This window comes from Rhinatrema bivittatum, chromosome 3 (assembly GCF_901001135.1).
Source record: "Rhinatrema bivittatum chromosome 3, aRhiBiv1.1, whole genome shotgun sequence".
Classification (NCBI taxonomy): domain Eukaryota; kingdom Metazoa; phylum Chordata; class Amphibia; order Gymnophiona; family Rhinatrematidae; genus Rhinatrema; species Rhinatrema bivittatum.
Genome location: NC_042617.1, coordinates 299,011,897 through 299,083,985, shown reverse-complemented (window position 1 = coordinate 299,083,985; position 72,089 = coordinate 299,011,897). Strand labels below are relative to the sequence as shown.

Here is a 72,089-nt window from a genome sequence, read left to right as displayed (position 1 = left end):
ACATGCAACACTGTTATACCGATCTGCTCAAAAGTGGAGACCACACTTTCGAATAGAGCATTAATGATGTGCACTAATTGGTTACTTTTCACCTTTGAGCAGATCGGTATAAGAGTGTTGCATGTTGTATCTTGCACTAGCCAGATCCTGAGGCAACCACTTGAGGAGTGGCGAAACTTGGCTTGAGTCGGGCATTTTTCGTCTCCATTACAATAAACAGTTCATTAAAAGACATCCGGCATCTATCTTGTTTGTTGATACCACTAGGAAACCTGATGGACAGCTGTGTATTACCAATCATATCAGAGGTCAACTTAGGTCACCTTTCTCAACCAATAGGGAACACTGCAGCACTTTCCAGTTTAATGTATTTTTACTGTGATTTTTTTGCATTTTACTTTTAACTCCGGTTTTAGCATACTTGTTATGATTTGTCGCAGATTTTTTACTCTAGGTCCATTTGCATTCCATTAGCTTACTGCAACTTGCAGAAGCCACATGTTTTTACTGCATGTATTACATAAAAGCATGCTATGATTTTACTTCCATTTTAGCATGGGTTTTATTATATCCGCCCCTTAATTAATGCCATGGTTAGGCAATTAGATCCCATTAGAAAATTTCTCTCCACATGACCTGGAGACTTTTTCAGTTCAAGTGATTCATGGTTGATTTGATGTCATTGCATGTATCTAGACTTCTCATTCTAATATTCTTATGATCTCTACTGCTTTTCATAAACTACCCTTTATGTATAGTTACATCTAAACAACTTATTTAGCATAATTTTTGTTTAAAAAGAAATCACAATTCAATATCTTATAAATGAAATAGCATTCTAGATTGTGCAGTTATTGCTTCATATCTGGGAAGACAGACTGAGCCAGTCCTTTTTTACCGTATTGCATACTGATGTAAGGTGTTATCACCAGAATATCCCTTACTGTATTCATCACAGTCTTCATAGATACTGGAGGTATGAGATCAGAGAGAGTAGGAGTGTGTAGTATTCCCTGACATTCTCTAGTGGGAGGTGTCTCGTCAAGGCGTGTTTAACAAAACTCATGAGTCCACTTTGGCTCATGTTCTTTTCTCTCCCCAACTCCAATCCTTAGAGGCCGGCTGGGAAGCAAGGATGTGGTTCCCAAGCTCTTCAGACCTGGGAGATTTTCTTGGGAAGAGACCCATGGAGATCCAAGGGAAGAGGAATGAGGCTAGCTGGGTAGCTGATGGCCATGAAACCACTTGATAACTTACCTGCTCAGTACAAAGGAAGTGGACTTCATGCATCACTTAGAGTGCTAGGAAGGAGCTAACTGTTGTGGGGCATGCTCCTGGCACTTCCAGCTCTCCAGAGCCTACGCTTTCAGTGCTTGTCATATCAGAACAGCACTGAAGCGCTGGGAGCACGTAATAGGTTACAATGCTCCCGACAGAGTTTCTTGTGGTCCAGGGGGATGAGTGCGGATGGGGAGAGGGTTGGCAAGGAAGCATTTATTTATTTTTTAGATGGAAAAGGAGGGGATAGGGGCGATCTGCAACTCCTTACCCCCACACACAAAAATCAGAGTTGTTTTTTTTCTAAAGTTACTGTGCCACTTAACCAGATATTCAGTTAAGTAGAAAGTTATCCAGCCACACCAGTGCTGGATAACTTTAGACCTGCTGCGTTAGTCAGATATAGTTCAAAATCAGCAAAGTAAGCCAGATAGCTCCTCCACGAGGCCCCCTGGAATGCCTCTTTTTTGTCTGCTTAAATTATAGCTGGTTCTGGTGACCCTCCCACTTCCCACAAAGATTGAGTTAGTCGGCTAGCTAAGGTCTTAGCCAGCTAGTTCATGGGTTTTGGAAATTGTCTTCCGCCGATTGTTTAAATATAGCCACTGTAGTATTCAGCCACTTAAAGCATGGGTGTTTCTGGAGGCACGGAAAGGTTGGGAATGGGCAGAAATATGCACATTCATTACATTTTCAAATATACATGCATACTTTCCAATGTGCAATCCATCCGCAGATGAAACGGGCAGCAGACGCTTGGGTAGTTTGCTACCTGCACACCTGTGATTGAATTTTTAAGGAGAAACTTCCCTTGTGTTTTGCTGCTAGGCAACTTAATTTATTTATTTATTTAGAGATTTAGAGATTTTTATATACCGCGGTACGTATAGATATATGATAAATTATCCTATGTACATCAGGACGTACAGTGTAAAAACAATCTAAGAATTTAAGTGACTAATTACCGCCTGCTGTTTTTACTTCAAAACGTTTTTATTGAGTTTAGTATAGAACAAACGCAGATACATCAACACATGAAACAGCATTAACAGCTCTTACAAAGCAGTAGAGTACCCATCAATCACAAGCTCAGATTGCAAGCCCTACTGCATTTCCACATAAACTCATTAGCATCAGCCATCCCATCCCCCCCCTCCCCAACCCTCCCTCCCCCCCTTTTTTTTTTATATCTAACCCAACCCACAGCTCTCTAGGATCCGCAGACACTCCAGTTAGGACCTGCTCACCCACATCCTCCAATGTAATGCTCCCAGGTCTCTTATGCATTCAAAATAAGACTACGGATTTGATGTGGTAGGGCTTGATCTGCTGTTTTTAATGTGTAAAAGAGCAGCTGGATTTATCTTAGTAGAATACGGTACTAAAAACAGAAGTTCTGAAATTTTATTTAAGTAGAACATGTAAACAAAATATTAGTAATTCTATCTTAGACTCAGATCATGTGATTATGAACAGATTATAATTAATGTAGTTAACTGACATACCCTCAAGATCGTATCTTAAGTGCTAATGAAATATCCTGAATGAATGCTCCATCCCAGTTTATGGCTCTATTGTTTTATGTTATAAATATGGTATAACTCTGCTGAGAGGATGAGAGACTTGACAGCAGACTGGTGAGAAGTTGTTCCCTGCCTCTGCTGGGGGATAGCACAAGAAATAATAATGATCTTATCACGGATGTTTTCTCTTTCCAGTCTGCAGGACATGAAAACCAAGGCCTGCCCCTCACTGTCCTGCAGCATATACAAGCTGTTCATGGTGCAAGGGTGCAATTACTAGAGTTCGATGGAATTGTATTTGCACTTCACACTTTATTATATTCAGGGCAGGGCCCACTTACTATTTTACTCTTACTTGGCTGCCCGCACAAACAGCAGGTGTAAAGCAGGCAGGTGCTCTGCGTACATGCATACATTACCCTAGCCAATTTTCAAAGAAAAACAACAGTTAGCACGTCTCTTTTGAAACGTGGGGTAATGTGCGCGTGTTACAAAAACTCGCGAGGTTTCCAGTCTGAGGATTGCCCTCCATGTTGTAAACTATCTCTGTGTAACACCCCCCCCATCCCTGGGGTCACCTTCGGAGGCTGCAGAAGGGGTTATTTGCATTGCTGCAGCTCCGGGAGCAATCAGGGTCCTCCAGGGATCGCCAGCAGGGACCAGATCAGTGTATGGGAGGCCCAAGGGAAGACTTAACCAACTGTATCAGAGTCCAATGTTCACAACAATTGTTGGTCCCAAAAAAAGAAAATGTATTGAAAGTTCAAAGGTAAAACAATTCTTCACAGGAGAAATTTTCAGTTGAATCAGAGGATACAGTCCAAAACTCAAACAAGAAAATCAGTAGAAGCCTTCTTCAAATAGCTTTCTTTGAGGAAGAAATGACAAAAAAAAAAAATCCCACTTAGCCGAAAGGTCTCCTGGGCAGCATGGGGCAACTTCTTTCCTGTAGCTTCCCCAGCAATGACAGAACCCCTTTGACTTCAGGGTCCTTCTTCTGGATACCTGTAGGAATCTATCAGCCTCTTCAAAACACTAACAATTACCTATAGCTCAGGAACCCTTCCATCAAATTCCCATTCCCCTTTAGAGGGCATGTAACTCATGTTACTTCTACCTTATGTGAAAACCATTACCTCATCCCCTGCAAACACCACTTCCTAATCCCCCTTTCCCCCTCCTTAACAGGAAGGGCAGATGTAAAGTGCATGAGCTCTGCAATACCAGAACTCTCTGTCCTCTGGATAACTTTGAAGAGAGCAGGAACCCTCCTTAATGAACCTGGAAAGCTGGAGCCCTCCAGAACATTCTACCACACTGCCTGGTGACCCTAGTCAGGGTTACATCTGTAAGACTGATATAATAATGACCTTCTCACAGACCCGGTTCTAGCACCCATGTCACACAGTATCATAGGATTATAGAGAGAGGGGGCCAGTGGGGATTTCAAGAGGGCATCTGGGCTGGATTCACCACACCTAAACTATCCCAGGGAGCTGTGTAAGTCTAACCTGCCCTTAAGCATTCTTCCATAACAGAAAATGTACCAGCTGCCTGGAATCCAGTGATAAGAGCCACCTTTCACCACTCCACAGTGATTTTTTATCCCCTTCTTTCAACTTAAAGTCTGGTCATTGTGGTGATAGTTCTCGGCTCGGTATGGATGTGGTTTTGATTTTAAATTATATGAAAATAAAAGAAAATAAAAACATCAAAGACTTGTTGTTTTGTTTCCTTTCCAAAATCAAATGATAGAAAAAAAATCATTGAACATAAGCTAAAACAAAAAGAACAAACAAAACCAAAACAAACTGAAACTTTTTTCCCTACATGCCTCCACCTTCCATAACTCTGCAACTATGGGCCCCAAATCCGGCTACTAGGGGTCGCCACTGTGCAATGAACATGACTCCACCAGCCCCAAGAACTATGGGGCCAATGCAATATTTGTGCGCAGAAAACGGGCGCTCAGTGTTGAGCGCCTGTTTTCCTAATGCGCACCATCACCTCTCCTGGGCACGCAATGCAATATTTAAATTAGAGGTTGTGCTAAAAAGAAGGCGCTAGGGAAAATTGGACTGTGTATCTTGTGTGTGTACATTGGGTGTCCAGAATTTTTTTTTTCTTCTAAAGTTAAATCTGCTTTATTTGTTTCCTCTAACTTAGTATCACGACGATACTATTAGGAGGAATCACAGAAAGTAGGATTTTTCTTTTTTTTCAATGCGCCCTCGAGCGTGGCCTATCTTCACGCCAGCCCTGGGCCGGCAAAAAATTTGTCGCCTTGCAATGGGAGTATTGGCCATGCGGGAAATGTTTTTGCATCGCAGGAATTAGCTAATATCCTCATCTACGTGGAATTTACATTTGTTGAGCGCTATTAGCTATGTGATGATTTGGAAACATGTTTTGGACATGCTAATCCCCGTATTGCATTGGGGGCTATGGACGCGCGTCCAAAACGCGCTTCAAATAGAGTGTAAGCCGTGCGCTAGCCACTAGGCACAGTACTGCTTCAGCCCCCTATGAGAGCTGCCTCCTTAGCATCCATAGCCCTGTCCATCCTGGGGAGCAGAAGATCTGAGCTGGGAAATGAACCCAGTGTCAGCTGCATGGTAATGCACTGCCCTATCCCTGAGCCGCTGACCTGCGCCAGTATGTCTTGCAGTGAAATGAAAATATAATAGAAAGATAGCATAAAATGGCTACCTGCAGCCTGTCCCAATGCGGGATAGAGAGGTAGGCTGGGCCAGAAAGAGGCAGGAGGCTGCTCTGCGCCTGTGCTGCTATTGCAGCTCAAGTCAGGGCTGACAGATACATTTTAAGAAGTCACAGGGCTCACAATACCAGGTCTAAGCCTCTATCAATATAGTTACATCTCTTTTAGCATCAAGTGGTGGACTAACCATGGGCACTGGGCAAAAAATATATTCCTTTCTTAGGAGTGTCAATGAAGAAGCTGGAAACTAATGTCATTCCAGCATAAAACTTCATGGAAGAATTGATTCAATATGAATAATCTTCAGAGGGATAGCTGTGTTAGTCTGGGGTAGCAAAAAGAGACAGGTGGCACCTTATAGATTAACCAACTTACAGGCCGATTGGCTATTTTAACCCCTTATACAGTAAGGGGTAATAGCGCGTCGAAAACGTGCGGCAACCCCCCCCCCCCCCCTCGAAACTAATAGCACCCGCAACATGCAAATGCATGTTGATGGGCCTATTAGTCATTCCCACGCCATACAGGAAGTAAAATGTGCACAATTTACTTTCAGAAATTAATGTCTGCCCAAAAGCTGGCGTTAATTTCTGCCGGCACCAGGAAAGTGTACAGAAAAGCAGAAAAAACTGCTTTTCTGTACACCCTCCGACTTAATATCATAGCAATATTAAGTCGGAGGCCCCAAAATTTAAAAAAAATTAAAAATTAAAAAAAAAAAATCGGCCCGCGACCCGCGGGTTGGAAGTCGGACGCTCAATTTTGCCGGTGTCCGTTTTCTGAACCCGTGGCTGTCAGCAGGTTTGAGAACTGACACCGGCAAAATTGAGCATCGGCTGTCAAACCCGCTGACAGCCGTCACTCCTGTCAAAAAGGAGGCGCTAGGGACGCGCTAGTGTCCCTAGCGCCTCCTTTTATCGCGGGCCCTCATTTAAATACTTGATCGCGAGCCCAGAAGAGTGGCCTGGGCACGCGTTGGGAGAGTGGGCGCTCGCCTCGGAGCGCCGGCTCTCCCGCCGATTTTACTGTATCGGCCTGTTATTGAGGCATGAGCTTTTGAGGACAGGGCCCTCACGAACAATGTGGTACTTGGTACAAGTCTCTCAGATAATTTCCATAATAAAACTTAAATCAGTAAAATGTGAATGTGTGGTCTCTTAATCTCTCTCTCTCACTCCCTTCATTCTCTTGCCATGGACTGTGAGGCCCTTGGTAAAACAGTTAACAATTAGGATCTAGGGATGTGCATTTGCTTGAAAGGAAAATGGAAAAACAGGACGAATTAACCTGTTTTTGTTTCGTATCAAACTAAACAAATTTGGTTCCAGAAAAACAAAATTTTAGTTTTTATTTGTTTTCGGCAAAGTATTGCAAATAGTGTACACTATTTCAAACCCCTCACACCATTTGCAATACTTTCCCAAGAACAAATAAAAACAAATACATGAAAACCAAACAAACCTGCAAATGAAAAAAAATGGATGAGCCAAAAACAAAATATTTGGCTGTGGACATTCCTAATAGGGTCCTCTTTGGTTTCTCCTCCATAATCTCTGGATCCACTGCTTGATTTTGAAATTTCCAATTTTCTCCTCTCCTCTCAATTGTTCCCCGTGCACTCCAGTATACGAGAATCTGACCTTGACAGTTGACATAGTTAAAATTTGTACAGGCCATTTATTCTTGGTTAGGACAAACCAGTTGCCATTGAATGTCACCAAATCTGAGGCTCTATTAATTGGCCATTCCTCTGCAATCACAGTGCCACCAACCTTGACAATTGATGGGATTTCAATAGGATTTTTTTTACAAAGGTTCGAGATATGGGAGTATTTTTGGATTCCCAACTTTCTTTAAAACCCAAGATAAGCTTGGTATTAAACTGCATTTTTTAAATGACAGCTAGTCAGGCACTTTAGTATATTTTACCTAGTTCAGATTGTAGGATGGAAGTACAGGCTTTTGTAATCATATCACTTGATTAACTCGCTTTATGTGGGCCTTTTTAAGAGTCAACTTAAAGTGCTACAGCTGTTAGAAATGCAGCTGCTCGGCTCATCATTCCCTATGCTTTTTCTGATCATGTCACGTCCATTTTACAATTTGCCATTGGCCTTTAGGGTCACTTTAAAAGTGTTGATGTTAGTGTTTAAAGTTTTAAGAAATGGAAAACCACAATATTTACGAGATGTATTGCATTTTTATGTTCCTGGGCGGACATTGCATTTACATGATAAACTCTTGTTTGCAATTCCATCCCTTAGGGAGGCACACCTCCAGACAACTTGCAAGCGTGCTTTCTCCATCATGGGGCCAACCCTTTGGAATGCATTGCCAATTGAGTTTCAAGAGATTACAGACTTTAAAACTATTTCACAACAAATTGAAGCACTACCTATTTGTGCAAGCTTTTGATTGATGTAATGTCTGCCGGTTGCGGGGTCAGCCCGCAACCAGCAGCACTCACCCCAGCAGTGCCATCAGTCTCCCAATGTGGCATGGACACTGCCAACAAATGTCGCCGCCATTCTGCTCCCGCTGTACCTAAGGTATGCGTGCATAGACCCCTGCTTTATAGACCCTGTGGCTGGTACCCAGCAATCAGAGCCTTCTGGTGATGTCAGCTTCCCTCCGTACTTAAGACAAGCTCTCCCTTGGATCCTTGCCTCAGCAACAAGTCCTCCTGTGTATCTAGCAGTACATGTTGCTGTGCCCCTAATCCTGATCTTGATCCTGTTATGTTCCTGAGCATTGCCTTGCATCACCTCATCCAGTCTACCTTGTTTAGTCCACCTTGTCTTTTCCAGCCTCCTCCTGCCCACCTGCTCCTGTCCACCCTATCTTGCCTTGACTCCTACAAAGCCTTGGCTTGCTTACTTGGGTTTGACTATTGCTTTGTACCTAGACTACTCTCTTGCCTACCACGTGCCTCTGACCATTGCTTGGACCCGGACTACTCTCTTGCCTGCCGCCTGCCCTGACCTTCGGCCTATACCCAGAGATTTCCTGATTGCAGCCTGCCCTGACTTCTACTTGGCCTCAGACTCTCTCTTTTCCTTTTTGCCCTGAAGGCCCAATATGTGGCCTTCTCAGACATCTTCAGTAAGTAGCAGGCTGAGACATTAGCCCATCACCAATCTTATGATTGCCCAGTTCTTCTACCAGGGAAGACATCCATTAGAGGCTGGATTTTTCCTTTTTAAGAGCCTGAGATGCAGGCCATGCCTAAGTATATCCAAGAACATTTAGACAGAGCCTTCATCCAGCCCTCATCTTCCCCTGCAGATGCAAGTTTTTTTCTTTGTGAGGGCTCAATGTGATCATGTGGAAGAACCTCTGTCCGCTGCCACTTATCATGTAATTGTCTGACCATCTCCAAGAGGTGCAAATCTTCACCAAGCTGTCATTCCTAAACGACTCAGGGAAAAGGTATTCAAATGGGCTCATTATTCCTGTCTTGCAGGGCACCCCGGGGTGACCAGAACCTTAGAGCTAATCAACCGCCACTACTGGTGGCCTGTTACAGCCATTGCTAGCCCCTGAGGAATTCTGAACCCACTTAGCCACTGACTTTGTCACTGATTTCCCTCTCTCAAATGGCCACACCACTATATGGGTAGCAGTGGATTGCTTTTTCAAGATGGCTCACTTTATTCTGCCATCCGCATCAGAGCTGGCCCACCTCTTTGTACAACATATCTTCCATTTACAGGGGCTTCCTTCTCATATCTTCTCAGACCAAGGTGTCCAGTTTGCTGTCTGTTTCTGGAAAGGTCTTTGTAAGAAGTTTGGCATCACCCTGGACTTCATTTCTGCATACAATCCGCAAAGTAATGAGCAAACATAAAGAATCAATCAAATCCTCAAAAGTTTTCTAAGGGCATACATCAGTGAGCACCTAGACAACTGGGCTTCCCTCCTCCCATGGGCAGAGTTCTGCCACAAAAACCATGTGGGGAATTCTATGGGAACCGCTCCCTTCCAGATAATTTATGGTCACCATCCTCGGGTACCACTCCCAGTACCTCTCTCCATTTCCTGCCCAGCGGCTAATACCATGAGTTGCAATCTCAAGAATCTATGGCACAGAGCATATCAACTGCTCATCACAGCTACAGATCGATTTAAAAAGCAAGCTGACAAAAGGTGCCGACCGGCACCACAATTCAGCATGGAGAACTGTTGTGGCTAAGAACCTGAAATCTACGTCTCAAGATGACCTCGACCAAGTTTGCACCTAGGTTTATTGGACTGTTTCTCATACTGCGGCAGATAGGGGCAGTTACCTACCAGCTAAGGCTTCCTCCCATGCTGAAAATCCATATTTCATGTATCCCTTTTGAAGCCCTTACTACTATCATGGCTTCACGTCATCTTCCAAATCCAACAGATGTGATATCTGAAACAGACACTGAATTAGAGGTACAGGAAACCTAGTCTCTAGGAGGCATCATAATCATCTGGAATACCCCATTCTTGAAAGATATTATGTAATTTTTGTAACCTGCTAAGGTCTGCAGATTAATGGGCTACAAATTGGTAAAATAAATAAAAGTAAATAAATAACTCATGAGAACCTGCATCCAATCTTCGAGCTCCCCAGATGGTAAAGGATTTCCATTGACAATTCCCTCAGAAACCCAAGCCTAGAAATCTTGGGAGGGGGCTTCGGGGGTACTGTAATGTTTGCCAGTCATGGGGGTCATCCACTGACTGACAGCACTCAACCAACAGCCTCTAATGTGGTAAGAATGTTGCCAGCATTACTAATCTTGGGTTCACCTAGGCTCACGCACATTCGGCGCGATACCTTATAAAAACCTCATGGTGGGAAACCAGACTGCCAGCGTCCACCGATAATGTCATGCGGCTGGGTATAAAAGGCCCAACTGAGCTCCCTAGCCTTGCCTCAGCAATGAGTCCTCCTGCTTGATTCCAGTGCATGTTACTCCTGCTTTCCTGATCCTGCTTCACCTCATCCAGCCTGCCCCGCCACATCCAGCCAACCATGCTGCGCCTAGTCCATCCTGCCCCGCCCATGTCTAGCCTTCCTTCGTCCCGGTCCCTCTCCTGTCTGCCTGGTATTGACCCCTGCTACAGACACGGGCTACTCTCTCGCCTGCCACTGCCCTCATCTATGCCTTGCTTGCTGCCTGCCCTGACCTTTGGCCTTTTCCTGGTAATTATCTGACTGCTGCCTGTCCTGACTTTGGCCCAGCCTCAGACTCTCTTACGCTGTATGCTCTTGCCTAAGTCCTGCTGGCCTCTGTAACCCAAAGGCTCAGCCTGCAGGGAACGGGGCTGGTATAGGTGAAGCTTCAGTCTAGTTCCTGAACAGGGCGTGTTCGCCAGCTGTTGGCTTGGGCCTAGTGGGTCCACCTAATAGGCTGCGTCAACCACACCACAACACAAGAGTCCATTATTCTTAGTCATTTTTGCAATGTCTTTTGACATGCTGCTACTTCAAATCAAATTAAAGACAGATTTAATGCTTGAGCAAAAGTGCCATACTGCTAATTTGCAGATTTTTTATGCTATTTCAAAATAGCACAACTTAACTGATTTTCAGATTTTATTATATAATGTGGGTGCCACAGGGCTTCATGGCAGACTTTAAATTTGGTGCAAAAATTACATGCATAATGCTGACAGTTTCCTTTTTTTTTTTTTCCTATCCCTAAATGTGGCTCTGTTTCTGTACATGATAAAGGGAAAATTGTTTTAGATCACGGCATGCTTCATATAATAAAACAAGTTTCCTTTGATTACTTATAATCCTGTGCCCTTCAACCATGGTGTAAGGAGGCCACAGAAGCTGCAACTATAAGACATCACAGTCTCCAGACCAACCCAATGAAAGCAAGGAAACCCAGTTCTACCATCAATAGCTAAAGTATATTTCAAAAACAGATACTTGTGTTCACAATTAAGTTGATTTTGATGTAATCTTGTATAATCTGATTGTGATTTTGGCTTGAAGCTTGGGGGAAGGAAGGGATAGAGAAGTAAATCTATCACCATTAATTGGTGCATAGGTGAGGTAAAAATAAAATTGTTTTCTTGAGTGATGAATGTTGACAGGTAATTGACTTTACACTTGTAAGGTGTTGGAAGTTGAAATCTCTCTCTAATTACACCAATCAATCTCGCTTCTTTTGTCAGAAGGTGAAATTTCTTCCCACACCCTTTTCTTTTTTTTGTGGCCTGACAGTAGACGCCTGCTCCTTTTGGGCTTCCTGCTCAATTGGAGCCAGGATTGGAATCTGCTTTCATGGGCTTTCTTTTGCATCTACTTGGGAATTTTTTTCCCCCATGTCTCCTATCCTTCTCCCCCCCTCCCCCCCAACTCCCAACTTTAATCCAGTCATTGCAGAGATAATCCTTGGCCAGGGGCCATGCACTAAAGGCTCCGTCTGCAGCCCTGCAATCATGGGCTCTAAATTCAGCCACTGGGGGTTGCCACCGTGCATGGACTGTGACTCCCTCCCCGCGGGGGCTGAGGGAGCTGCCCTAGCCAACCCAGGGAGCACAAGTCGGAACTGAGCCCGAGCCCCTCTGCATGGCGGGGTGTGGCAATGCCACTGAACTATCAAGCAGCCCCCACACCTTTTTTTTTTTTTCTAATTATCTATTGAAAAGCATGATAAATGGCTTTGAAACCATAAGAAAAAGAAAAGAGAGGAGTTTGCTACACAGGCAAAGGCAAAACTAGAGGAGCAGTGGGTGGGACCAAGAGTGAAAACAGATCAAGAATGGAGAAACACCCCAGAGCGGCCTTCCAGTCAAGTAGCAAACTGGCTCCATGATATCAGGGGCAAATTGAGCCAACCCTGGTTTTGTCCTAATACAGGTCCTACTTTTGTTATAGAACTGGAAACTACAAATCCATAGATTAAATGGGGCAAAGAATTAGGATAAGCTCTCTGTAAGTACTGGAACAAGTTATCTAAGACTAAGGTGAAATCTCCATCATTAGAAGCTTTTAACAACAGGTTAGCCACACATAGGTCTGGGGAGGTTTAACATAGTGAAGCCTGGCTGTGGATTAAATGACCTCTTTTTGTTTCCTTTGGCCTGGGAGCTTTCCTCTTCTCCCCTGGGCTTCCAGTTGAATTGAAAGCAGTTCCTACTGGGACTACAGTGCAACTACTCAGGGTCTTTCCTCCTATTTTTAACTACCCTTCCACGAAGCTCATCTTCTACAGTGACAATCCTCAGATCACACACACACCCCACATCTTTCTTTGGAACATGGGACACATGCACCTGGAGTCTGACCGGCCCTCATGTGATGGCCTGGACGTCTTCCTCCCGGGGACTGAGAATGCTGCCCTTGCAACAGCCCCAGCCGAAACCATCCTGAGGAGCAGACCCTGGGCTCAGGAATCTGAGCCGGGTCTCCTGCATGGCAGCGCACAGCAGTGCCACCGAGCTATCAAGCTGGCATCACGAAGGACACTGGAGATCCTTTCCAGTCCCATACGTCTATGGTTCCATGGTTGTGTAACTGCCTTGGACCCCAGACTTCCCCTTTAAATAGTGATTCTATGGGTTAAAAAATAGAAAAGTGAATCCCTTAAGATTTTCAGGTAGGTCACCAAAGTTCCACAGGGACAATACAAAAAAACAAAACAACAAAACACTGAAAAATTTCCAGTTGTGTGCCAACATCACTAACTAATATAGGCTTGAGGTGTTGGATCATCTGAAAATCTGAGGAGCTGTGGATGGTGCAATGTGCACAGTGTGAGACCAGGGGAGAGCAAAGCATTAAGAAAATTAATCTTAATTTTTAAAGGATCCGATTTAATGTCACATCCCCTGCTCTTCTTATGGCTGGAGTGGGTCTCATGATTTCACAAGAGTTCAGTGGCTCTCCCAAATGTTAAGAGGTCAGGACCCCACTGCCTTACACGGCATGCACAGGTCATCAGTGCTGCAGGATAAGAAATAATGTCTGGAGAAAGAATTTAAAGAAGGTGAAGTTCTTCAGTAGAACACTGCCCTGCAAATATCTGGGGCTTTATTTGGATTATGAAATCCAGCATTTAAATGCAAGTTGATGAAGTGCAATAATACTGTTAATAAATGTCTATTGTGAGGGTTATTACAGTTCTGTAGTGGTGAAGGGAGGAGGGGAGGGGCAGCTCGAGGTTAGAGTTTTTCTGGACTGGAACATTTTCCATCTCAGACAAGAAGCATCAGATTTCTTGACTCTGTAGCCCCTCCTCTAGAAAGAGGGCATCCCTGTTTACTTCTCAATATATACACACTAGAGCCCAGCTGTTTTAAGTGGAAATCAGCCACAGAAACCCCAAGAGGTGAAGATTTCTAGTCCCTTTCCTTTTTCTCTCAGTCACCAGTAATGTGGGAACTTCGCTCAGTCGCCTTCACCAGGGCAGTTTTTGCTGAATTTTTAGCCACTCTGATTTTTGTTCTGTTTGGGCTAGGGTCTGCCCTGAGCTGGCCAGCAGCCCCTCCCAGCATCCTGCAGATTGCACTAGCTTTTGGACTGGCTGCAGGCACACTGGTCCAGGCCGTGGGGCACATCAGTGGAGCGCATTTCAACCCAGCAGTGACGCTAGCGTTTCTGATTGGCTCCCACATCTCCTTCCTAAGAGCTGCGTTCTACGTGGCAGCCCAGCTGCTGGGGGCCGTGGCAGGAGCTGCTATATTGCATGAAATCGTCCCACCAAACCTCCAAGAAAACTTATCCATTAACACTGTAAGTATTCTAACAATATCTTCCATGGTTTTTGGCAATAGAGATAAGGGCAGATTGTACTAGCAAATAACCCCACTGCTGTGCCAGTGTCAACAATTGCTCTACCAATAATAAAATTATGGAATTCGGATGTATACTGTCTATATCTGAATGTCAGCTGCATAAGCAGTACCATAGGTTAGTTACTTTATTAAACTTGACTAATCGCCTTTCTTCCATAAGTAAATTAAAGTGATGTGCAATAAATTCAATAGAAACTTAAATTAAAATAAAACAGTAAATAGGTATTAATTTAGTAATAAAGACAATTGTACAAAATGAATATATAGAACAGTCATCAAGCAACTAGAAACTAAAAGAAGCATTTCTTATAAAAACAAACAAACAAACAAGGAAATGGTAAGCAGACAATAAACACATATAGGTCCATATTTAGTCATTGTCCAGATAGCAAAGTTAACTGGATAACTTTATCCGGCTAACTTTAAGACAGCTCTATGGCACGATCAGACTTAGTTGGATAAGTTATCCAGCTAATGTAACTCCTCCCTGAAATGCCCCCGGACAAATTTCAGCTGGATAATAAGATATCTGACTAACATTTAGCAGATAAGTGCCAAAATATTAATTAATTTATTTTTTTTTTTTTAAATTTATTATTTATTATTTTTTTATATACCGACATTCATCTCAATTGAGATATCACACCGGTTTACATTCAGGTACTGTAGGTATTTCTCTATCCCCAGAGGGCTTACAATCTAAGTTTGTACCTGAGGCAATGGAGGGTAAAGTGACTTGCCCAAGGTCACAAGGAGCGACAGCGGGACTTGAACCTTGGTCTCCTGGTTCATAGTCCACTGTTCTGATAATTTCTGAGTTAACTGGCTAAATGCCTCTGAATATGGATCTCATAAAGAATACATTATTTAAATAACAAATACTTGTGATAACAGCTATGCCTTGGGGCCTTTTCTAAACTTGTAAAAATCCTTCACCAAATGTAAGCAGAGTTCCACAAGCTAGGGGCCAGATAAGAAAAATTCATTGGCCAGTAGAAATGACTTTTGGGGGACTGGCCCAGTGCTCAATCTCAGACATTACTCCTGCTCTTTTTGGTCAACTGGGGCTGAGAGCACCGCAGAGGTAGAACTCACATCCTCCAGGAGGGCAGCCTGGATGTCAGGGAGTACTTTTGCAAACTACTTGGTGCAAAGACACACATGCGCAGCCTCAGCCAGAGGCTTCATCACTGCAATACTTGGGCTAGTGAAGGGAAGGTTGGGCAACTAATGAGGAGAACATTCCAGAAGTCATGGAAGTGAACCAGGGCTGAACTGGGTTTCAGTTGGGCTGGAGAGCCTGTGGTTCTCACAGGAATAGAACCATTTAAATCATCATTTACTGACATGAAGCTGGAGGAGGGCAAACTCGGGAGTAACATCAGAAAACATTTCTACCCAGAAAAGGTGGTGGATTCCTAAAACAACCTCCAAGGTCATAAACGATACAGAATTCAGAAGTACAGAGTTCTAGCAGCTGTGACTTAGTAGGTTGTGATATCTTTTATTAGTTCAACATAAAAAGGATTATGAGCTTTGGAGACTACACAAGTCCCTTCTTCAGATGAGAAACAACTAAAATAAGGAAATTCAAAAAGCAAGGAAGAAACATAAGGGCACCTAGTGGTGGGGAAGCAAGAGTAAAGCTGATGGTCAGATAGGATCTGCGGTATTGCTTATTGCCATGGTTTATGTGTTCATTTATTTATTCTGTTCCTTTGGGCTTTCAACTGAATTATAAGTAATCCTTGTTAGGCTATGATGTCATGAGGCTTCATTTGCAACAGACCTAGAATGTTTTTCCCCCATTTTGGAGCACCTCATTGTAACATCTAGTCCAGCTATGATAGCAGGGCCGTAGATTGTAGACACTTCTGAAATCTGGAATGCAGGTACCCTTTCTTTTTCCACCAGCTGTAGCCATAGTGTGATGGCTGAGACTCCCTCCTCACCAGAAGAAATGAATAGTGCATCTGTAGCATCCTCAGCCCTGCCTGGCCTGAGCAGCAGAATCTGGGTTTGGGGATCAAAAGGAGAACATAAGTTCATAAGACTTGACATACAGGATCAGATCATAGGTCCAGCAAGCCCAATATCCTGTTTCCAACAGTGGCCAATCCAGGTCACAATACCTGACAGGTTGGGCAACCTGTCAGCACATCTCTGATATAAATGAAGGGATCCAAGATGCTACAACAGTAAGAATTTAAGGAATTTGGCTGGGTAACTATCCAATAACTTCTAGGAATGTGCAGAAGAAAAAGGTTTGTTTCATTTCATCCATTTGTTTCATGGGACCTCAATTTGTTTCTTTAATTTGAAACAAAAAAAATATTTGTTTTATTCATTTTTTGTTTGCCATTAAAGTCAATGGGGGAAGCATTACAGCCTATTTTGGGCCTCAGAATTATCATTTCTCATGGAACTTGTGGGAAAAATCATTAGAAGGGGAAATAACTCCAAGCTACCTAGACTGTGGCAAAGTGGCAGCAAAAGCACAAATGGGTATCAGCATTCGCAAATGAGTACCAGTATTGACAAATGTTCTCCAAGGCATCATCACAGGAGGAAAGAAGAAAGCTAGTGTGGGAGGAATACCCCAAGGCTACATAAGAAGGTATCAGCAATAGGGACATGAACCCTTGATGGCAGCTCAAGAGACAAAGTGGCATCAGCATCCTAAAGCACCATGAAGAGGGAATGAACCATAAAAGGTGGCAGGAAAAATCCCAAGGCACTGATAAAGGACCAAGCAGCACAAAGAGTGGCATCAACACAAGAGGTGCAAAGCAGCCCCCTAGAGTGTAAGGCCTAGGGTATGGCAACAAGGCACATTGGCAGAAAGAATTCCAAGATGTAAATTCTGAGCATGAAAGCAAGGCTGAGTGGCATAAAGACCCCCAAGGTGTAACAGAAGAGTATAACAGCAAAGCAGAGTAGCATGGGAGATGCCAGTTATTCCTTTGCAGCACATCTGCCAATTGTCAGATTTAGTACGAAAAAATGAACCGTGATAAGTATAATTTTCTTGACATAAGCTTTTATTACATTCTCTGCTTTAATTTGATCTAGCTGCTGAGTGGAATTTTGATTTTCTTGTGAAATTATTTTTCCGAAGGAAACATCACATTCAGAATATGTAAATGGTTTTCTTGGTAAGTTGTGAAGGTTGCTTTATTTAGAAGCTTTTTCCCATATTCTATAGTTGAACTCTGGCTGTTGCATTTCCTGATTTTCTGGTTTTGCCTGACCTCTCCCTGACTAATGTAACCTATCACATTTGTGAATTTGAAATGGTATCTCTTAAGCATCTTTTCTCTTGTGCCTGTATTTCTTTCTTCTGACTGAGGGCTATTGTGGACAAACAAGCACATTTATATATTTATATATTTATATATTTATTTAAAAATGTTTCTATACCGTTGCTAAGTTATATACCATCGCAACGGTTTACAAATAGGCACATAGACTAAGGTAAATAAATGTAGGATATCGTACATTCTAACAGGTGCCAATAAAGTTCGGTTACAATTTCATAAATAAAATCATTATTTGAGTAATGTTGGTCAAGTCCAGGTATATTATTGAGTTATTATAATCATAACATAGTAACATTCACAGTAATATAGTAAAAACAGCTGATACATTATCCATCCAGTTTGCCTAGCAAGTTGTTCACAGTATTATCTGCCACTCCATGCAGATTACCTCCAAGCCTTCTGTTAAGAGTAGTAACCAGCATTCTGTGCAGTTTACAGGAACTGCTACTTCATGCAGGTTACCCCATGCTTTTTGCTAAGTATAGAAACTGCCACTCTACCACCATGCCTTCTGTTAAGGGGAGAAACTGCCATTCCATGCAGGTCACCCCCATGCCTTTTATTAAGGGTAATAACTGCCACTGCATGCAGGTTACCTTTTATTAATGCTGGACTGTGCAAGTTAACCCCATGCACCCCTTTCTTAATTTCCAACATCTAGCCTCTAGTGGTCAGCAGTGCTTTATCCCATGCCCTTTTGAATTCTTTGACTGTTTTTGTCCTCATCACCTCTTCTGGGAAGGTATTCCTGACATCTACTACCCTCCATGAAGAAATATTTCCTGATGTTTGTTCTAAGTCATCCCCCCTGGTGTTTCCTTTCCAACAGAAAAGGTTCAAAGTTCATACATCATTAATATCTTTCAGGTATCTGAAAGTCTGTACCATATCTCCTCTGCACCTCCTCTCCTCCAAGGTATTTATTTAGATCCTTTAGCTTCTCCTCAAAATTTTTCTATTACAGACTCCAGATCAGTTTGGTCGCCTTTTTCTGGACTGCTTCCATCCTGTCTCTATCCTTTTTGAGATACGGTCTCCAGAACTGAATACAGTATACCAGGTGAAGCCTCACCAAGGACCTGTACAAGGGCATTATCATCTCCTTTTTCTTACTGGTTATTCCTCTCTTTATGCAGCCCAGCATCTTTCTGAATTTAGCTATCACCTTGTCACAGTGCTTCACTGCCTTTAGATAACCAGAAACTATTAATCAAAGGTCCCTCTCCTGGTCAATGTACATTAGTCTTTCATCTCCCATTGCTTATAGATCTTTTGGATAACTGCACCCCATATGCATGACTCTGCATTTCTTGTCATTGAATCCCAGCTATCAAATCTTCAACCTTTCTTAAATCACTTTTCATTCTCTCTACTACTTCAGGCATGTCCATTCTGTTGTAGATCTTAGTATCATCTGTAAAAAGACAAACTTTACCTTTTATCCTCTCCACAATATTGATCATGAAGATACTGAACAGAACCAATCCCAAAACCGATCTTTAAGGCACTCCACTTAATACTGTTTTCTCTTCAGAGCAGGTTTCATTTACCATTACATGCTGTCTCCTGTCAGTCAAACAGGGTTTAATCCACTCAACCACCTTGGTGCCCACTCCTAAGCTTCTCATTTTATTCAGAAGCCTCCTCTGTGGGACCATATCAAAAGCTCTTCTGAAATCCAAGTAAATCACATCAATCTCTGCTCCTTGGTCCAGCTCTCTAGTCACCCAAACAAAAAAAATCAATCAGATATGTCTTACAGATCCTTCCCCTTGTGAATTCATGCTGCTTTGGGTCCAGTAACCTACTGCATTGTAGATAGTTCACTATTATTTTCTTCAGCCGAGTCTCCTTTAACTTTCTCACCACCAAGATGAGGCTAACCAGCCTGTAGTTTCCAGCCTCCTCTTTGCCACCGCCCTATTAAAGCAGGACCACCACCACTCTTCTTCAGTCTTGTGGCACCACTCCCATTTCCAGGGATCCATTGAATGGGTCCTTCAGCGGACCTGCCAGCACATCTCTGAACTCCCTTAGGATCTTGGGATGTACCTCATCCAACTCCCATGACCTTGTTCACTTTCAGTTTTTATAGCTCTTCCCATACATTTTCTTCTGTAAATGGAGTTGCGTCTACCCCCTCCCATCCTTGGTCTTGTTAACCAGCAATGTTCCTTCTCCAGGGTCTTCTTTAGTGAACATTGAACTGAAGTATTTGTTTAATATTTCTGCTATTTTTTCATCTTTCTCCACACGCTGCTCCTTGTCTCCTTTCAATTTTATTATATCACCTCTGTCCTTTCTCTGATGTGAAAAGTGTTTTATCATCTTGCTTTATCTCTTTGGCAATCCTTTCTTCCACTTGACCTTTTGCTTTCCTGATTTCTTTCATGGTCTCCTTCAGCTTCACTCGGTATTCTTCCCTGTGTTCCTCTTTTTGTATCCTTTGTATTTCTTGAAAGCTGTCTTATTTGCCTTTATTTTTTCAGCCACCTCCTTTGAGAACTAACCATCAAACAAGGTGGGTGAACCAAGCTGGGAGGGGTAGGATTAAAAGAAGAGAGTTATATAATAAGTGCTGTGGTTATTTCCAAACCAGAGAAAGATCAGACACAAGCTTCTTCATATCATCCAATCTCATTAAATTTTGATCAGAAATTGCTCACCAAAATTATAGCAGAAATATTTTGGGAGAAATATCGCCAATCTACTTCTCAGGGCCAAGTAGGTTTTGTAAGGGGTAGATATACTTTGGCTAATGTTCAAACACTTTTTTTTTAAAATTAACATTTTTATTGAGAACAAGGAATACCATACACAAATATTATTTAAACAAAGGCAAACTGTTCATCACAGTAAATTAAATTTTTTCACCCCTCCTTCCTCCCCTCTTCCCAAGCTGCCACTCCAGAAAGCAAAATGATAATTAGTAATTAAAGACTAAAGAGCTAAGAGAAAGAAAAGGAAAAGGAAGAATAACCGTACTTCTTTGGACCAATATGCGTTAAAGTACAAATAGCCTTCGATATGAATGCCAGAAACAATTATTGAGAAGGAAAATGATGAATTGTCATTGTTCCACCATTATAAGTAAGGGTCCCAAATATTGTGAAACATATTAATCTTGTGATGTTTTGATGCTGTTGTTTTGTGCATTGGGCAGGTGGTATCCAATCGCTTCAGTACTCTAGAAAGTGTAGACATGGAGTTCGATCTCCAGGAATATGCTATCTCTCCATTCTTTTTGCTGTGCAGATATGTAGAAGCAGAGGTTGGGAAGTCCGATCTTCATCGCAAATTGGATAATTTAACAATACCAAGTCTTTTGTCAGCTTAATGTTGGCTTTGTAGATCTTGGATAATATTTCAGATATCTGCTGCCAAAGAAGTTGTACCTTAGGACAATCCCACCACATATGTAAAAAGGTACCACTGGTAGGGCACCCCCTCCAGCAATGTTCACTTATTTTAGGTCTGAATTTATGTAATTTAACCAGTGTAAAATACCACCTAAATAGCAATTTATAGCTGTTCTCTAGGATTAAAGTGGAGATGGAGGATTTCCTGATTGCATGGAAGACACATAGCCAAGTATCTTCAGTTGGAACACAAACGAGATCTTGTTCCCAAGCTTGTGAGTGGGTTTGTACTTCAGCTTTACATTTAACAATTTATATATTTTAGAAATCACCTGTTTCATATGAAGAACTTGTGTACAATACTCTTCAAATAAAGATTTTTTAGTCTGGAGTAAGTTTTTTCTTTGGATATTGGCTATAAACTGTTTAATTTGCATGTAAGAGAAGAATTCGGAGTTGGGTAATTTATGTTTGTCCCTTAAAATTTCAAAGGATAACAGCTTCCCATTTACACAGACACTTGCAATAGATAACAGACATCTCTCTTTCCAGCATTTAAAAGACTGTATAGGTAGGCAAGGGAGGAAGGATAAACTGTGGAAGAGATGTGACGAATAGAAACAAGGGTCTCAGCCCCACTAAACAACGTTTCCAAATGTCCCACACTTTTAAAGTATGACAAGTAATAGGGGCCAAATCTGGACATGCTCACCAAGTTGGTCTAGGTTGCCAGACTGCAGCTGTTAGGGGCATTTCACCTAGCCATGATTGCTCCATTTGAACCCATTGTTTACTATTGGTCGTGTTATGCCAATCAATGATGGATTGAAGCTGGACTGCAGCATAGTACCATATTAAAGTAGGAACCCCCAGTCCTCCAAGTTCTGTAGATTGAAAAAGAACATGGCGTGCGACTCTGGGAGGTTGTCTTTTCCATACAAAACAAAAGAGTTTTGTTTGCCACTGTTTAAGTAAAGTGCTGGAAATGGAAATAGGTAAGGTTTGAAATAGGTATAGAAACCTGGGCAGAATGTTCACCTTAATTGTGGAAATTCTCCTCAGCCATGAGAGAGTAAGGCATTCCCATTTCTCTAGGTCTAAGTGAATTTTCCTCAGTAAAAGGGTGTAATTCAATGTATAAATATCCTTTAGAAACCTACCAATATATACTCCCAGGTATTTAATCTTCTGATGAGCCCATTTAAATGGGTGTTTAGATTTAAAGTAGGAGTCCAGCTAGGGATTGCATGAAATATTACGAATCTCAGATTTGTCCTAGTTGATTTTAAAGCCCAATGCCGAGCTAAATTGGGCCAGGGCCAATTCTATTGCTTGGAGAGGCGAGTGCGGTGTTAGCTGCCCATACTATGTTTAGAATTTTCCAGATATTGTCACTCGCCATTCAGCCTGAGATAAATCCCATCTGGTCTGCATGAATAATCTGTCTGATAAAGCGGTTAAAATGGTCAGATAATATCTTAGCTAGGAGTTTTAAATCTAGGTTTATTAAGGAAATAGTCTGGTAGGAACCGCAAAGCGCGGGGTCTCTACCTGGTTTGGGAATGATGGTGATTCCAGCCAGATTAGAATTTGGATGCATGGAGTCCCCCAGTCATAAAAAATTAAACATTTTCTGTAAGTGGGATACCAAATAGGGCACAAATTGCTTATAGAATTTTGCTGACAGTCCATCGGGACCTGGAGCTTTACCAGCTTTTAAATTCTTAATGGCTAATAGAATTTCAGGGCTGGATATTTCTCTATCGAGGTCCTCCAGCATCTCATCAGATGAATAAGGGAGAGCGATTGTATTCAGATATTCTTCAATGTTATTTGGAGTAATAGAGGGATCTGGGCTATAAAGGTCTTTGTAGAAAGTAAAAGAGCATTGTCTAATGTCTGAGTTGTTAGATAAGATGCAGCCATTAGTATCTTTGATTTTTAGAATAAAGTTTTGATAGGTTATCTTTTTCAACTTGTGATCAAGCAGTTTACCCGCCTTCTCACCTCCCTCAAAATATTCCTGTTTTGTTAATTCAAGAAGATGCTCCATCTAAGATGATTCCATTCTCTTTAAGTCCTCCTGGGCTTTAGAGAGGCAGAACAAGGTATCTTTAAAGGTGTTTGCTTGGTGTTTCTGGGATAAAAGTTTGATAGTATGGCGCAGCTTTGAACACTCTTTCTCATTTTGGCGTTTTAGGAATGTACCTCTAGAGATGAAAAGCCTCCTAATAAAGGCCTTAAAACTATCCCAAACCGTTACAGGAGAAGTGACTGAATTATCATTGTGGGAGAAAACATTTTGAATAGCATCAATGACTGAATTGTTATAAGTAGAGTCCTGTAGTAGAGATTCATTGAGCCTCCAAAATCTTATTCCTGTATCATAATGGTCAAATAGAATGTCTACCCACACAGGAGCGTGGTCTGACCATGTGATTACCCCAATGTCAGCAGCTCTCATGTTATGAATAATAGCCTTATCAACCAGTAAATAATCCAGCCTAGAGAAGGCATTATGAGGCGATGAATAATAGGTAAATACTTGAGAAGTGGGATATCTAGCCCTCCGAGCATCTATAAGGTGGAATTCTTCCATCAGGGTTTTCACCATTAGCCTTTTGGCATCTGCGAGAGAGGAAAATCCCTTTGAGGTGTCCATAGAGGGGGAAACTGCCACATTAAAGTCCCCGTGGACGTGAATAAGATTTTATGAAATTGCATGAAAAACTTCCTCTGATCTGTATTTGAGGCGTATATGTTAATTAATGGGTAATCGATACCATTAACTATTACATTTAGTATTAGGTACTGTCCCATTGGGTCCTCAACACTACGGGTACACTCACAAATAAAATTCTTTGAGAACATTACGATGACCCCGGTATACTTAGAAGACTTACTACAAGGAGAGAAGACTAGCTGAGAAAATTTAGGAGAGTGAAGGAGATGTTCGTACCTTCGTGATAAATGTGTTTCTTGGGCAAAAACAATATCAGCCTTTAATAATTCGAACTCTCGATATAAAGTCTTTCTTTTATAAGGGGAGTTAAGACCTTTAGTATTAACGAAGAGTATCCTAAAAGGAGGCATTAGCTTTGAGAAGTGGAAATAATTTTAAGCTGTCAAGAGATCTAAATTTTTGCCTCTAGATTAAGAGAAGCAAATACTCCCCTGAAATCAGAAAAATCACCATCGAGAGACATAGAAATTTAGTAAATGTAATCTATTTCTCATATTGGTCCAGTTTTTAATAGTATTAATTATAATATTTATATAGAATATCAAGAATATCAACAGAAAAAGGCAACAACCAACAAGGACTGAATTACATAGTCTGGATAAGCAGATAAGCATGGGTGTAGCTTGCTTATTGCGGTGGTTAATACCCCTAACTAATTAAGCTATTTCACTTAGATGCAGTTCCAACACTGCTCTCTACATTCATGGTGGGGGTGGAAGGGAAATAGAATAAAAAAGGTTACTAAGAGCCAAGAGACACAGATAAGTATGTGAGAGAAAAAAAAAAGTGTGAAAGCTTGCTGGGCAGACTGGATGGGCCATTTGGTCTTCTTCTGCCATCATTTCTATGTTTCTATGTTTAAGTGGAGGCCAGCACCCCAAATTTGTATTAAACCCAACCCCCAAAAGAACATCTGACCTGCAAAATCTTCCCTGCAGGTCTTATCCACTATCATCATTAGGGGAGTTATTATCAACAGCGTGGTGAGCTCCGAGCACATCCCAGCAAATAGATACATGTATGCACCAGGCTAAATGCTAATATCTTATCAATTATGGCTGTAGAGATTAGAGAGAAACTCGAAAAGAATGATATAGCAATCAATCTGTGGTGTCATCCATAGCAAAAAAAGAATCAAGTTTTTAGATAACCATCCATAATAGTATTATAGTAACAGTCATGTTGTACCCTTGGGGGTAAGGAGCTTCCTGAGTGATGGCACAATTGGCTGTTGCGTTTCCCAACTCTCTGCCATGTGGGAAGAGCACTTCTTGCATTGATCGGTTTTGCTGTTTTCATCAGTCTCTTGGAGGAAGTGCAACCACGAGGAGACAAGATGGGAATGGCATGCTCAGTGGAACACATTTTATGAGAAGTTCCCTCTAGGGTGAAGGAAAGGCCAAACGGGTGCAGCCATCTGTATTTAATATTATCTTTCCTTAGGAAAGTAGTCACTTCTTTTAGTTCCTGTGCTCTATCTAATTTAATATCAGGGAGATCGTTGTCAACATCAGCTCCGGAGGTGGATTCCTTAAAACATCAAAATCAAAGATTGTTTCTCCTAGCGCGATTTTCAAGATCTGCTAACCTTTTTTTGATGAGTAAGTTGTCATCTTGTATTTCAGTGCAGGTTTCTTTCATTGTTTTACCCTCTTCCATTTGCTGGTCAAGGCGCAAATCCAAGTCATCCACACAGTGGCCCAGAGAAGCGATATCCTCACATATTTCCTCCATTCTGTCCAACATTTCTTGGTGGTATGTCTTGCTATCTTTTCTGAGCTCTTGAAACCGTACTCAAAACTGGCCGGGTCGGGGTTCATTTTCTAGAATGATATTAGAGTCTGCAGTAGGAGAATCCCCCTCGGGTTGTTCTTCTGTGGCGCCATCTTCACTGAGTTGCGGACTCACGATGCTGTCCTCCGCTATAGGTGAGTCCTCCTTTTGAAAGGAAAAGCGGCGAAGATCGAGATTTATACGTTTAGCAGCCACAACAACGTCTCTTTGTGCTTGAGAGTAAGTTAATACACCTAAATATATTAGCCTAGGACTTAGATGTTCATAGATTAGTAGGGTGGTGGAGGGAGCGCTGGAGCTAAGCTGCCATCTTCGCTGACGATGTCACTTCCCCCCATGTTCAAACACTTTTAACAGCTGTAACATTATGCAAAAAAAAAAGGTTACTTATTTTGTGATGGCTAGTTTTGATGCTGAAAAGGCATTTGATAGTGTAGATTGGCCTTATCTCTTTTGTGTATTGGATCAAATGAGGTTGGGAGGCTTATAATAATCCCCAGGCGAAGACAGCAGCTAATAATGAATACTCGGGAGTGTTTGAAATTGGGAGTGGCATGAGACAGGGGTGCCTTATGTCCCTGCTGTTAATTCTTTTGCCATTGGAAAGTCTACTGAAAGCAATTCAACTGGACAGAGATTAAGGGAACAAAATTGGGATCACATGTCTTTAAATATGCTATGTTTGCAGATTTATTAGTTTTCTTAACTAGTCTTGAAATATCTTTGCATAAACTTCTGGGTTTTTTTGAATATTTTAGGAATTTCTTGGGATTCCAGGACCCTGACTCAATCCAGCATCACTGGATGGGGAAATTCCCATTAAAATGGGCATCTGGATCCTTTAAATACTTAGGGTTAATAATGACACCTGGCTTGAAGAAGTTGTTTGAACATTTCCCCCATTGCTCTTCGTTTCCAAGGATAAACTAAAAATCTGGGTAAAGCTACCTTTATCTCTTGTTGGTTATATAAATTTATTTAAAATGATAATATTTCCAAAAGGGCTGTATATCCTTCAAACTTTACCAATTAAAATTAGGGGGGAAAAATTCAACAATTAGAACATTTGGTTTTGAAATTATTGTGGAATGGTTAAAAAAAAAAACAAAACAACCCTAGGATTGCATTTAAAAGATTGAAAAAGGATTGGGAGTAGTGAGGCTTGGGTATCCCAGACATGGAAAAGTATCATCTGGTTAGTTTATTATGGATATTGCGAAACTGGTTGTATGAAGCCTCACAGTATGTATGTTTGGAAGGGGAAACAGCCTTAGTGGCCCCTTTAGATTTACGTTATGTGTTACACACAACTTCTAACAAACTGCCCAAAGGGTACTCTAATAATATGAATATATCTCTTTTAAGGTGAGCATGGAAGAAAACAAAGGATATGATGAAAACTCCAAGCATATGCTTGCCATTACTATCTATTCGAGATAATCTTGATTTTTCCCTTGGCTCTCAGTCCCATAGTTTTTCATATTGGAAGGAAAAGGGTAGATGTAGTGTACTTGGATTTTCAGAAGGCGTTTGACAAAGTTCCTCATGAGAGGCTTCTAGGAAAAGTAAAACGTCATGGGATAGGTGGCGATGTCCTTTCGTGGATTACAAACTGGCTAAAAGACAGGAAACAGAGAGTAGGATTAAATGGACAATTTTCTCAGTGGAAGGGAGTGGGCAGTGGAGTACCTCAGGGATCTGTATTGGGACCCTTACTTTTCAATATATTTATAAATGATCTGGAAAGAAATATGACGAGTGAGGTAATCAAATTTGCAGATGATACAAAATTGCTCTGCATAGTTAAATCACAAGCAGATTGTGATAAATTGCAGGAAGACCTTGTGAGACTGGAAAATTGGGCATCGAAATGGCAGATGAAATTTAATGTGGATAAGTGCAAGGTGATGCATATAGGAAAAAATAACCCATGCTATAGTTACACAATGTTAGGTTCCATATTAGGTGCTACCTCCCAAGAAAGAGATCTAGGCGTCATAGTGGATAACACATTGAAATCGTCGGTTCAGTGTGCTGCGGCAGTCAAAAAAGCAAACAGAATGTTGGGAATTATTAGAAAGGGAATGGTGAATAAAACGGAAAATGTCATAATGCCTCTGTTTCGCTCCATGGTGAGACCCCACCTTGAATCCTGTGTACAATTCTGATCGCCGCATCTCAAAAAAGGTATAATTGTGATGGAGAAGGTACAGAGAAGGGCAACTAAAATGATAAGGGGAATGGAACAGCTCCCCTATGAGGAAAGACTAAAGAGGTTAGGACTTTTCAGCTTGGAGAAGAGACGGCTGAGGGGGGATATGATAGAGGTGTTTAAAATCATGAGAGGTCTAGAACGGGTAGATGTGAATCGGTTATTTAGTCTTTCAGATAATAGAAAGACTAGGGGGCACTCCATGAAGTTAGCATGTGGCACATTTAAAACTAATCGGAGAAAGTTCTTCACTCAACGCACAATTAAACTCTGGAATTTGTTGCCAGAGGATGTGGTTAGTGCAGTTAGTATAGCTGTGTTTAAAAAAGGATTGGATAAGTTCTTGGAGGAGAAGTCCATTACCTGCTATTAATTAAGTTGACTTAGAAAATAGCCACTGCTATTACTAGCAATGGTAATATGAAATAGACTTAGTTTTTGGGTACTTGCCAGGTTTTTATGGCCTGGATTGGCCACTGTTGGAAACAGGATGCTGGGCTTGATGGACCCTTGGTCTGACCCAGTATGGCATGTTCTTATGTTCTTATACTATTGTAGCATGTGTTGACGTTATAAAATCGGGGGATGGTGCGCGCCGAACCGCGCTGCCTTCCCCCATTCCCTACCCCCACCCCACCTTCCCTTCGCTTCTCCTACCTCCCCCACCCTTTTCCCCCTAGCTTTTCCTTTTTCTTTTTTTGTTGCAAAACTTACTTCAGCCCTGGGGCTGAAGTAAGTTGCTAGCGCGTGATCCCCGGCACAGCGGCAAATATGGCCGCTGTGCTGGGAGCCTGACCCCGCCCCACCCCTTTTTACAAGCCCCAGGACTTACATGCGTCCCGGGGCTTTACAAGCGTCGCCAGGCCATTTTAAAATAGGCACGGCGCACGTAACCCTTTTAAAATCTGGCCCTTAATGTTTAAAAGGGTGCATAAGGAGATGTGAATCGTGTGATCGATCGTCTTAACGATCGATTTCGGCTGGGAGGGGGAGGGAATCGGATCGTCGCAGTTTGGGTTTTTTAAATATCGTGTAAATCGAAAACCGGCACACTAAAACATCCCTAAAACCTACCCCGACCCTTTAAAATAAATCCCCCCACCCTCCCGAACCCCCCCAAAATGCCTTAAATTACCTGGGGTCCAGAGGAAGGGTCCCGGTGTGATCTTATACTCTCGGACCTCGGACCTCCGTGCGTTGTAGAAACAAAATGGCGCCGGCGCTACCTTTGACCTGTCATATGACATATGACATATGTCAAAAACGATTCACATCCCTAATAAGGAGATTCTACAGAGCAAAACAGCTGAAGCAAAACTGGTCCAGCATGGAGTCATCCAAGGCCATGGGTCCTCAAGAGACATTAGTTAAAACTTAAAAGGCAGGCCTTTGTGCTTTTTTCTTTGTTTTTTTTATTCAGGTTTTTACATAGTAATGTTTCTATTCAATTTTTGTCATTTTTTTCTATTTTATCTCCTCTGTTTCTCAGCTTCTCTTTCTTCATAATCCTATTTTCATTTTTTTTTTATAATTGTAATAATGTCACTATAGTGTCCCTTACGAGCGACTTCAGGGTCTCCACAGATACTAGCAGTTGAGGTCAGATAGAGTAGCAGTGTAGTGGTGTGTCTGATATTCCCCAAAGGGAGATACCTTTCTGCTATGAGTAGCTTAACAACGCTCATGAGCCCGTTGCCTCTGTGTTAGAGATCTTTCTATGTAAGAACATGCTCCTTCCTTTCTTTCTCTTCTGTCCTGAGAGGGTGCTGGTGGACCTAAGAGTAGGTTCCCAGTTTCTTAGGATCGGGAAGATATGTCTTGGGGGTTCAAGAAACCAGAGAAAAGGTCTAAAGGAAGAAGGGGCACAGTGACAGGGGTAAGGTCATATTGATGCCATTTTGAAAAATGGTGTTGGGCTTGGAGCTAGGGGAAACCCCAGGCTCCCACTGACTACCAATGGCTTCTTTAAGAGGTAAGGGTTATGGTCCGAATGCTCCCCCAGATCACCAGGGTCTTTTTTTTTTTTATTGGGGTGGGGTGGTAAGCACTAGACCCGAGGGATATTACAATATTTGGATGTAGGGGTGGGAAGGCATGAGGATGATGACGGAGATCGTAAGGCTAAGGGGGCATTTTTGAGCATTAAGGGGAGGGGGAGAGCCACTGTGCGATTTCCCTTATATTTTCTTTTGGGGGACAGAGCCACCTTAGAAGATGATGTGAGGGTGGGGATGTGGGTTGACATAGACCCCTAAAGTGTTTTTTTAATAATTGGGGAGTGACACATTTTTGGGCCTTGGGCCCTTTAATTGATGATGACGCTGATGGGCCGCCATCGCACTGATGGCTCCATACTGTGGTATGATTTTTTTGTCACTCATTTGTAACATGATAAAAAAAATGATGCCATGGTTCAGGCCCAATAATTTGTTGGGGAGGGTCTCTATCGCGGAGAGGTCCCACCTGTGATATTTGGCTCCTCCCATGATAAACTATCTCAGCTTAGTAATTCTTACTATTATTAACCAGATAAATGCTGATATTCTCCATTATCTGGCTAACCGTAGGATTCAGCTGCCAAACTGTAGTCCATTCCTCAAGATCCATCCTCATGTTTTCTACACTTTCCTTTTTGTCCATTCTATTTCAGATTTTGGAATCCTCTGCAAAAAGTCAAACCTTTCCCTATAGTCCTTCTTGTAAAATTGCATACTAAAATGTTGAAAAGAATCAGTCCAAAGACTGATCCCTGCGGCACACAACTAATAATGCCCCTCTCTTTGGAGTGAACTCCATTTACCACTGTTGCCTTCCACTCAAATCAGTTTCTAAACCAGCTGGCCACTTTAGAGCGCTCAGTTTATTTGTAAGTCACTTATTCAAAACAGTGTCAAAAGCCTTGCTGAAATGCAAGCATACTGCATTTAATGGTCTCCCCTCGTCCAACTCTCCGGTCAGCCATTCAAAGAAATTGATCAGATTCGTCTGACAAGACCTATCTCTGGTAAAACCACACTGCCTAGGATCTTGTAATCCAGAAACTGCTCTATCCTCTGTTTTACAGATTCATTTCATTTATTCACCACAGAGATCAGACTAATTGGCCTGTAGTTCCCAGCCTCCTCTTTACTTCTATTTTTGTGAAGAGGAACCACGTCTACCTGTCTTCAGTCCGTCTAAACTACTTCAGACTATATAGAGGCATTGAAAGGGTCGGCCAGCAGAGCTGTCAGAACGACTCTTAAGTTCCTTTGAAACCCTCTGTCTCCCATCCAGCCCCATCGCTTTATCTACTTTTAGTTTAGTAGCTCCTTATGAAAATCGTTTGAGATTGATCTCACTTGCGATCCTTATTTGTGTCCGTGTTCTGTGGTCCTTAGTGAGCGCTAAAGAGAAATATTTGTTAAGCAATTCTGCCTTTTTCCTTGTCAGCTTCTACATATTCTTCCCCTTCTCCAAGTCTCACAATGCCACTTTTACACTTCCTCCTATCACTAACATATCTAAAAAAAAATAAAAAAAATCGTGTCCCCATTTTACCATATTTGCTATTTCTTCTTTCATTTGCATCTTCACTCTCCTGACTACTTTCCTAGCTTTTCTAGATATTCTTAGCTGTCTTCCTCTTTCTGCTTTCTCTCATAGTTTGATTGCTAACCTTTCTTTACTTATCTTTTCAGCTGCATCTTTAGAAAACCATTGCAATCTTTCTTTTTTTTTCCACTTCCTAACAAAAAGGTTAAATGCTCTTAGAGTATGTCCCTTTTAGTTTTGTCTATTGCTTTTTCTACTTCCCTTAGAGTTTCCCATTCAGCTAACGACACCTTGTGGTACTCCCCCCTTTTTAACAAAGTTAGTGTTCCTGAATATACCTTCATCTCCTGTACTCTAATACTGAACCACTCTCTCCGGTGATCGCTGGATCCCAAAATATCATCCACTACAATATCAGAAACGCTGTCTCCATTGGTGAGCACCAGGTCCAAGCTTGCCCCCTCCCATGTGGGCTCTGTTACCAGCTGCTCTGCCTCTAGGTTTTGCATTATGAGACCTAAGACCTGATTCACTAAGCTCTTTACCCACAGACGCAGAATGGGAAATACATCTTAAGTGATTCAAGCCCAGAGTGAAGTAAAGTTCCCAATTTGCTTTCTCCTCACTTTTTATGATTTTGTATACCTCTATTATATCTCCCCTCAATTGTCTCTTTTCAAAACTGAGGAGTCCTAGATTTGTTTTTTAGGTATGTGCTATGGCTTGACTAATTTTATGCTAAGCCAGTGCTCCATAAGAACTCAACTGAACCTGGTTAGAAATATGAACAGAACCCTAACCAAATACTCATGTGATTTAACATTTATTTTTCCCATCATGGCTCTTATCCAGTGTAAACAGCTCTGGCCAAAGTAAAGCCACTTTGCAGAGTGTGCAGTGCAACATGCAATCGACAGCACTTGTTTTAACACAATACAGTAGGCACACCACAGGTTTTGATGCGATGTAACAACACAAATGTGCTTTTTACGATAGAGCGCGTTGTATTTTGGAAGTCGTAATTAAGAATGAAGCCTCGATGAAGGTTGTGCTATCTCAGTACAGTATATCCCATGCTCATTTTACACAACAGGTAGGCAGGCAGGCATGTGAGCTGGCAACCTTAATCCCACAGCCTGGCAGCTCTTTCCCCTGGCAGTGCCAGCTGCCTGGCTCAGTGCCAGTTTCCTGCTGAGGTATCTGGCCTAACACTCTTTCAGATACATGATCCCAGGATGGCAGAAGTGAAGGACTTAACATTATCAAGGGTGATTAATTATGGTTCTTTTTTCAGGTGAGCTGGGGGGGGGGGGGGGAGAGGATGCTGCTGGTTCAGTCTCCTTGAGGTAGCATTGATTAGCGTGGTTCTCGCAAACGGTGCAACACAGTGCTGGGTGAAGCAGCGCAAAGCCTTTCTGACATGACTGTATCCAGCCCCTAGGAAAGCTCTATTGGACTTTTTTTTTTTTTTTAATTCTGTTTTATTCAAGGCACAGAAGAATAATAAGCAAAGTCATTAAGAACTGCATGTAGAATAAATTTTCCTCCAATGTCCTCTTCCTCAAGAGATGTAAACCCCCCCCCCCCAGTTAACCACACCAAGCAAACAACATTCACGCTCACACTCAGTCTAGCAGATTCTTAACCTAAACAGTGTTTGTATTATTACAAGACTTGCACCTAATCCTAAAAGAGTCAGGCTATTTTTTTCCCCCACAAACAAAAATACCTATGCAACAAGGCTATCAGTTTAGGGTGAAGCAAGTCACTTTTCCGCCCGACTTCCACCTTCTCCGCCACCTGCTTCATCCAGACCCGTACATGGGGTAACACATCAGATTCCCAACGCCACAATACCCAGCTTTTCTCGCTAGCGTACTCTATTGGACTTTTTTTTTCAGCGCCACGTCTGGCTGTCTTCACTTGTGTTGTGTACGGGGAACATCAAAGCCAAAGGTGGACTTTCAATCTTTTTACTGGGGGAGGAGGAGAGGCCATTTTTACCCCACCGGATACACTGTAGCTATGCTGTTAGTGGTGTAGCAGGACTGTACATCTGCCATGGCAAATGCTGAGCAAGATTTTATCTGTATTATTTTTTTATGCCGCTTAATTTGACAAAAATCCTTCTAAGCGGATTACAGTGTAAAAACACATACCATCAAGGAAAGGACAAACAGATCACACTAATGTACAACATATATCATCAAAGCAAAGGCAAACAGATCAAACCCCACATGGAAACTATTAAAACGTACATACAAATATTATGAAAAGAATTAATATTGGCCTGCAGCAAGATGTTTTAGAGTGGGATGGGAGGCAATCTAGATGCCTTAAACGTTTTCCTGAAGATTTTATTATAGTAAAAACTGGAAGCTCCATATTCAGAAACAGTCTGGATAGCAAAGTTAGCTGGAAAAACTTATCCAGCTAACTTTGGGGGGTATATTTAATAGTGCAGCCAAACTACTGAATATAGTTGGCTATTTTAAAGTTGGCTAGCTAAGCAATAGGGTCATTCATCAAAGTGCGTTATGGCATTAACGCCATAAAGCATGCAACAGTAATGGTATCATATTGTGCGAATGCATATTTTGCATAGGGGCGGGATTAATGAAAATGAGGGGCATTTTCACACTGTGCTGGAAATAACTACACCTTTTTTTCCTGGTGTTAAGCTGTGTGCATTGCTCATAATGCAATCTGTGATAAAGATTAGAGATGTGCATCGGGTACCTGATCGTTTTCGCTTTCAGGTTCGTGTGGCCGCGGGAAAATCTCGTTTTCCCGAGGATCAGCATTTCTTTTTTTGTGAAAAATCGGTTTTCGGCTTAGTGCAGGCTAACAGGAGTTAGCCTGCACTAACTCCCGTTAGTGCGCACTAACAAAAACTAACAAAAAAGTATCAAAAAGTAACAAAAACTAACGGTTTTTGTTAGTGTGCGCTAACCCGAAAATCAATTTTCCCCCAAAATTCGGGGAAAATGGAATCGGTTTTCGATGTTGCCGATCCATGACAATTAAGGGAATTTTGTACGAAATTCCCTTACATCAAAAAATGAATGCACATCCCTAATAAAGATTGCATTTCAGGCTTGTGAGAGAGAGAGAGAGAGACCCTTTATAAGGCCTCCATAGTATTCAACTAGTTATATCACTATAGGAGGGCCAGCTAATAACTCAAGGTGAGGTTTTGGGGCCAGTTTTACAGGCAGAGTGAGATGTACGAACAGCACAGTACACCTCAGTGAAGATTTGACATCATTTGAAGTGAGAAAAGTCTCACAAAAATGAGATTTCTACAATGTTCTCTCGCCCTAGCTTGATAGTACCCTGGTATAGAGCCTATCAAGCTAGGGTGAGAGAACATTGTAAAAATCTCAACTTTGTGAGACTTTTCTCACTTCAAATGATTTCAAATCTTACCCTAAACCACCAGCAAAACCTCATCTTGAATTATTAGCTGGCCCTCCTATAGTGATATAAATAGTTGAATACTATGGAGGCCTTATAAAAACTCTCTCTCTCTCTCATCACAGGGTGTGAGATGTTTAATACACCCCACACTTGCATGATGCAGTAATTGTAAAATGATCATAGTTATGCCCTTTTTCTTATCACAGGCATTATCCATGAGAAATTATAGCATATTGATGAATCTAGGGGTATATGTCACTGGATAAGTGCCCAAATATTCATTTAGCTGGCTAATTTCTGAGTCAATAGATGTTATGGGGTAAACTAAGGACTAGCTCCTTTGTACCATTGTTGTGTCCGTCGGTGCCCGACGTCCTCTCTCCGCCCTCCTTGCCTCTCTGGTACCTCCCTCTCTGGTACCTCCCTCTCTGTCCGCGGGAAGACTGGCTACCGCGGCGTTCTCCTGCCACTTGTCCTCGGGCATTCCCGGACTGTCTTGACGCTGCAACCGCCATGTTTCTTGGAGGTCTAGGGGCGCGCACGTGGCGCAAACCTTGGGGGCTTCCCCCGAAGATGACATCACCCGCGACAGATATTTATGGTCTTGGAATTTGCTAACACATCGAGTTAGCAAGGGTTTCGCTACCTAAGCCACTCTGCCTCCTCGGACTTACCAGAGGTACCTGCTCCTCGGGGGCCTCACTCTCTCTTTGTTTTTTCAGGTGACAGCCTGGAACCGGTACTCGCTCCTCAAGGGCCCTCTTCCCAGACTTACTTCGTATACTCTTCTGCCTGGAAGTCTTTACTACCAACTATCTCAGCTACATCAGTGAGTTACCATCGTTCTCTCTGAGCTTTCCCTGGAACCAGGTACTCGCTCCTCGAGGCCCTATACTTTCCAGCTCCTGGGCTTCATTGGGACATTGTGTGAGTGTTACCATCTGCATACCCTGCCTACTCACTATATCTCGTCTCTCTTCAGCTCAGCTCCAGGGATCGTTGTTCCAGTATCTGAGGGACTACAGCCCAGCCGGGCTTACCAGCTCACTACTGCCATTTCTCGTGGTTCAGTATACTGTCTAATAAAAGAACTAGTGTGCGTTTGTCTCCTAACTCTGAGCCTGACCGGTGGTCCCTCTCGGGGTCATTCCCCGGGGGCGTGGTCATCTGCCACTGGTCCAAGGATCCGCCCTCAACTATCTGATTGCTCCTCCCATCAGGCATCAGATCAATAACAGATTGCTAACTCCAAGCAGACTGTTAACTCCGAACAATAACAACCATAGACTTATCTGGTCACCTTGAGCTAGCAAGGGACACTGATCTGTGATGTAATGAATTTTCCAGTGTCTGTCTATGCTAAATATTAGCTGTGGACAAGATTATCATAGATCATGATCATCAATCCTGGCACATTACAATTATTTCATGTGCAAAATATGTCTGTACTGTTATAAAATAGGTATAGATAGTATGCAACTTCCTGCATTAAAAAAGTGTGTGTCTACTTTCAAGACAGAAATAAGCAGTATTTGATAGACCGTGCATCCCCCGCCACAGTTTATAAAATCCTGTACAAGTGTAACTTTGTGTGCAGCATATGCTTATAGTGTACGTGTTGATTTGTGTACACTGTTAAAAGTTACCTTTCCAAAGTATTGCCTATGACAGCACACTTTCACCTTCTTAACTTTCATTTTAGATAAGAAAAACCTTTTCCCTCGCTTCTCATATTATACCAGTGAACACCTCTCCTGAAGGGTCATCACCGTTTACTGCCCTATCCATGATTCAAAGGAAACTGCTGGTCCCGGCACTGATGCTACCTCTAATACCTGGGTTTGCCTATTGGCAGACTGTAGGGGGATCATGAAAATACGAACTAAATAAATCAGTAAGAAAAACGATAAAGTCCTCAATCACTGATGGACTTTGCCAATTTTCCCACACTTTACTGAGACTGTATTATTGCGATTGTTACCCTGTAATCCCCACCTCAGATGGACTGGAGTTAGGGTTTTTACTACATATTTGCATACTTGGAGCGCTTGTCAGACAATCAAATTGTTGGAATTTACGACCTTCTGAGTGCATCAGCTGGTAAGGGTGTACCAAGCTTGCCGGGTTATGTAATACTCGGGTCCTGGTTTATCAGAGCATCTTTTGCATACACGGGCGCTCGATGCAATAGGCAAATGAGCCGCCGTACTAAAAAGGACATGCTAGGGATAAATTGCGCGTCCCTAGTGCTAGGGATAAATGAGCGTCCGTTTCCTAACCCGCTCACAGCCACGAGTTAAGAAAACAGATGCTCAAGTAATGGGCGTCCGCTTTCCTAACCTGACCGCCGGCAAGATTTTTTTTTTTTTCTTCCATGCTGCTTCCTGTGGAACCACACAAAAGCAGTATTTTGGCTTTTTTGTGACTTTATGGGGTGTTTTTCAGATGGCTCGGTGTGTGTAAAGACTTAACACCAGCCCTGGGGCTGGCGTTACGTTTTCCATGTTAAAATATGCGCATCAGGTGCATGGTGATTTTTTTAAATCGGGGAGTAATAACTAATAGCCTCATCTATATGCATTTACATGTGACGAGTGCCGTTAGCTATGCGCTGGTTTGGACACGAGTTTTGGATGTGCTAATCTCGTTATTGCATCGGGTGTTAGCCTAGCGCGTCTAAAACTCCCGTTCAAGCGCTCGTTGACCTGCGCACTAGGCTCAGCGCACGATATTGCATCGGCCTGACTGAGTGGAAGAAAATCCTTGCTACATCTAACCTTCAACATTTCTAATAAGAGAGCAGTATAACAGGATTATTGCTCCACCTAATACTAAGCATCTATCTGTGGGCAGTGATTCAGCTGGCATATTGTACAGTGTGATACTTAGTATCTCTCAACAAGCAGTATAACCTGTATATCACACTTTATATTCTCAATTCATGCTCTCTCTTCTCTCTAAATATATACAATGGGGGTCATTTTCAAAAGCGTGTACACGTTTAAAACTGAGGTTTACACGTGTAAATGCACTTTACCTGTGTAAGTGAGCTTTTGAAATTGCTACAATATATGCCATTGAATGTTCCATAGGATTTGCCCCCTTAAGTGCACTTTAACGGGCTAATTTTAAAACGAGAATACGTGCACCCATACAAGCATGCATCAGCATGCTAAGCGGAGATGCGCTTGAATTTTAAATCATGCATGCACTTGCTCAAATATGATTTATAATACGCCTATCACGCATAACTATGCTTCTAATTTTAAGAGGCTACTTGAGCAAACCTACTTCTCATATCTTCCCTAAGACTTTGCCAGCTTTCACGTGCGTAGGTGAGTGGATTTTAAAACATGCTGACACGAGGGACATTCCCAGTTTTTCCAAGTAGTCCACCAGTTTGCCCAGTCAACCTTGAGGTCACCCAGACCCCTCTGGTTCTTCATCCTGCATGTCACCCAGTTGACCTGGACCTGTCACCCTGTCTTGTAAGCCCAAAAATGCAAGATCTGCAGACTTGCTCATCAGGAGCAGCAGTAAACTTATGGGGCTAAGAAGCCACTGCACGCTGCGGCCTCTGGTTTTAAAATACGGAATTTCATGTGTAACAGTTGGCCCCACCCAGGACACCCATGCTCCGCCCCTTTTCTGCCCACTTGTTTTTTGTTCATGCATGCATATATATGCACATAAATCGCAGTTCTTAAAATTTGTGTTGCACTTATGTGGGCATCTTAGCACAAGCAATGCTTTTAAAATCGACCCCTAAGCATGTAAGTGGCTTTTGAAAATTACTATGATAATGTTACATTTACGCATGTAACTCCTTTGAAAATCACCTGATAATGTTCTTTCGATAAGATATAAAAAGAAAACCTCCTAATTTAGGGCTTTGTGGCACATCCCACCTGTTGCAGCTCTCTCACTGGTTTTCCTAGGGTCAGAGTGCAGGCAGGTGCTTGGGAGTTGGAAGGAAGTCCGAAAACATCAGAGCAATTAGCTTTGAATATTAAAAAGGTATTTTGTCCTTCCAGTGGTGTATAAATTTGTATCTTATTTATACACCTGCAGGGGGAACCTTCATCTGCACATAGGAGTGTCCAACTCTGGTCTTTGAGGGCTACACACCAGCACTTTGAGGGCTTTCAGGATACCTCTAATGAATATACATGAGATAAATCTGCATGCACACTGCCTCACTTGTATGCATATCTATCTCATGCATATTCAATAGAGATATCCTGAAAACCAGACTGGTTTGCTGGCCCTTGAGGAACCGAGTTGGACACCCTGATCTACCAAGTCAGCATTTAATTGGGTTAGAAATTCTCCTTTAACATGTACAGGTGCATCTGAGCTGGCAGCAGTGTGCCAGACTTAAGGAAAAAAAAATTTGTATGGAAGTTTCCTGACCCCAGAGGTAACCGAAGATTTCCATACCGAAACTGCGCACATCGCCGGAGAGGAGAGCAGAGAGGGTGGCTGCTCGCGGGTGGAGTCTTTTCAGCTTCTCGTCCACGCTATGCTACATGAAAATAAAGCTGATGGGTGATTGCTGATCTTATCTTTGAGCTGAGCTCCGGTTAGATTCAGTTCACCGTGTGCTTGCTGTAAGACACGGGTGCTTCTCATTACAGTGAGGTCAATTATTTACTAAGTAAATGGATATGTTTTGTCAATTTCACTTCGGACTTGCTCTGCAGCTACTGCTTTAACAAGAATATACACAAAATATTTCCAGTGCCGGTGGGGATGTTACTGTGGGTTCAGTATGGACTTCCCCCATGATCCCCTTAATAGGACAGATATCCTGGTCTGGACAGTGTGGGGTTAGGGAATATGAATCCTGCACACAGCCAACATCAGTTATTAATCCGCACCAATTCTAGGAAAGTAAGTGAATAGCCATCTTCCTGGTAGTTTTAGAAAATTCTCTCTGTGCTTGAATAGCAAGGGTAGGTGAGGAGATTCAGACCAAGCTTCCCCCTTGCAAGTGCTGTGGTGCTCACAGCCTCAATGTCCCAAAATTGGCTCTTCCCTTGTCCCTTCCTGCATCAGGGGCAACAAAACATTAGTTACTCCTGGGGGAATTCTGCACCAAAAAAATCAAAATTCTGCCCCATTCTGCAGACATGATTTGTCAATATACTCACTGTCCAAATAATAAATGTAAAATGCCATAAAGAAAAATTATTCATCTGATACAGAATTAAAAAGAACATCATAAGATCCAGCCTCTCCCTCTCTTTCTCCCCCTCTCTGGATCAAACCTCCTCCTTCCATCCCAGTTCTCTCTCTCACACCTTTTCTGGTTTAACTCCCAGACACCTTTTTCCCCCTTCCAGGTTCAGCAACCCCTGTCAGCTTTCTTTCCCCCACCTCCCTCCCCTGGGCTCCAGAAAAGTTAAAAAATAAAAAAAAACCCCAAAACAAAACCCACACCAACCTCCAAGCAGATCACCAGCCTACCAACTACTGGCACCCCCTGGGAGCAGGGAACCGCGGCTAGCGGCTATGAGTCAAGTCAGGCATGGAGGGAAGAGGAAGGGGAAGGTCGGAGGAGCGCTGGAAGCCTGCCAAGAGCCTGCTAGAGACCAAAGAGGCACTTAGACCTGCCTTATCAAGGAGCGGCAGCCAGCAGAGTTAAAAACACCCCAAACCGATCCAAAGCACTGCAGCTGCACGTTGGAAGACGTCGCCTTTCTCTTACGCCCCCGCGGGCCGATGCCGTCGCTTCCTGCCTCCTCCACCCCTTGCCGAATTCCGCGCGGTAAGGACACAAAAGCTGCGGGAGTGGGGAATTCTGCGCAAATTCTGCCTTGCGCAGAATTCCCCCCCCCCCCCTCCCAGGAGTAATTCGTGCTGCCTCTGAAATGAAAGGGCCATTGTAAAGATTATTCTGCCCCCAACAGCTACACCAAGAAAATATTTCCACTCTAGGTCAAATAGTGGTCGCTTCTACACTCCTTCACTGCACTTCTGAAATACAAATAAAATGAGCCCTAGAATCGAATTTTTCCCTTCCAAATAACCAAAATCCTATGAATAGTGGGAATACTTACAGAAAAGAGCACATGTGTTAGGACCTATGAGTACATTACACCCTAATGTTACTGTGGATATAATTACCCTCTCTCTCCCACTACCAGCCTCCATGGCGGGGATCTCTAGCTGCAGCAGTCACATGAAACTGGATCCTTAATCTGCTGATGCACCCATCAGAAAAGAAATGTTCCAAAAACTTGCCGTGGGTTCAACTTCTTTCTCAGTAGGCAGGAAAATGTCTTCCAACAACTACGGGATCTGTTTGCAAAGATGTCTTTTCTTTTCTTTGCCCTTCAGTTGAATAATAGCACAACTGCAGGAAAAGCCACCACCGTGGAGCTGTTTCTCACCTTCCAGTTGATCCTCTGCATTTTCGCTTCAACCGATGATCGTAGGATTGATAACGTGGGGTCCCCGTCTTTGTCCATCGGTCTGTCTGTTGCTCTGGGACACCTGCTGGGGGTGAGTAGGAAAACCAAAATGGTGCATAATTGATAGCGATTGCACTTTGCAAAGTTCCAGAGATTTTCATCTGCATCTTTAAAACAACAGGCTGGTAATGAAATGTGAAATCAGGGCGCCAGTCTCTTGCAGCTAAAGTGAGCCTGGGAAAGGACCTGGCGGTTTGAGAGCTCACTGCCATTAGCCGCTGTCCCGGGGAAGTGCACACCGGCAGTCGGTGAAGGAGCAGTAAGATAACTAACAAAAAAAAAATCTAACATCTATGAAGGGGTCAGGGGTCAGGGAGGAGAGGGGAAAAGGTAGAAAGGTTAGGTAGGGGGATAGGAAAGTTCTCTCCCAGTCCGCTCCTTAATTGGAGCAGACTGGGAGGGAACTGGGGAAGCCCTACTCGAGTCACTGCAAGTTGCTTTTTAAAATCCCCACCCCCACCCGCAAGTCGCGGACCACCCACACATGTGCACATGGATGTTAAAAGGATCTCGTGTTTTATAACATGCGCACGGCAACACGCGTATTTTATAAAACCGGCATGTCCATGTGCATGTGCCAGGAACCGCGCGCACAATCGATCCTTAAGAGGATAACTTTAAAATACCTGCGTGCGCACCCATACATACAAGTGTGGGTTATAAAATCTGTGTAAGTTTACCCTGCAACATTCATGCGCACGAATCGATATTCAGATTAGATGGATAAGTTCTGACTTCTCCGGCTAAGTGGCGGTTTTGTCGAATAAGTCTTAAAAAGCACTTAAAAGTCTAAGTCTTATCCAGCTATCTTACTTAGCTGGATACGTAGCACTTTTAAGGCTTATCTGGTTAAGTGGCAAGCAGTTGGTTGCTGAACTGCAGTACATGTATATTTTTACTTTCAATTTAAAAAATATACACATGGAGATTTTACATGCGTATTTTTAATAGCACATGCCCCCTGTATGTCACTTTTTACACATGCATGTCCATAAATTTTGCAACATGCATGTGTGAAGGAAATTACCAGTTTTACCAATTAGTCCACCAATTAGACCAGTTTTCCCAGTCCATGTGCATCTCAAGACCTTCCTTGTTCTTCAGCCTGAATTTCCTTCCGGTTCTCCCAGATCCCCCACCCACTCAGTACTTCACAGTAAAGCCATTTAATATCACATGTGTCAGATAATGAACAAGTGCAAATGTACGAGAGTAAGCTGCCAAATCTACACATTGAAGTCTCTTATAACACAGCAGTTTATGCATATAAATCCTGGGAACACCCATAGACTTTAAGGAGTCCACATTTTTTAAGAAAGCCTTAAAGACCTCTCTGTTTAAGAAAGCATATGATTGATAAAACAGTAATCATAGCCTCCACCCCTCAGGGAGTATGTTTTCTTTTGTTTTAATTGTTCTATTTTAAGTTTGCTATTGATGTTTTATTATTGTTTTATGATTATTCTTGTTCGATGTGATTGACTGTAGGTGTACTGTTGTACCCCACCCTGAACATAGGAAGGGCGGGTAATAAATGTTTTAAAATAAATGAATAAAATGGAAATAGACCACCCCTTTTTTACACGCGCATATCTACATGCAAATCCTATTTAGGCATGTAGATTTGAGCTTTATAAAATAGCATATCCACAGGTACATGCTATTTACATGCATGTATGCTAATCTTTCTATGTTCAACCTTTTGAAAATTCACCTTCTAGGCTTTTCTTCCTATTTGTGTCTATAGGTAGAAAGCAAATGGAAAATTGCAACAGTGCTCTGCACTGCATCTTTGGGCAGATGTAATACAGTGTGCTCAGCTGAGTGCACTGCTTAACCTGTGGTGTGACGCACATTGTGGAAGCGCGTCCACAGCCCCTTATGCAATAAGGGACTTAGTGCATCCAAAATATGTGTCCAACCGAGCATGTAGCTAATAGCGCTCATCTCATGTAAAATTCATGTTGTTGAGGCTATTAGCTATTTCCGATGCCAAAAAAAAAAAAAAAGTGCGTCCGACGCACACATTCTTACCCTCAGAAATTTACAGAAAAGCAGAAAAAGTGTGCCAACGGTCAGATTAGGAAACGGGACGCTCAATTAATGAGCGTCCCTTTTCCTAACCTGTGGCTGGGCACCTCTGCTGGGCACCCACTGCCGAGGAGGCGCTAGGGGTGCACAATTTTCCCTAGCACCTCCTTTTTACCGTGGCATTCCATTTGCATATTGCACCGGGTGTCCCGGAGAGGTCGATCGGCGTGCGTTAGAAAAATGGGCGCTCAATCATGAGTGCCCGTTTTCCACGCACTGATATTGCATCGGACTGAATATGATTGACAACCACAGGCAAGTGGAGAGGAGATGAATCTTTAGAGACGGAAAGAGCCAGCAAGGTGGCAAATAGCGGTAGGTCATTCAGAAGTTGTAGCAGTAAAGATCCTTCATCATCCATGGATCAGTGCATGTTGGGGGCAGAGAAAACACAAAAGTTAGAAGAGTGGAGGGACAGGGGAGGATAATGTACAGAAATAATATATTGTCTGAATTAACTAAAGTCTTCTCATTCTTTTCTTCTAGATCCCCTTCACTGGTTGCTCTATGAACCCTGCCCGATCCTTTGCCCCGGCAGTGATAACAGGGAACCTAGATGTCCAATGGGTAGGAATTTAACATCTGGCCTCAGTTTACTGCTAGAAGAAGATCTGTGATGAGTAATAACACACTAAAATAAACTGCAGTGACGCTGTGTCATTAGGGTTACCAACTAGTTCCAGGGCCCTCTGGATGAGCTGAGCTTGTCCTGGTTTTACCCCCTTCAGTTTTTTCAAAGAAAAGCTAGGCCATAGGTAGAGATGTACAGACTTCCGAAAAGAGGCATGTGAGCAGTTTCACAAACCTGGGAAAAATTCAGAAGGGTCATAAATTTACATCAAGAAATCTCTAATAAAGGAAAAACCTGGCTGGCTAAGGAAGGTAATTTTAAGATAAACCATTTTATGTAGAAAAAGAGATATTTACTCCGGAAAATGGCATTAAAAATGGTTCTTTCTGAGCAGTGTTTCTTAAAGTGATTCTGGATTACCCCCCAGCCAGTGCTGTTTTCACGGTGTCCGCAGGGAATAGATTTGCATGCACTCCATTGCATACAGACCTATTTCATGGTGGTTATCCTGAAAACCAGACTGACTTGGGGAGCAATTCAGGAACAGCATGAGAAACACTGATGTAGAGGAAAATAACCCCTCCCCCCAACACACACAGAAACACACACACACACACACACACACACACACTCACTCACTCTCTCTCTCTCTCTTCCAAGGGATGTGATGGGTAGCAGCTGTGGAAAAAATGCACTACATTGCCCTAGAGAGATGTACAGAGGATTGCAGTAGGGAAAGGGCGTGTGCCTAGTTTTCACCAAATTGGGGAGGCATAATTTTTTTTTGTGGTAGGGCAGTGTTTAACCACATACCTTCAAAGTTTTCTCTCCTTCTCCACAGGTGTTCTGGGTGGGACCTCTGGGCGGTGCTGTCCTAGCGTCTCTGATCTATAACTACATTTTGATCCCCAACACAAAGACTATTTCCGAAAGACTTGCCATCCTGAGGGGAACATTTGAATCAGAGGAAGAGTGGGATGAAAGAGACACTCACAGGAGGCAATCCATGGAGCTCCATTCCCCCCAAACTCTGCCCAGAATGACAGAAAAAGCCTGAAGACCCATCCCAGCCCTCAAAGCAAACTCTTTTATTTATATGATAAGAGATGGAATTATGTGTAGTATGTAGGCCTTTAGATTGTGTGCATATAAGTGAAGAAAATACACTTTCCCCAAGGAATCCAGCAACCTTGATATTATTGGTGGCTGTGCCCATTAAATTCAGCCCTGCACTACACTTTTCCCATTTCTGCTTACTGGACTTACAATTTATACAGCCAGCACTTTTTTTTTTTTTACACCCAGAAGTTTCCTCTGCTGGTCTTTTGGGCTTCCAGCTCAATTGAAACCAGGACTCAGCTCTGGGACCACAAATCTTCTTTCACTACCACCCAAAGATTTTTACCCCGTTTTGTACTTCCTCGCATCTTTTAGTCCAGTCAGTGAAGCGACAGTCCACAGCCGGGGGGTCCATCCACCAGGGCACCTTCTGGAATCCTGCAGTCATAGGCCCTAAGTCCAGCCACCCGGTGTCACCATTGCGCAATGAGTGGGATCCCTCCCTCCAGGGCCTGTGAGCACTGCTTCTGCATCATCCTCCACTATGGTGAACTTGGGCAGCAGAAGGACCTAAACTGAGGATCAAGCCTGGGTCCCCTCTCATAGTGGTTAGCAGCACGGCCACTGAATTACCAGGCTGGCCCAATTCACAGTTTTTAAGTGGAAAAATGAATAATGGTGTTTTGCTTAGGATTGACCGTGTTCCACTGAATATTTAACACTAAAACAGCTTTTTCACTGTGCCGTTAAATTTATGGCACAGATGGCTTATGAGTTGCATCATTCTGCAAATAACAATACCCAATCTATTGCCATCTCCATGTAATGCAATGGTCTTTCCCATAGGCCTCTGCAGACTATCCTGCAGGAATTGTCAGTTTTATGCTCAGCGGTCCATGGGCTACAGCCATGGACCGCCGCTCTCAACTCAGGCCCAGCTTGACTTGATGACTTAAAACATGGCAGCCCGCCACCAGCACACACGGCAAGGATGCCACCAACAGGCCCTTGCACGGCGCCTTCTCCTTAGGCACATGCGCAAGTCACTCCCTGGCATCTAAAGGGACCATGGCGGGAATCTCCCATGGCCATTTTTGATGATGTCAGCAGCAGAGCTCTATATAAGAGCTACGTTCCAGTTGCAACATGTCTCAGCAACAGGTTCCATCTACCCAGCACAGAGCGTGGTGCTATTGTTGTCTTCAGCACAGCCTGTCTTTACTTCATGTCTCCAGTCCCTGTGTTGTCTTCAGTGTCCTTGCCTTTTGTGCTCCTCCACACTTGACCCATCCTTCCTCTCCATCCCTTCTTCCCTTTGGATGGATACTTGGATTGACCTTGGCCTGACCCTGGATTACCCTTGAACGCTGCCTGCCACCGACCACTGCCTGACTTTGGACCACGGTTGACCGCTGCCTGCCACTGAACACTGCCTTACCTTGTACCATGCTTGACTGCTGCCTGCCACTGACCACAGCCTGATCTCAAACACGCCTGAACTCCATCTTAAGCAGAGACCCCACCCAAGACCTGTCGGCTCCGGCACCCAAAGACTCAACCGAAGGAGATCGAGGGCTGGTATAGGCGAAGCTCCAGCTGAATTTCTGCTTTGTCTGGGTCTTCCAGCTGATGGTGGGAGACCCAGGCTGACAGTGCCAACTCTGCCTCAGCCTAAGGATCCACAAATGTAACAGGTTGCTGAGGCCATGGACCTGGCAGGCTTATCCACCCTATAGGCCATTCCAGGCCTCACCCATAGGCTGCATGAACAGCAGAAAAACCCTGGAACTCTTGGCAACTTTCATGGACCGACTAATTGCTCATGTGAATTCCCTGACCAATGCTGCGGTGCTGCCACCCCCAGCACCAGCACCACCAGCTCTTAAAATCACTCTTCAACTGATCCCACAGTTACCAGCCCCTCCCCGGTATGCCAGGGACCCCAAGCATTGTCGGGGATTCTTAAATCAGTGTCACATTCACGTTCAGTTGCAGGCACCACTCTTCCCAAATGACCAGGCAAAAACTATTTATATCTTGTTGCTCTTGGATGATTCTGCCCTGGCTTGAACATCTTCACTCTGAGAGAGGAGAGATCCACTTCTGTTTAACTTGCAACAATTCATGGAGCAATTCATGCTGGTCTTTGAGGAACTAGGCCATGCAGCAACAATGGCTTCTGACTTACTCCACTTATGTCAAGGTTCTAAAACATTGGCAGAGTACGCCATAAAGTTTCAGACCTTAGCAACCAAATTCAACTGGTGAGAAGACTCTCTGACTGCTATTTTTCTTGAAGGTACTCATCCAGAATCAAGGACAAACTCACCACCCGAGATCTTCCTGCCTCATTGGAGGAACTCATAGCCCTAACTGGGAAAATAGACTGCCGGCAACAATAATACACTTGTAAGAGCTGTCCCACCAAGAGGAGCATGACTTTAGCACCCAGGTTCCAGAATCCACCCTTGTCCCCAACCCGTGCCTCTTCCTACTTTGTCTACTTCCAATGACCCATGCAGCTGGGATGGTCTTTCTTATCTCAAGAGGAAAGACTTCACCATGGTCAACGGGGCCTTTGCCTGTATTGTGCTGGATGGGGGCACTTGTTAGCTTAATGCCCATTCAGGTCAGGAAACTTTCATGCCTAGGGTCCTGTGAGGTGATGACCCTATGCCTCACCGTTCCTGCTTCCCAAATACTGGTCCTTGCGACTCTGGAGCTAGATTCAGTACACTTCACTGCCTACATTTTTGTGTATTCGAGCTCCATGGGGAATTTCATTCTTCAAGAATTTATTGAGCAACTTTTGATACCAACAGTCAATATGAACTCTCCAATTGTCATTTTGTTCATTTACGGAGATGCCCTTCCTGGTTGAATCACTCTGGTAACAGCACCCGTGGCATTATGCACTCTAAATGTAATCTCCAAGGCCATTCATCCTGTTATTTTGGGTCTACCTTAAATCCAGAGGCATCAACCACAATTTGACTGGGCTACCCTGCAACTGGCCTGGAAGGGCCGCAACTGTCCGGGCTTTTGTTTGGAATACATTGAACTTCCTCGTGACATGACAGTGTTCATGGTGTGTCCTGGGCTTCCTCCGTAGTATGTGAATTTCTAAGACATCTTTTCAAAGAAGAAAGCCAAAACCCTGTCATCACACTGCCCTTATGACTGCAGCATTGAACTCCTACCTGGAAGCCAACCTCCACTCTGTCGGATTTACCCACTGTCTCTTCCTGAGACTCAGGCTGTGTTTAACTATATCTGGGAAAATTTGGAATGCGGATTTCTTCTTCGTTGGGTTCTTCTTCATTGTAAATAAAGACGGTTCCTTCGGGCTGTGCATTGACCATCATGGCCTGAATGTCATCACCAAGAAGGACCAGTACCCACTATTGCTAATAACAAAACTGTCTGATAACCTACAGTGGGCTAAGATATTCACCAAAATGGATCTCAGGGGAGCATATAACCTCATATGCATTAAGACTGGAGGCAAGTGGAAAACAGCATTTAACACCCGTGATGGACATTACGAATACTTAGTCATGCCATTCACCATTTTCCAAAAAATGGTCAATGAGATCTTTTATGATCTCATTTACTCTTCTGTGGTCGTACATTTAGATGACCTCTTAATCTTTTCACAAACACTGAACTCCCACCACCAAAATATTTGCATTGTTCGCCAATGACTTCAAGAGAACAACCTATATGCCACATTGGAAAAATGTATTTTGAAGCAAGAAGAACTCCCCCTCTTGGGATTCATAGTGTCTCACGATGGATTCCGTATAGACCCTACCAAAGTAAAGGCCATCAGGGTCTGATCTTGTCCCAAAGGGCTTCGAGCTCTTCAAAGATTCTTGGGATTTGCAAATTATTATCGTCAATTTATCCCAAATTAATCCTCCATGGATGCACCAGTCATTGCTCTTATCCGCAAGGGTGCCAACACAAAAGACTGGCCATCAGATGCTCTAGAGGCCTTTCAAAAGTTAAAGAATGTCTTCACCAGTGAACCATGTCTATGTCACCTACATTACCCTTTGTTCTAAAGATCGACTCCTTGTCACAGGGCATAGGGGCTGTCCTGAGCCAGCACTCGCCAGAGGGAGTACTTCGGCTGTGTTACTTCTTTTCTAAAAAGTACTCACCAGCAGAAATTAACTATAGTATTGAAGATGGAGAGCTTCTAGCTGTCAAACTAACCCTTAAGGAATGGTGTCACCTACTTGAGAGAGCTCAAGTAGGTGGCCCGAATTACAATATATGCAGACCTCAAAAACCTTGAACACTTGCACCAATCTCAGCAGCTCAATGCACGACAAACCCATTGGTCCTTGTTTTCTGCCCGCTTCAATTTTGAGTTGCAGTACTGTATAAACCTCAAGAATCTGTAAGCAGATGCCCTCTCTCACTCTTTCCGGACAGAGGATATTCGTGAACCTCCCAGACATATCATAGAATACTGTTGACCACTACCATGACCATCCCTCCAGGGAAGACGGTCATACCTTCCAGACTCCATGAAAATGGGTTAAAGTCGGCCCAATACTCTCATGTCACAGGTCACCCTGGACTGGCACAAACCACTGAACTGCTTCAATGACACTATTGATGCCCAAGATGAAGCAAGACGTCAAGGCCATTGTTGATTTGTGCCCTACCTGCACACAGACAAAATGCTACATGGCTGACCCTGGGGGCTGTTACAGCACCTGTCCATGGATTTTATTGTGGCCCTCCCACTCTTCAATGGTGCCATTGTGAAATGGGTGATAGTAGACCAATTCTCAAAGAAGTCAAACTTTATAACCCTGCCAGGCCTTTCATACACACTGGAACTTGCATGTCTCTTTACTCTCCGTGTCTTTCACCTGCATGGCTTGCTGTTTGACAGAGGAGTCCAGTTCACTGTGCGCTATTGGTGCTCTCCCTGTAGAAAATTTGGCATTATGCTTCATTACACCACTGACTATCACCTGCAAGGGAACGGACAAGTGGAGCTTAGCAATCACACCCTCAAAACCTTCCTCTGCTCATACGTTAATGAGCATCAGAATAACTGGTCCACCTTCTTGCCATGGGCTGAATTTTCTCACAATTTACATATCAACGCAGCCACTGGATCTTCTCCATTTCACCTAATTTATGGGAAGCAACCCTTTCCACCACTACCACTGCCTGTGACAGTGCCTTTGCCAGCAGCTCAAATCTCAGCCCAGGAATTGCATGAACTATGGGAACGGAATAATCACCTGATAGGGAAAGCCGTTGATTGAGCAAAAAAGTCCACAGATGCCCATAGGAGACCAGCCTCATAGGAGAAGATCTGGTTAAGAACATGGCATTTACGCCTGAGACTTCCTTCCATGTGCCTGGCCCCATGCTATGTTGGAGCATTTCCTATTCTCCAGCAACAGGAACCAGTCACCTATCAAATAAGATTACCACCAACATTAAAGATCCACAGTGTCTTCCATGTATCGCTCCTCAAACCAGTGACACTTTCTTGGCCCTCTAGGGCCGTACCCGAACCTCAGGACATATTGATCGATGCAGAAGAAGTGTTAAACTCTTGTCAGAGGGGCAACAAGATTGAATACCTCCTCTCATGGAAGAACTATGGCATTTCTACACTTCTACCAAGACCCATCAGAGCGGCACACAAAGGAACCCTTCAAGTTCCCCCAACCAAATCCGCTCGACTAACCTCTACGAAAGAACGGGCATTCTCCACAGCTGGCCCCATTATCTGGAACAACCTGCCGACTGATCTAAGAATAGAACCATGCCTGACTACCTTCCGAAAAAAACTCAAGACTTGGCTTTTCACCCAAGCCTTCCCTTAAGCCTAACATAGCTACAATTCTTCCATTTAGCCCAATAGACTAAATGCCCGACCCAACGATTGTATATCCATTCGTGTTCATTCTCCAGTTTTTTCTGTCCTTTACTTCCTGGCTACCCTAGCCCCCAAGTTCATTCTCCCTGTTTTTTGTAACTGCGCCTCGGCCTTCTTGTTATATGGTTTTGTTAAGTTAAGTTATCCCCTAAATTTTGATGTAAACCGGCCTGATATGAAGCTTGTCATGAAGTTCGGTATAGAAAAATGTTAAATAAATAAATAAATAAATAAATAAATAAACAAACTATGGACCAGAAGAAAATTCATGGGAACCAGCTTCCAATATCTTGGACAAGAACTTTCTGAGAGAGTTTCACCAACGATATCCCAGGAAACCCAAAGCCTCAGGGATGGGACTTTAGAGGGGGAGGGTACTGTTTGCTTGGTGGTGTATGAGCTACCCCATGGACTGCTGCTCTCACCTCAGGGCCAGCCCGATGTGGCAAATACAAATGTGGTAACATGCCACCAGCATATGCAGCAGGACACCGCCAGCACACATGGCAGGGATGCCACTGACAGGCCCTTGTGCGGCACCTCCTCCTTCAGTATCTTTGCCTTCTGTGTTCCTCCTTGCCCCGCCTGGCCTTCGGAAGGATACTTGGATTGACCTCGGCCTGACCCAGGATTACGCTTAACAGCTGCCTGCCACTGACCACAGCCTGATCTCGAACATGCCTGACTTCCCCATCTAAGACCTGCTGGCCACTGCACCCAAAGACTCAACCCAAGGGGAAAGAGGGCTGGTATAGGTGAAGTTATAGCTGGGTCTCTGCTTCATCTGGGTCTGCCAGCTGATGGTGGGGACCTGTAGGGATCCTTCCTGCAGGTTGCGCCACCTCTGCCTCAGCCTAAGGGTCCATGAGCATAACAGTCAGCTTTTGAACAGTCCATTCTGTAATTGCTGGTTGAGCTGGTGATAAATTTTCTTGATATTTGGTTTGGGAGGCAGCTCTCCTTGCTTGCAGCATCTGTATCAGATTGCAAGGTGATGAAATCTAAGAAAAATGCATTGCTACAAGATTCAGATGTTGCAGGTCCATGCAGGGTCTCTTGGCCTAATATGCCTTCATTGAGACATGGTTCTAAATGGGAGAAGGACATTTAGGGCCAGATGTAGGGTTTTTCCCATCTGGGGGGCAATATTCAAGAGTTAGTTGAGCTTTGCCCGCATATCATTGGTTGATTTGCATGTGCTGTCAGCAAATTCAAAATGTACCCTTGTTTCATGATTAAAAAGCACATGTGTAGTTCACAACATCTGTATGTTTATCAGCATTAACAAAGGGTGTTATTGAGGGTGAGTTCAGGTCAGGGGAGAAAATTGCATGTGTCTATACAATTCTCAAAAAATATACATGCGTAGTTTCCCCCACATAACCCAACCACAGATATAGCAGATGCAAGGTACACAACCTGTGTAAAATGTGAAAAACTGATACATCAGCTCTTAGTCCCAAACTTATACTGAAATGATTATTTTTTAAGATACCTCTTTGATAAATGAGCATGCAACTGTAACTTCTGACAGATGCCCCTCGACCAGAGACAGCAGAGGGGCATCCTCTGAAATAATGAAATGCTTTCCATTTTCTTTTTGTTTCTTTTCATTTCTTTTGCATCATGGGTAGAGCAGTCAGCAGAGATGACACTTCTAGAGAGCTGCACATTGGTCTAATCTGAAAAGTGAGGGAAAAGTTTTTCTGATCTAAAACGAAAGTCTTTGCCCACTTACGGATGTGAAATTTTGATAGCATAAACAATACATTGGGAAGGTAATTTTCAACAGTGTGTGTAAGTCGGCACAAACGTGTAAGTATGTATACACAAAGTTGTGCCTGTGTTTTATAAACTATGTGGCGGGAGATGCACAGTTTATAAAATACTGCATATCTCTGCCCTGAAGATAGCACGCTTATTTCAGTATGTGCACATTTTTTTAATGTAGGGAGTCACATACTTTCTATACCTATTTTATAAAAGTGCACGCATAGGGGTCAATATTCTTAGGGGCAGATCTTAAAACCTGTGCGCGGGTGTAGATTTGTTCGCGCAACCCAGCGCAAACAAATCTACGCCCGATTTTATAACATGCGCATGCAGCCGCGCGCATGCTGTAAAATCCAGGGTCAGCACGCGCAAGGGGGTGCACAATTGTGCAACTTGCGCGCACCGAGCCACGCAGCCTTCCTCCATTCCCTCCGCCTCCCCCCACCTTCCCCTCCCTTCCCCTACCTAACCCGCCCCCCAGCCCTACCTAACCCCCCCCCCTTACCTTTGTCGGAGAAGTTGTGCACGCCGGCCAATGGCCGGCCCGCGATCCTGAGCACAGCGGCAAATGTCCGCTGTGCCTGGAGGCTCAGGCCACGCCCCCACCTTGCCCCTTTTCGTAAGACCCGGGACATACGTGCGACCCGGGGCTTGCGCGCGCCGCCAAGCCTATGCAAGATAGGCTTGGCATGTGCAGGGGCACGGGGTTACATGCGTATGTTACACGTGTAACCCTTTGAAAATCTGCCCCATAGGCATTTAGTAGGATAAGATACGTTTTTTGAATATCGAATCACTTATTTAGCTAAAATTTAGCCAGACAGAAGGAGGCATTCTGGGTGTGATCTGGGATGGGATAAAGTTATCTGGTTAACTTAACCAATTTTCAACTATAACTAGCTAAATTAGCCTGGTAACTTTAGATCTGCCTCAGAGTGGCTGGGCTGGGCAGTAATGCCGGATAGCTTATGCTTCACTGGTGCTGCCAGAGCAATGCTGGAAGCACCCGGGATCACAGCCTACTTTGATCCCAGCGCTGGAAACGGGGCCTCAGATTCTGGCAGGTACTGGGTGGGTGTGGGGAGGGGGGCCTTCTTTTTAATTACTTTTACCCGGGTGGGAAAGGAGGGGCCAGCACCAAGAGTCTAACTTTAATTTAACATGGAGGAGGAGGCAGGGTGGTGGGGAAGTGGTCTGAAGGGCCTGCAGTCAAGGTTTTTCTTTTTTAAAGTATAAAAGTGCCACATAACCGGGTAGCTTTTGAAGATATCCAGATAAGTGGCACAGTTTCTGTTCACACAAGGCCAAATAACCCTATATCTAACTGCCCATATTCAAAAGCCGGCTGGTTAGGTTTGACGTTATCTGGTTAGAGTTAGCCAGATACCTTTAATCAGGGATATTCAACAGATTGTTTATCCCATTGAATATCCAGGACAAGTTATCCAACTAACTTTAACTGGATAACCTGCCCACTGGCCGCCTTACCGAATATTACGCGCGTATATTTACTTCAGTGTATATAGGGAGGCAAATATTTATAAAGTGTGCATGTACTCCACTTATAAAAATACCCACTTCTGCACATACATTTAATTACCAGTTCGCCGACACCTCCACTTCACCCAGACCGCCCCCGCCCCACCCAAAAACTGCAGACAAAAGACAAGTATGATTTCATTTTCCACGACAGGTGTAGAAGCATGCATATAAGTTTGATAATGTATGTGTGTACACCAGCGGCGGATTCCCGATGAAGACCTGCCCGGGGATTCGCCGCCCAGGCCGGCCCAGGAGATACCACGTGGTCTGCCGAGCGCGGCTCTGTCACGGCCGCGCTCGGCAGACCACGTGACTAGCGCAACCGGCCCACCGGGGGATGCCCGAATCCCCCGATAGGCCAATCCACCCCTGGTGTACACAGTACTGAGCCCCGCCATGGAATGTTCCAAAATCGCTCCTTTCTTTAGATTTACTTGCAACTCTGCTGGAACACGGTACTTTGGGATTTTGCAAAATACTACTCACATCCATACTTGCTACTTACATGCATAGGAGTGAATTTTCAAAGGGGTTCCATGTGTAAGTAGCCTAAGTAGCACAGATCACGCATATACTATTTTATAAATGTCAAGCGCATGTGTGCATTCTCACTTTCCTGCGTACATTATACTAGGGGAAAAGAAAAGGGGTGATCTAGGGGCATTCTGGGGCGAGGTTCAGAAGTCTGTGCGATAGGTGTTATTCTATAAGACAGTGGTTCTCAACCTTCCTTCTGTCACGGCGCACCTGACGAGCAATGCTCACCTGCGGGACTCGCTGCACACTACAAGCTGCAGCTTTACGGAAAGAAAAGCCTACATATTATTTTTATTATTGTTAAAAATGATGCGAGGGAAAGAAAAACTACTTTTAACGGCATTTTTTTTTTACCAGCAGTTATTGAAATTAGTTATTATATTTTATTTTTTTTCACACAGTTTTAATCTTCACTTATTTAATTGGCTATAAAAGACACAACAAGAAAATGTCCCGAGGGTCTTCTGTGCAAAGAGTCAGTAAAACTACCATTTAAATTATTTGACAGCATCATTTGACCTGTTCTGCTATATGGGAGTGAAGTTCGGAATCTATACAGAACAAAGCTAAGACATTTCCTGTTACTGTTCACCATCGTAAAAATAGTCCCATTCTGGTTATCACCTCAGTAACAGCAAGACAAACTCCCTATATTTCCAGGCACGCTATAAAATACCAAACCCTGGAAAAGTCACTCAGCACATACGTAACAATCCCGCCATACCAAAACAGCACTAACTCCCGGGGTTCAAACAACAGTAGCTCTATCTATGAAAAGGTAGCAGTGTAAATATTACACCAGGCCTAGAATACCAATACATCTTCTACCAGGAAAGCAGGACAAGCTGGACTTCTCTGGATCCCTGCGCCAGGGCCGGTGCGACCCAAGAGGTGAACTAGGCAGTCGCCTAGGGCGCCAGCCGTTAGGGGGTAGCAAAGAGCAGCCATGTGTGGGGCTGCAAGCGGAGCCTATCCCGCTCGTGGCTGAGAGGAGTAGAGTCTCAGTGGGCGACAAGCGGCACCTCTGTGTGTGTGTGTGTGTGTGTGAGTGAGAGGGATTGTGTGTGTATGAGAGAGCAATGGTGTTAGTGAGAGAGAGGGAGGGAACCTGTGTAAGGGTGCGTGTGTGAATGAGACAAGGAAGCAAAGTGTGTGTAAGAGAGGGGGCCAGAGCCGGGGCCTCTGGGGGGGGGGGGGGGAGAGGGGGCGCAAGGCAGAAGGTTCACCAAGGGCCTACACAGAAACTACATGCTAACAGAATCCCTCTCCTCTGTCTCGCATGCACAGAACACAGGCAGACGTTCACCAAAAGCAATACAAGCGACCACACAAAATGAAATGGGAGCGCCAAGAAACTAGACCGGACATGCAGTGCAATGCCGGAGAAACACAAACAAAAACGCATTTTGTCCTGTACTGAGCAAAGTACAAAGATATAAGAGATGCTCGTTGCCAAAGCGGACATGTTCCGTTCACTAAAGAGAAAGTAAAATGCTTTTTTCCTACGTGTTTGGGACATCTAAAGGTGAGTTTTAAAAGTGATGTGCATGCCAAAACTGGGAGATGGGCGCACATGCATCACTTGTTCAAGGACACCCTATTTGATAAACCGGCCACGCGCAACTCACCTCTGGGACAAAAGAGGCAGGATGTGGGTGGGGCCTGGGCATTCCGGAGCGGGGCCAGGAGATATGTGTGTAGGTAGCTATGCGCATAGGCACTCATTCAGGTCCATTTCAGCACATCTTTACTTCTGCTATAGATGAGGTGTAAGTCAGAATAAAACAATTTCTAGCCACATATGAACTGACTGAGGGGGTCTGGGTTAACTGGAGAGACTGCAGGCTAAAGAACTGAGGGGGGGCCTTGAGGACCTAACCGTAGACTGGGCAAACTGGTGGACAAACTAGTGAAACTGATCATGTCCTGGATGCACGCATGTTATTGAATTTCCTCACAAAGCACATCTCAAAGCCTACATTTCCCTACTGTGCACATACATGCTTAAAATAGGGAGCATTCATACATGTGCCTGACCTATTTTATAACGTGCGCATACAGGGTATAAAATTGCAGCACATCTTGCCGCTCGCCCATATACACATGTATATGGGTGCCTGCACACCCATTTTAAAGTTACCGTCTCTTTATTTTTTCATTCATGTTGGTCCCAGTCTCTTGTTCTCAGGTTTCCTTTTGTTTATCTTCTAATGCTTTTTCTTTTTTTTTTTTTTGAAATGGAAAATGTTTCTTGAGTGAAACAGTATAAACAAAGATAAAACAGTAATAATAGGTAAATACACTCAATATCATTTTAAAGAGTTGTCCAAACAACCCATCCCCCCTCCCCCCCCCCCCACACAGGGTACAGTAAGTACATGAAGTACAAAGAAAAATGCAGAAATTGTTGTACCTTGCTTTACAGCTTAAAACAACCAGCGAAACCTAAAGCGTCACTGCACGAATGAACTGGACCGCACATAGAATGCAAAATGGTAATAATAAGAAGAAATTTGATGGAAGGGACTCCACCTCCCCAAAGAAGCAATGGTCATGAGCCTCCATCCTCAGGGTGTATTTCACATGGGGGATCAAAGCCAGGAGGTAAAAGGGCCTCAGGTGGCCTCAAAAGATGTCAGTCAATTATGGTGAACTGCTGTAAGACGGGCTAATTTGACAGTAGCCATATAGGCGATGGATCACCTACGATACTGATGGTACCTCAGACTGTTTTCAGAATGAAAGCCGCTAAGAACACCTGTTGGAAAAAGCGTTATCAATGCTTATTCACATTGGACAGAGGAAGGTTGAGAAGGGCATGACAAGGTTCAACATTATCAGTTACTTCTACAATTTGCATCAACCATTTAAAAATGTGCACCCCAAAAATAGACCGCTTTCTCGCATTGCCACTATATATGAAAAGAAGCGCAATTTGTCTAGAAAGTATTAGGCACATTAGGGAATAATAGCAGTATAAGTCAGCAATAAAGCATTTTATAGCAATTCTCCTGTAGGGAAGCTGATATAGAACATTTGCCAGAGTATAGAAAAACTAAATCCCAATCTTCAACACTCAAAAGATGCCCCAGGTCTAAGTCCCAGTCTTTTAATTGTTTAAATGGTTCAGATAAACGGCCATTAAGGAGATTATAAATTTTAGAAATCAAGCCACTCAGAGTATCTGCTTGTCAGCAATAATTCTCAAATAGAGATCCAGTCTGGCACAGGGCATTTGCTCACAAAGAGAAGTCTACAAAATGCTTGAGTTATGTGTAGGCTAAGAAATTCACCTGCCCCAAATTATATAAATCTCCCAATGCATCATTAGACAGAAAAATCCCCTTGCTATAACATGTTCAATGCGAGTGATACCTGCAGCCATCCAAGATGCAAAAGTCTGGGAGAGTAGGCCACATGGAAAGGCAGTGTTATGGAAGAGGTGAATGAGAAGAAAATAATGTATTTATTTTATTTATTTATTTAAAACATTTTGTATATCACTTATACATGGATGGGGATCTAGGCAGTTTACAGGCATAAAACATACATAATACAGTAAATAAAAGAAACAAACTTTAAAAAATAAACGATAGATAAAAAGAAATAAATAAAAATAAGATTAAAAATACAATAAGAATGAAAATAAACTTAAAATTGAAGACATTTAAACAAACAGCAAATTGAGAAAGGGGCGCACAGGAATAACTAAGAGGCGTAGAGGTTAAAAGCATTATTCAGGGTTATTAAGATGGAACGCAGTAGCACATAAATATGTTTTTAATTTTTTCCTGAATTCTTTCGGATTGGTTATAAGTTTTAATGTGGTTGGAATGGAGTTCCAGAGCAGGAGGCCTGTCATGGAGAAGACACTTTTTCTAATAAATTCTAATCATGCAATTTTGACTGTCGGGACTTCAAGAAGATGTTTATCGCTTGATCTTAAGTGACTCCGAGGCTGGTAAATACATAGAGGTATATTTTCAAAGGGTAGCCCCCGAAAACCTATCCCTGCATGCGCCATGGGATGCGCGTATGTCCCGGGGCTTCGAAAAAGGGGCGGTCCGGGAGCGGGGCCATGGGCGGGGCCGTGTCCAGGGGCATGGCGGCGGTCCGGGCGTGATTGGGGCGTGGCAGTGGTCTGGGGGCGGTCCAGGGGCGTGGCCAAGTGCCACGACACAGCGGCCTGTGTTGGGGCCTGGTGCACCGGCAGCCAGCCGGCGCGCGCAAGTTAGGTGGGGGGGGGATTTAGGAAGGGCTGGGGGTGGATTAGATAGGGGAAGAGAGGGAAAGGTGGGGGGAACCAAAAAATAAGTTCCCTCCAAGGCCGCTCCGATTTCGGAGCGGCCTTGGAGGGAACGGGGAAAGCCATCTGGCCTCCCCTAGGGCTCAGCGCGTGCAAGATGCACAAATGTGCACCCCCTTGCGCGCACTGACCCTGGATTTTATAACATGCGCGCGGCAGTGCACGCATGTTATAAAATCGGGTGTACATTTGTGCGCGCCGGATAGCACGCACAAATGTACCCCCCACGCGTAATATTAAAAATCTGGCCCATAATGAGGTGCATAACCAAATGGATGAGGCGTTATGGATTAAGTTGAAAATTAGGGTTAGAATTTTATATTGAATACGTTGTTTAATTGGTAACCAATGGAGTTTAAGAAGAATGGGAGATATGTGTTCATTCATCTTGGTATTTGTTAAGAGGCGAGCTGTGGAATTTTGTATGAGTTACAGCGGATGGATTGTTGTTTTGGGAAGGCCAACATATAAAGAATTGCAATAGTCTAAACCTGGAAGAATGAAAGCTTGAAGTACAGTTCTAAAGTCTGTTGGAAATAGAAGGGGTTTTAAACTTTTTAAAAGATTCAATTTGTAAAACAAATTTTTACTAATTTGGATATATTTTTTGACATGGATAGCTTAGAGTCAACAATGTTGCCTAAATTTCGTGCATGGGTTATAACAGGGATCTGGGGATTGTCAAAGTTAAGATGTGATAGTGGGGCCTCATGGAATGTTAGGAATGGTGGACAGATGTATCAATTCAGTTTTTGCAGCATTTAGTTTTAGTCTATTGTGAGACAACCACGTTTTTATAGTTTCTAAGTAAAGAGTAATTAATTAGAAGGTATGACTCCAAGAGGAGGAATAAGAGATGAGTAGTTGGATATCATCTGCATAGATCTTGAAATCTATGTCTAAACCAGTTAGTATGTGACATAATGGAAGGAGATAAATGTTAAATAGCATTGCAGATAAGCAAGATCCTTGAGGGATTCCAGTTGAGGTAGTATACCAGTCAGAATGATAGGAGTCTAGATTAATTTGTTGGGGATGGTTGGATATGAAAGAGGCAAAACATAGAAGAACATTATCTCGTAGTCCTAAGCATTCTAGATTAATGAGGAGCAAGTTGTAGTTTAAGATATCACAGGCTGCAGTAAGGTCAAGGAGGATTATGATGAAATCAGTGTTGGCATCAAAGCCAGGAATGATAGTGTCAAAAGCAGAAAAAAGTAGGGTCTCTGTACTTTGCCTTTTATGGAAGCCATGTTGATTTGGATATAAGATGTTATTATCTGTGATATATTCGGTTAATTGGTGGAGAATGGTTGGCGAGGGTGGGCAAAGAAGCAATTGGACAAAGATTAGCAAGCTTGAAGGGGTTGGTTGTTTTGTTCTTAGGTAAGGGTCTGACAGAGGTTTGTTTGAGAATGTTGGGAAATGTTCCTGTGTTAAGTGATAAATTAACTAATTGTGCTATGGATGGCGCAAGAAAGTTTCAGCAGTCCTTTAGGAGCTGGCCTGGACAAGGATTGTAAGGTGAATAAGAACCTTTACCCACCAACAGCAGCCACCACTGAGACCATATTCTTAAGGTCACTTGCAATGTAAACGGAAAGCATACCAGGGGTCTCCAAAAGGATTTAGGCTGCCAGGGCATGGCAGACAAAGGCATTGCTCCTACTAGAGCTAGTTCCAGCAAAACCCATTATTTTACATTCTTCATTCTATGTAAATCAACAAGGGTCTGTAGTTGAGAAGCACTATACTACCAAATTAGATTTGGGACCCCAAGACCACCCTGCAATTTAGGTTGACAAAGGGTCAACAGGGCAACCCCTGGTGGACGTTTCCTCCAAATAAAATAAAAAATCTTTTTTTGCCAGGAATATAAAATTGCAGAGGAAAGGAAAATGGGAAGGGTGGAAAAGAGATTAAAAAAACACTGGAGAATATTCATTTTAATTATGTCTATGCGCCCTACTACGAGAAAGTATCCCGGGACCACTTTGCTAAATCACAGTCCATAGCCTTCAATAATAAGAACATAAGAACATGCCATACTGGGTCAGACCAAGGGTCCATCAAGCCCAGCATCCTTTTTCCAACAGTGGCCAATCCAGGCCATAAGAACCTGGCAAGTGCCCAAAAACTAAGTCTATTCCATGTTACCATTGCTAGTAATAGCGGTGGCTATTTTCTAAGTCAACTTAATTAATAGCAGGTAATGGACTTCTCCTCCAAGAACTTATCCAATCCTTTTTTAAACACAGCTATACTAACTGCACTAACCACATCCTCTGGCAACAAATTCCAGAGTTTAATTGTGCGTTGAGTAAAAAAGAACTTTCTCCAATTAGTTTTAAATGGATATGAAAGAGGGATAATGGGATATAGTTCAAAGCATAAAGTTCAGATACACATGGCCCAATATGGATGCCCAAATATTTGAGAGCATGCTTTGCCCGCTTAAAAGGAAACAGCCGTTTAAGGTTACTAACCTCACCCTCTGCTAGATTAATATTCAATATTTCAGATTTATCAAAGTTTATCTTGAGACCTGAAACCCTGCTGAAGCAGCCCAATTCCTCTATAACCCCTTTCAGAGAATTAGGAGGATCAGACAGAGTAAGCAAGATGTCATCTGCAAAAAGAGAGGAGAAACGGAAAATCACCTAGTCTGATCCCCTCAGTCTGTCAAAATGAACGGACTCTAGAGGTAAAAGGTTCCAAAAACAAAGCAAACAATAATGGGGACAGAGGCACCCCTGCCTCATGCCCCTCTCAATGCTAAAAGGATTCCCGTATGCCCCATTAATGTTAACTTGGGCAGTGGGATGTTCATGTAGCTCTATTAACTGTTGGAGGAAAACGCATCCAAAGTTCATCTTCTCTAAAGTTTTAAAAAGAAAGAACCAATGGACCAGGTCAAACACCTTTTCCACATCAATTGACAACAAAACAGATGGGACTTTTTCCTTTTGGGCTCACCATATCAAATCTGTAATGTTACGCACATTAACAGCTGGGCACAAAACCCACTTGATCAAAGTGTACGAGAGCAGGTAATATCCTATTTAATTTTTCAGCCCAAACTCTCGATAATATCTTCAAGTCAAAATTCATCAGAGAGATGGGGCAATAAGACCTGGAGAAAGACTGAGTGAACTGGCAGAGGTATCGGCGAACTGCTGATTTTAAGTGTGTGTGCAAGTATTTTCAAAATGGTTTACGAGCATACTTTATAAAATACGTTCCCCTGCGTTTAATTCTGGACATTTATTGGCACAGTGTCACAATTATTTCGTGCGTAACATATATGTGTGTAAGTTTATAAAGTGGGTAGAGAAAGTGTGCATTTTCTTGCATTAGAAATATATGCATGCATTCAGTCATGCGCATGTACTTTTGAAGCAGAAATATGCAGAGATTTATAAACTGCAGTTCTTGCCGCACAGTTTATAAAATGCTAGGATTAATCCACGTGAAAATGCTTTGCTGGATATAGTTGGGTTTCCTACTTCCAATTTTACATGCAATAATTTTTTGAAAATTAGCCCCTTGGGGGGTAAGTGATTCAATATGAAAAAAATATGAAAAAAAACCCAAAACCCCACAGGTGTATGCGCATTAAAAAGCTCATTCTAAACTTGCATAGGGGTTGTGTGTACATAAGCTGAATTCATGTGTACTTTCGTGCATACAAAAGTAGGCGTTCCGGGGCTCAAAGCTGGGGCAGAATTAGGATTTACATGCTTGCTGTTGTTTATAATGTGGCAGGTTATCTGGCCACACAAGGCCGGATACATTTAGAGCTGCTCTGAGGCAGGTCTAGAGTTATCAGGTTCACTTAGGGCCTCATTTATTAAAGCTTTTTTCCCATTCTATGTCTAAGGGAAAACGGCTTAGTAAATGACCCCCTTAGCTGGTTATAGTTGAAAATCGGTTAAGTTAACCAGGTAACTTTACCCCACTCTGAGCCATCCCCAGAATGCCTCCTACTTATCCAGCTGGAGAAAAACATACTCAATATAAAAAAAACGTTCCAGGGGTAGAAGCCGGGGCAGATGTGGGATTTACATGCATACTTCTGATTTTAAAAAGTATGCGTATGAATTAACATGCTTAGGGTTAACACCCTGCAGGTTAGTTTGTGCACGTTCTTTTTCCAATTAGCACTGCGTGAACAAGCTGTCTGAGGCACTGGCTACAGCACAGATTAGCAAGGTGTGAGAGCTGTGGGGCACACTGATTCAAAAGGCAGCATTTCAAACAGAAAAAAATTCTCCAGTCCTCTCCGCTTGGGCTGGATAAGCTTTAGCGGAGGCAGATCACAAAGCCATGTCCTTCTTCCGTCGGGACTAGGCTTTTAAATGTAACTCGGGTTGTAGAGTTGTACCTTTGTGCCAGGCTCTGAAAATGCCCAGACAGAAAAGTAATGTAGCAAGCAGAGTTGTCCCAGCTGTCCCCAGCACTTTGTGTTAATCCCAGATGTTAGAAGACAGATTGTTTCTATTGTGAATACACAGTGGAACACAGTGTGATGACTGGTGGCAGGGGGGGGAACTCTACCAATATTTTATTCGTGCTATGAACACCTGATTTAATACAATGTCAGTTGCCTTTAATGTAATATTCTTGGAGAAAGCAATAATAAAAAATAACACTCAGCAGTGCTTTATGAAATCCAGTTGGGTTTTTTTTTTCACAAGACATCCACAACTCTTAAAAAAGGTCTAGATGTTTCACAGAACTGTAAGTTTCTCTTTAACTTCTCCCACCCCTAATAATTAATGGGTGGATAAAAGGAACACTATAGAATGTATCATTCTACATTTCAATATGCAGCGCAAGAGGGGAATTAAAAATCATTACAGATCAAGGCCGGATTTCACTTCTGACTTTTGGTGAAGACAATGTGTTGTCCTAACCAGCCATCCCAGTTTCACCACAGCAGTTCCAGTGCTTCCATGCTCCCAGCCCAGGCAACGTGACAAACAAAGCCCAGTTAGCTCACCCAGTCTGCCTTCCTCTCTGCCGTCTAATATTTCCCTGCCTCCATTAGAGATCATGTGATGGCGTTGCTGTGCCTGAGCGCTGGAGACCACACTGGTCCCTTCTTCCGGATGCTCATATGCCCTGACATGTCTGGATAATTCTTGAGTTGTTCTGATAAAAGATATCACAGCCTGCAAAGAATCCCCGTTTTTCTCCAGGACCAATACAGTAACTCCAGCGCTTTCTCCTTAGCATCACGCTTCTTTTTCATGCACTGAATAGATAAAGCCTGATTGGGGACAATGGAAATACTGTCATGTGGAACAATGCTTATTTGTTATTTCAAAGATCAAAGCTACTCAGGTCCCCTATGACCCCCTTAACAAAGCCGCAGCAAACAGGGAACGTCTCATTCTGCCTCTGGAATTCACTTGCTGCAAGACTTTTTTTTTATTATTTTATAATATTAACTGTGCTATGATGTACTGTTGATCAATAATTCTTTACTCCGTCACTAGTATGAGATGTTTTTATGAAGTTGCTAGATTGTAATCATGTTTATGAGCGTTGTCTCCCTTTTTATTAGTTGAAATGAAAAACATATTTTGTCATTAAGAAAAAAAGAATGGCTTTATTGCAACATCAGTCCTGAGTGGCTTAGCTTTTTTTTTTTTTTAGGTAAAGAGAGCTGATCATTTGGTTTTAGACAAAATACCTGGAATAGCTGCTCAATTTCTTGATGAAGACTGCTTTGGCCCTCAGTTTTTGGGAGGAAAATCAGACCTACAACGGATGTGCCCCAACTACTTTCTGTTCTCCAATTCAGCCTGGTCTTCATCTGAAGTTGCAGTTAATCTGGTATGAAACAAACATAAATGTGAAGGTTGTGTACAAATGTTGCTGGCATTTTCAGACGGACAATAAAAGCCTTATTGCAATTCTACTGTGTGCAGTCTTCCCTTTTTTTATAGGGAGGGATCATCTTTAGGACCTCTTCCTTTTTGTGTGAGAGACAAGCCTATGAAGTTTGCCATTAAAGACGGATGAAGCAGCTACTTGTAGCAGACTAGCTAGCTACTCCAGTTAAAATATAAATCACAGATAGATATGTGGTTCTTCATATACCCCGAATACTAGCAATCAGCAGTTGGCGATGATGCAGAACATATGCACTACCCTTCCTGGCTCATTCATAATAATAAATGCTGTGCGGTTTAGTCAGAATAATATGCACGGCACTGACAACCAACAGGTCACCTCACAGAGCTGCCTAGGGGTAGCCAACTGGCTCCAGATTTTTAGATCAGACTGATCTGGTTCTAGTTCTTCCCCACCGCTTGCAAAGGACTGAGGTCTTGTTTTTTTGTTGTTTTTTTTTTTAGAGAATTTTGTCTAATTTTTTTTAGGAAAATAAGAACCACGAGTTCCTTCATGCAATGGAGTAAAACCAGCATTGGATCCAAATGTCCTGAAAATCTGTCTGCCAAGGGATGAGCAACTTTTAAGAGAGAGATTTGCAACCCGTGACATTTCTCTGCACCTTCCCTTTAAGATATGCATATATATACTGATATAAATGCTTCCAGAAAAATACTTTATGTATTCTGTTGACAAGCGTGCTGGAGAAGGAAGGACAGATACCAGCCACTTCCCTCATCCCGGCACTGGGATATGCAACCCAGCCAGCTAGCACAGAAATAAAGCAGGAAGGCCTCAGCAAACTTAAAATAAACGACTTTCCACCTTCTGTACTGTACCTGCAATTTGATTTCTACTCTCTGCCTCTGCTTCTTCTTGTTCTTCACTTGGCTCCATCTCTGCCTCTTCATTCCTTCACTTTTAGGCCTTGTTTTCCTGTCTTCTTTACATTTCTTCAGCTTATTTGTTCTCTTTTCTCCATTTGTACAATCTCACTTGCTTCAGCTTTCTCCTGCCTCTCCCCTACCCCAGCCTGATAACTTCTCTCACCTCCTTCTAATCTCAGTCCGGGTTTTTTAATGCGAGTTTTTTACTGCCATGGTCAGGGCACGAGTTAAGGGTCAGTGCCGACTCGGGGGGGGGGGGGGCATATGTCGGCATCTGAGCATCCTGAAAACCTCCTAGCTGAGCACCTATCTCAGTGTCCGAGTGGCCAGCTTAGCTAGGTGCTTTTCTGGGTGTCGGAATGGCCAGCTTAGGTAGGTACTTCCCTGGGCGCCTTTCTGGGCGCCCAACGGCATACATTTGCGACCAAGTAAAGCTCCTAGCTCAGTGTCTGAGCTCCAACAGTAAGGCTAGGCGCTTTACTTGGTTGTGAATGTATGCCGTCGGTTGTCCAGAAAGGTGCCTAGCTACCGTTGCCGCTCGAGCACAACCAAATAAGCGCCTAGCTCAGCGCCTGAGTGGCAACGGTAGCTAGGCACCTTTCTGGGCACGCGATCGTGCAGAATTTTCTGCCACAAATAGAGCACGAGCAGCCCGATAAGCGCCTGGCTGAGCGCCTATTTCAGCTTCAGAGTGGCCAGCTTTTCACGGCGTCCGAGGTAGGCGCTTCCCTGAGCGGACAGATACACGGCCAGAAGAGCGGCAAGATTGTTGCGAATTAGGATCCATGAAAATATTTGCCCTGTTTTCTGCAGCACAGTTATTGGAAATATTTAAAAATACTTTCCAGGGTCATACTTTCACTTAATAGGGAGACCCGCTTGCTCGCTTTTAGGCATGGATTCTCGGCACAGGTTTTGAGTGCGGATGCTGCCATAGGCCCTGTACCACGCTTAGATATGCGCATTTTTCCGTCCGTGCGCGGATTTCTGCACGCAAGTCATTTGCATGATTTATGTTTTTTACATCCCGCAGGCGCGGCAGCTTCAGCCGCGCGCGGTGATCAAAACCCGCGCACATAACGAGCACCTGTTTTGCCGCGGGTCTTATTACATCGGCCCCTAGGTGAGCTCGCACCAGTCATCAGTCCAGATGCATTATTACCTCCTTTTTTTCTGGTTGTTACGCTTCTTCCTATTCACCCCAGCATCCCTCTGGCTTTAGCCACCGCCTTATCAAAATATTTCGCTATCTTAAGATCATCAGGCACTATCACCCCAAGGTCCCTCTCCTGGGTGGTGCACATAAGCTTCTTCTCTCCCAACACCTCATGTACTGCTTCCTTAGATTTCTGCACGTGTTATGTGAAACCCATTTCATGCCTGCAAGTGAGATTAAGCTTTCAAGAAAAAAGGTTTGCTGTTGCATTGGTTCAAGAACCCAGGTCTCCCACATGGCAGGCAAGAATTCTGCCACTGAACCACCAACGCACCAGCTGTGGCCTTGTTTACAAACAGCTGCCTAAATCCCTACTTGCAGGTCCATGGTCGCTGTATGTTAGCAGTACAGTCTGCCACGTTAGTAGCAGAGGCTGAATTTTAGGGAACGAGCTCTATGCAAGCAGACGTCAAAAGCAGAGGGAGAAAGATAGCAGGAAATAAACAGTTACACCTGAGGAGAAACTGAGGAGGAGGAAGGAAAAGAGACATTTACTATGAAATGCTTATCTCTAACCTTTAGAGAGTCAGAGAAAGAAAGAATCAACCAAAATAACTGTAAATTCAATTCAAGCAAAGCTTCTGCAAAGAAACTTCAGTATGTCATTCCCCATGCTCCCTCCCCACTCCAGGAAGATACAGTAATGAATATTAATAAAAATGGTTTAATGGTTTCATAACATTAGCGACCTCCCATTATTCCAATTTTCTCCTCTCTTCCCCCACACGCTCCATCTCTTTCACTGGAAGAACATTTCTGAATTTAACACTAATCCTAATTTACATTTTCAATGACATCAGAAAAATTGCTTAGTGGAGTAACTGCCACACGGTACAGGTTACCCCCCGTGCGGAAATGTTACACCTAAAGTTAACAGGGGTTACCTCATTCTTTATTTCCATCCTCAAGTCACTAGAGACCTCCTGTGTGTTTGTCCCACACCCTTTGAATTCCATAACTGTGTTTCTCACCACCTCCTCTTCTGGGAGGGCATTCCATGCATCCACCAGCCTTTCTGTGAAGAAATATTTTCTGACATTGTTCCTGAAAATAGGTAGATTTTATGAGAACAGTTTTCAAAGCTTTCTATCTGGGTAAAGAGCAGCACTGAAAAATTGCCTCCTCCCTCACTACAGGTAAAAAAAATACCCCTGCTGTTCACAGTGCAGGTACTTTTACCCCTGTCAGAAAAGTGGTGCAGTTAGGTCAGGGGAGGACAATTGCATGCAGGTCTTTTACTATGAAAGCCTGGTGTCTGCTTAACTTTCCATGCAGAGATCTGCAGCTTCTTCGGAGTGGTGCATCCCCCGTCCCCAGTTTTCGCTCTCCCTCTCCTTCTCCCAATCCATTTCCCCTTCCTCGCCCCATCATCTTCTGATAAGAATATGCCATCCGGCCTTTTTCTGTTGTAGAAATTGAGAAGGTTATTTAATCTTTCTCATTTTATAAGACCCCTGGACCAGATGGCTTGAATGGTCTTTTTTTTTTTATAAGATTTTGACTGTGTATATTCAAGATGCTTTGTATGACTTTTTGGTCATGACTGGATAGATACCTTGAAGAATGCTGCCTGGTAAAGATCTGTGTGATCTGTGTGATCCTGTTAGATCCTGCTTTATATAGACCGATATCTTTACTTAATCAAGATATCCACATTTATGCTAAGGTAATTGCTGATAGACTTAGATACTTGTTATCTATGCTTGTCTCTGCAGGTCAAACAGGATTTGTGCACCATAGGAAGTCATGGATATATGTACATAGGATATTGCTTGCCTTGGAAGCTTACAGTAGAACATGAACCTATCTTGGTGGGATTCAATGCAGAAAAGCCATTTAACTGAGTATCCTGTTCCTTTCTGAAAAATGTATTCCAGGCTTATGGCTTTCAAGGTAAAATCTGGGAATATATCAATGTCTTATACTCCAACCCTAAGGTGCAATTTAGTGTAAATGGATCTCTGTCGGCGGCTTCGGTAGTGCAAAGAGGCACACGACAAGGATACCCCTCGTATCTTTTATTTAATCTTATTAGATTTGTTGATTGCCAAACTGGAAAGAGATGAGGGGATTGTGGGAATTCTGAAAGGAGAGAGAGCTTTGAAAACTCTTTTATTTGCAGATGACATGATGGTGTTGTTTTCTAATGCTAGACAAATTACAATCCTTGTCTTGGGCATTGCAAGTGCTCTTGCATTATGGAGCCTTCTCCAGTTTATAATGAAAATGAAATCATCATCTTGATGTGCATTCAGTGAAAAAGTGTTGTTTCGGATTCATTTTGAATGTGCTAATTAGTAACTTCATGGAATGTCCCGTAGTCTTATATTTTGAAAGAGTAAACAACTGTTTCTTATTTACCCATTGCACTCCACTCTTGGGGGTCGATGCAATATTAAATGCGGAAAGCAGGCACTGACTTTTCAGTGCCTACTTTCTTAATGTGTGCATGGCACCCACAAGGGGGGACGCCATGCAATAACACATTAGGGGGTCACACTAGCAAGTAGGCGCTAGGGTCACTTGCGCGACCTTAGCGCCTTCTTGCTAACTCGACCCCGCGGTTACCAGCGGTCTGCAGGTTATGAACACCAACGCCGATAAACTTGATGTCGGTTTTTATAACTGCAGCAGCCGGTTATGAAAACCGACACCATGCATAGTGGCGTCGGTCTTCAATGCGGCCGGCTGAGGTTATTTTTTTATTTTTTTTACTTTTAAAGAAGTACAGAAAAGCAGTTTTTTCAGCTTTTCTGTACTTTTTTCCAATGCACTCAGCTATTAAAGCCTGCTCCACTAGCCCATTGCACTGCCTACCTGCACAGATTTCCCATGTGACCTGCCTGATCCCCAAGCAAACAACCACGAGAGGCACAGGAGCAACGGGAAATCTTTGTCTCTCCTTTAATTAAAATTCACATAAGTTCCCTATGACTTCCATGCATGCAGGCATGTCCTTTGAACCAGCAGGAGGCATGACTGAGGATCTGCAGGACCTCCGAGGGTGTAAAACTGCAGAATGATCTCAGAAGACAACATCTAGTAACCTCTTTCCTAAACTTCCACTGTGATAGGTGGGCAGGAAGGAAGAGCCCAGCAGGCTGCTATGGAGCCCATCCCGCAGCAGCTGAAGTTAGCGATTGAGGCCCGGCAGACCGCCATGGAGCCTCTCCTGAAGGGGCCAAAGACCACGAATGTGACTGAGGACAGCAGCAGAGGATGACAGGGCATAGATGAAAAGGCTCAGAATAGAGAGGAAGGCCCTAAGAGTGTATGTGTGTGAGGGAGAGAGCGAACCTTTGTGTGTATGCATGTGGGTCAGAGAGACAGGGCCGGCACGACCATTAGGTGGAACTAGGCGATTGCCTAGGATGGTGCAAGGTAGGGGCATGCGGGGGGCGGAATAAAAAAAAAATTGTCACAGAGCATGAGAGAGAGAGAGAGAGCACTGTAAGAGGGTGACCAAACTATATATCTACCACTGTCAGAGGGCACATTCAACTCAAGGTGAGGGTGGGGGGGGGGGGGGGGCGGTTTACATTGGTGCTACAGACCCTTGCACCGGCCCTGGAGCGAGATTGTGTGGGTGTCTGTGCCTTTGTGTGTGTGAGGGAGAGAGGTAGCCTGTGTGTTCAAGAGAGAAAGAGAGAGAAATAATGTTTGTGCACCCCCCTCCCCCCTTCAGTCCAGGACAATGTTCAAAATAAAAATTCCCAGGTATGGAGAATGAGGGATTTTTAAATCCTTATTAGTTTCATTATTGGATGTTTTTTGATGTGTCTGCTATTTTGAAATATTATAATAGTGTTTTGGGAAATGTATAAATAAAAAACAAACAGATCTCTGAGAGGTGTGAGAAAAAAACAATTCCCCGAGATGTAAAAACTCCACCTACATACGCATGTAGTTCTAAATGAGAACCTTATAGTTTCATGACCTCATAACTGTGTGTTTGCATTGGTGTTGCATTACTTGCACTCAGTCCAAACAATCAGTGCTGGGCTCAGTGCAATACTGTGCTATATTGATTTTATTATTTTCAAATTAATATTCTGTGTTTTAGATATGCACTTTAAAACCAATACTTACTTATCTCAAAAGATGGACGTATCATATGTCCCATGTATCAGCAAGGAAACAAAAAGATGCTATTGAGATGATATCCTGGCAATTGCTCCAAACAGGTAGATCCAACACGGGCTGTGTTTTGATGCGTAAAATAACATCTGCATCAGGGGACTTTAAGATCCACACGGTCAAGCAGCCATCTTTAGTTCTACCACTGTGTCTGATGTCACTTCTGTATGCAAACCTAATTAAACAGAGCAAGGAATCCAAATGTAGCCAATCAAGATGGAACTTCACAAAAGAGATGGCCATTCACAGGAGCAATATTACATGTGATTCTACCAAAGTTATTTATACTGTTGCATGCCCCTGTAAATTGTTATTTGTGGGATGTACAAAGAGAACTGTCAGAACAAGATTTATTGAACACTGTAGTTGCTTAAACACATTGAAACTGCAATCTCCAATTGTGTCTCATTGTGTACAAAACTGCCATCTGTTCTCAGATTTAACATGGACAGTTATTGATCAAATTCTTGTGTCTGTGCAGGGTCAGGACATGTGGCTGCCCCATTAAACTATTGTAAAAGGTAATGGATTTTCCTGTTAAACATCAGAGTCTCTGCTGGGTTAAATGAGGAACCTGACTGGTCATCTTTTTTGTGATTGGATGTTATTTGATGTATATGTTGTTTTGAAATAATTTGTTTTTTGGGGAAATGTTTATGAATATTTAATTATTGGATGTTCTATTATTTTTTTTTGTTTGGAATGTTTGACTTTTAATTAGTATGATTTTACTATTATTGATGTTTGTATTCCTTTATTTTTATTGTTTGATGTTTTATGAGGAATGGTAATAAGATCATAAGAAATTGCCATACTGGGTCAGACCAAGGGTCCATCAAGCCCAGCATCCTGTTTCCAATAGTGACCAAACCAGGCTATAAGTGCCTGGCAATTACCCAAACACTAGGAAGATCCCATGCTACTGATGCCAGTAATAGCAGTGGGTATTCCCTAAGTAAACTTGATTAATAGCAGTTACTGGACTTC

General features: G+C 43.1%; 1 protein-coding gene across 1 annotated transcript; it reads left to right on the top strand.

Moving 5' to 3' along the window:
* The first annotated feature begins 13,816 nt into the window (after positions 1 to 13,816).
* On the top strand, positions 13,817 to 50,948 carry LOC115087620 (aquaporin-2-like). Its single transcript, XM_029595027.1, has 4 exons — positions 13,817 to 14,245; positions 41,032 to 41,196; positions 43,743 to 43,823; positions 44,669 to 50,948. Exons 1-4 carry the CDS (start codon positions 13,886 to 13,888, stop codon positions 44,882 to 44,884), a joined length of 822 nt encoding a protein of 273 aa, XP_029450887.1. The 5' UTR covers positions 13,817 to 13,885; the 3' UTR covers positions 44,885 to 50,948.
* The last annotated feature ends 21,141 nt before the right edge of the window (positions 50,949 to 72,089 follow it).

Excerpts from the sequence above, each read along its gene's own strand:
- LOC115087620 (XM_029595027.1), top strand. The coding sequence starts at position 13,886 with ATGTGGGAACTTCGCTCAGTCGCCTTCACCAGGGCAGTTTTTGCTGAA. Across the intron at positions 41,197-43,742 it reads CTCTGGGACACCTGCTGGGG|ATCCCCTTCACTGGTTGCTC; the intron begins GTGAGTAGGAAA and ends CTTTTCTTCTAG. Across the intron at positions 43,824-44,668 it reads GGAACCTAGATGTCCAATGG|GTGTTCTGGGTGGGACCTCT; the intron begins GTAGGAATTTAA and ends CCTTCTCCACAG.